At 38.5% G+C, this 60,948-nt stretch overlaps 1 protein-coding gene across 3 annotated transcripts; it reads right to left on the reverse strand.

Moving 5' to 3' along the window:
- Positions 1–8,094: 8,094 nt before the first annotated feature.
- Positions 8,095–60,356, reverse strand: TMEM200A (transmembrane protein 200A). 3 transcript variants are annotated; one of them, XM_057408706.1, is made up of 3 exons: positions 60,155–60,356; positions 39,398–39,462; positions 8,095–9,737 (listed from the first exon to the last, which is right to left on the reverse strand). In XM_057408706.1, the coding sequence occupies exon 3, from the start codon at positions 9,719–9,721 to the stop codon at positions 8,246–8,248; it is 1,476 nt and encodes a 491-aa protein (XP_057264689.1). In that variant the 5' UTR covers positions 9,722–9,737; positions 39,398–39,462; positions 60,155–60,356; the 3' UTR covers positions 8,095–8,245. The 3 variants fall into 3 exon arrangements, with proteins under 3 accessions (XP_057264689.1, XP_057264683.1, XP_057264696.1); XM_057408700.1 differs by lacking the exon at positions 39,398–39,462; XM_057408713.1 differs by lacking the exons at positions 39,398–39,462; positions 60,155–60,356 and adding an exon at positions 59,867–60,073.
- Between the last annotated feature and the right edge of the window lie 592 nt (positions 60,357–60,948).

The raw sequence follows: 60,948 nt of genomic DNA on the forward strand, positions 1-60,948 counted from the left end.
AGATCAGTTATGAGACTAGAGACGAAAGCATCACTGTATAGGTGCTACTGTAAACATCAGAGAGTGCTTAATGACTTCCAGAAGTGCCCTAACCTGCCCTACCTGCAAAAGGAAAGTGCAGAGTAAAACAAAGTATTAAGAAATGAAAACTTTGCAAAACTGACAGTCAGAATAACTGAGATAGATATCAATGTTATAAGAATAAAAACATTCATTCAAAAAGACAGTAGAGAAACAGGTGTGTTTTCTCCCTTAGAAGAATGACCAAGACCATCTTCTACGATAATAAGCAAGAATCCTCCATTTCAGTGTTAAGTTATAAGGCATATAGATTTAGAAAGTACAGTTTAATGAGAATCTAATGTCCATTTTATTAATTCTAAAGCCCTCCTAATCTCTGTACTCACCTGACTCCTCTACACAAGCATAAAAGGGTACTGCCATCTAATTAAGTTGTAAGTCTAATCCTCTTCCTAGTCACCATAGAGATAATACAGAACACTTGTTTGCTGGAGATAAAAAAATATGCTCACTTTGTGTATCACTGCTTCCTCTTCTTGAAAACTATAATGAATTCTCTATAGGTGCAAGATGAATTTAACTATATTATACTCTCTGTGTGACAGTAGCTGATCTTCTCCATATTATTCATTCACAAATTTTTATCTGAATCTATTGATACCCTTGAAAAACTAGTGACTGCAATAAGACAGTAACCACAACAGATTGGAGCAATATTCCTTCAAGGAGGAATAGAAGGCGTCTAAATTGATAATTTTTTTCTGAAACATGCTACAAAATGCACCTTGGAAAGAGTTATGTGAAGTGCTTTTGTATGGTGATCATTTCAAAACTGCACTAGCTCTTCTCAGTGAAGGCAGCACAGATATATATGTTCAACAATCAGGCTGAAAAATGAAATTTTGGGATTATACTGAGGAAACTATAGAAGTTAATGCTGAAAATGCTATATTCCCTTAAATTTATTTCATTAAGTCCACATAACAATGTTTGTTATACTGTCATTTCAGATACTCAGTTTCAGCTCACTTTTCAGAATTATCTTGCTCAAATATTTAAGACCTCCAGACAGTCAAGATAAGTAGCTAGAAGGCACAGGAATATTTTAACCTTGTGACAGTTGAATTAAAAAGCAGCAGTATATTGATGATTACTAACCAAGTTAAATATTGCCTTTAACTTGAATTTTTACCTTTGCCTTGTAGGAAACTTAACTTCCCAAAGAAAAAGGCTGTGAATAAATGGTGGTTGTGACAACTAGGCAGAAGAGCCAACAGACGTCTACCATAAACAATTGCTGTAGCAAATACTGACAGGCTTTTGTAAAGCACTGACTGTGCCATAGATAAGATGCTCCTAGAAACTCAAGTGCTCGTGAGCTGATCCAGCGAGCATTAAACAAAAAGCATAAACTACAGTGGGACTCCAAGTAAAGTGCTGATTTCAGCTGAACAAATTTTGGTAACGTCAGGAGAAAAGTAGTTACTGAAATCAGCCAGGCAAGAAGGCTGCTGCTCTGACTCTCAGGTCAGGCAGAGCATTTTTTAAACCAAATGCACACAAACATGTACCTTGACTGTAGAAAGCTTCTGGAGATAATTCCAGGTGTTGGTTAATGACAGCATCACCAAAGCAAAATAAATTAAAAAAAAAAAAAAAACTAACCAACCACCCAAGCAAAAACCACAAAACCCCAAACCAACCCAAAACCCACAAAGGAGGAAACAAAGTGGGGAAATGTATGTTCAGGCGCACTTTAACCCATGTTAAAAATAAACAGCTTCCCCCAAACCACTAGAAGTGACTGGTTAAGTCTAGATTAAGCCTATACACTAAGTGAATACTTTGCCTCAGCTTGGTAAACTGTATTAGAAACAGATGAAAAGCAAGGTGACAGCAGGAAAAAAATAAAAAAGTCTGGAAATGGGAGATAGGAAAGTGTGGAAAGTGAAAGAAAGTAACTGTGAAAATGGAAGCTGTGTAAATCCTCACCTGTGAGAAAGCTAAATTCAGGCCCTGAATGCTCTCATGGTTTGGGGGCACACAAACTCTGCTACAGTAGCCTGAAAAAATTGGCATGCGAAATACATTGTAGCAAGGAATTCCAGTAAACATACTGAGCTGACAGAGAGAGGGAAGGCAACGTGTATTAAAAGTAGTAACCTTTTAAACTGTACTTATGAAATGGCAGAAGAAAGGAAAGGAGGAATTATCTGTTCACTTCCAAAACTGTCAGTAAGATACGGGTAGTATGGAAAGCTTCAGAAATTTCAAGGCACTAAAGACAAAAATGAAAATGGGAAATAGGATAAGATGCTGAGTAGCAATGCTGACGATAGATCATACCACACCGAGGTGATCTCTCTTTTTGAAATAGCTTTCTAGACAAAATATGCAGTATATCTCATCTGCTCTGACTTCAGTGAAGCGTTTCATACAGTGGCACATGTGAAATTATTAGCTGAGATGAAGAAGAGAATCAGAAGGAAAATATGTGGAGTATTAACCAACAAATGAGGAGGTGACAAGTTAGGCTGGTAGGTGATGTGTAAGGCATGCAGAGGTTATTAGTGGAGTTTTTTAAGGATCTGACTTAGAATAATCTTACAAAATGGCATTTATTATCACATTGAAGAAAAATATATATGTGTGCTGTTCCAGCACTCAGAATTCACTAAGGGTGCTGCTAAACATTTTCCAGGTTAGTACTGTTCTTTTGAAACAACTATCCAAGTTGGTTTCACATACAGCTCTTCCGTTCATGCCAAGGAGCAATCTCATAGCACATACTCAGCTCCTTTCAGAGGAAGATAAATGGGGAGATGTCCCATTTGCATGTTCCACTTGCAAATGGATGTTCAGTCCGACCAGCCCAGGTAGGAGCTAGTGAAATGAAACCAGTATGGACGATGAGTCCTTGGCACAAAACACAGACCTACTCCTCTTGGGCTGCACTGATTACCCATGAAGCCCAAGTAAGTAAGTGTTACCAACATAAAAGAGATCAGAAGAAAAACTGAGTTGTCTTAATGGACTGGAATGAAATGGAATTTAATACTACAAGTGAAAAAAACACACCATTTGAGGCCAAAACACATGACATCCTGCCTACAAAGTTGGAATGTATTCTGAGAACAAAAAGATCTAATTGCTAAACTGGTTGTACAGTGAAACACAGCATAACTCTGAACAAGCAGAGTGATGAATTCCTTTAAAAATAAGAAAAACAACCCTCCAGAAATATCAATAAATTTACAACATATATCAGGTTATTCCTGATCTCTTATTTTTAATAGGAGAGCAGTTGGCTGTTGCAACAAAATTAAAATGCTCATAAGAATTTCCAGCTGATAGCAGAAATATATTTATTGGCAACTATACTTAATCTGCAGTAGTCCGCAAAAAACAATATTGGCATTAGGGTTTAGTGGGATTTCAAAATGGATTAGCTGTTTTTGTGAACGTCATCCTGAATAATTACACTAGCTGGAGTAAAAACCGATAAGGGACAAGAATGGTTCTATGCTGCTTCCTACGGACAGCTCACAGTCATTGTATGTTATTCTCCTCCAAAGCATTATCTACCCAGATTAGAACCAAGACAACAGATTAGACATACAGTTTTTTCTTTAATACAGTGGGTTCTTACATTTCAGTTTCAACAAAGTGTTCTAAAATAAAAGTATTGTAACTATTCTCTAAGGGTCTCAGGGTTGTAATTCTGCCAACTGTCATTCAGACAAGTAACACTATTAAAAAACAGGGTTTACTGAATGTGTAATATACTCCAGCGATCTTAATTTGAAATACCAAGTCCTAAAATATAAAACATCGCCATACATAGGACATTGATGTAAGAGTCAACAACTGTGACCTGAAAGTTAAACATGTGGTAGCTCTGTTAAGTACAATTAATTTGCTACTGAGTTTAATATGAAAAGGTTTAAACAAAAGGCATGAACTTGCCTTTCAGTGTTAAATCATACCAATTGAAGCACTCCTACATCCATCTGCATTCTCGTACACACCTGCACAGTCTCACTAAAGGATTTCTACTTGCTCATCAGGCTGTATTTGGTAGAAAAATTAACGAAAAAAAATGTAGCTCTGGGAAGATAAAGGCAGAAGTTCCTGGTAAGGGTCAAAAAAGACTCATAAAAGAACTTGAGTGTGAAAGACTAAGGCAATCCAGGAACTCTACATGCTGCCTGAAAATGTTTCGAGAGAGAAAGCTGCTGCTGTAGGTTTAAACTATTACCCAAATTTCACTCAGCAGAAACCAAAGACAGTAATACTGTATTTGAAGGATGAGTAAAATCAGGTCTAGGACCAAGAAAGGCACTCTGATAGGCCTGCACAAAAATACAGCCTCGAGAATTCTGCTCAGTTGTAATGTTAAAGTTAACTTTCTTTCAGAGCCAGACTGGTGGTGCTAGGTTGCCTTCCCATTCTTTAGAGTAAATGGGGCTCCCCAGAGGAGCAGTTAAAGTATCAGCCTGGCAAAAATCCAGTCCCCGTTTCAACAATTTTATCCAGCAACCATTTTATGTAAAATATAGAAATAATCCCCCAAGAGACAACATCACCCAACATTTCTGCTCTATCACTGCAGAATCATGCTCTTCATTTACTGATGAAACTTGTCCAATAAATGATCAGAGGGAAGCAGCTTTGCCCAGGAAGGAGGGACAGACCTTAACACCAGTCTAATACATAGACAGTGGTTAAGATGCTTACCTGAAAGGTTGGGTTTTTTTTATTAGTCTTAGTCAGCGGAAGGAGCAAACTTATTTCTTGCACAATCTAAATTATTTCTCTTTTGGAGTTATTACATACAGAGGATGCAGTATTGTAACATTTCCTCTGGCTAGATCTAGTGTTCAGCTTCTCATTCCAACAAAAGGCTTGTGGTGTGCCTATACAATTATTTTGTTTGATGATAAAACTAGTTTAGAAGGTCCTGACTTTGGCTTATTTGTCACCCTGCAGTTGAACCAGAGCAACTCATTGTGGGGCTGCATAGAGCATTGATAACAGAAACTAAATTAAGAAAAAAGTCTGTGAACTGAATCAGCAAGAGACTGAATATGATATGGGTGCCTTAAAGACACAATTTAAGACATGTTTTTGTCTTCACCAGTTTCTTACTTGCCAACTGTACATGGCTCCCATTTTGGCCACTGTAAGGTTCCTAACTTTCCTCATGTACTACTGCATCTTCGCCCTGCTGCAGTTTCTGACTTCTGTACATGAAGACTAGTGTTCAGGCCTTTTAAACTGTCTGCAAGCTTTCATGACTAGCTTGAGCTGGAACTACCAAGTAATATGGAAGGATGTGATGTCCTACATTACCATCAAGTGAGGGGATCCTTTCCCTCTACATGGCACTAGGGAGGCCACATCTGGAGTGCTGGGTGCAGTTCTGGGTTCCTCAATACAAGAGAAACATGGACACACTGGAGATGTACCAGTGAGGGGCCACAAAGGTAATGAAGGGACTGGGGCGTGCTCTCCTCTGAGGGCAGGCTGAGAGACCTGGGAGCACTGCTTAGCCTGGAGAAAAGGCTTAGGGGGATCTTAACACCATATGTAGGTGTACAGACACCTTAATACCTAAAGGAGGGGGCAAAAATAAGGAGCCAAGCTCTGAAAAGAGCCTGGTGCCCAGTGACAGGACACAAGGCAATTGGCACAAATTGCAATACAGGAGGGTCCCTCTGAACATCAGATAACACTCTTACTTTGAGGGTGACCGAATACTGGCACAGGTCACTCAGGGAGATTGTTGGGTTTTTCTCCTTGGATTTACTCAGAAACCACCTGGACATAGTCCTGGTCAACCACCTCCAGGTGACCCTGCTTGAGCAGGGGGTTGGACAAGATGACCTCCAGACATCCCTTCCAACAGCAACCATCTTGTGATTATCTCAATTAAATATTCCATTTTGGGGTTATCTGGGAATGTTTTGGTCTGTCAGCCATGGAATTTCTTTGTATGGTATTATTTTGATTTCTTGCTTTAAGTCAGTAGCCTTACTCTGGTCCCCCAAGTGGGTAATTTTTCCAAAGTGAGTATATTTTTCAGTAACAAGTATCTATGTTGAAATTAAAAGCTCATGCCCTGCTGTCCTTAGAAAAGAACCACTATTAAATATATGATGGTACCCCAAAACCAGTCTTTTAAGCTATGATTTAGTGTAGCTATTAGGAAAATAAAAGCTTAAATCATTAATGTCTTTAATAGTGTTTTCCATTTTTGTAAGAAACCTACTGCAAATTAAAAAGAACAGGATGTTCTTTTTATAAAAAAATTCCTTGTATCAAAACCGTATTTCACATTACATGAGGAAAAAACATCCAAGTCTTTACATCTACAAGGATGTCGTTGAAATCAATTAGTCATAGCCAAATATCCAGTGGCAAGAATATATATTAAGCACAATGTTATATACAATGTTACGATACCCAATTATACTTTGGTATGGAAGATTTGAGAGCATAGAAGAAAAACAGGTCTTAAACCAGATATATGTAGATAGACATTTTATTTCAAAAAATAGCAAATGTCTTAAGAACACAAACCAGAAAGTTATTAAAAGCTTCATAGCAAAATATTTAGCCAACTCTGTTACAATATATAGGCTTGAGGTTCTAACAGTTAACACTATGCCTCAATTCACTGAGCAAGTAATGCTCCTGATACATAAACATCACGCAGCTGAAATACAGAGTTTAATATTAAAAAAAGAGAGGGTATTTTCATCTTTGATCTTCCATAATCAAAGTAAATGAAGAACAACAACATTTTAACAGGTTTTATTCTTTTTGGGAAAAGCCATTAAAAAGAATTCCTGAGTATTTAGGTTAAGTAAAAATATCAAACCCAACCAATTAAGACCAACATCCTGTTAGGTGAGCCTTGCAACAAATGTCACTTGAAGTGACATTCTCTAGCATGGCTGTTGTGGCAGGACTGTGGACTAAATACCTTAGTGAAATACATGAAAACCTTCTGGTATGCACATTCAAATTTTCATTTTCTTTAGTAATACAACTGTCAACTGTGAAGATTGGTTTGCTGAGAAAAACATTGTTTTAAATGTCACTTCCTTCTGCAGAATCTTGTAATGCAAATTACCACAGCTAAACCTTCAGTGAACCGTCACACCAATAATTATGTGAAATACAGAAATCAAAATCTAGGCAAAGGTCTTTCATACTATGCTAGTATACATATTGAACTGTATGCTTTGTATCAGTATTTTGAACACAGAGATCTAGCTATTTAACTACTCGCTATTGTAATGAGAGGCAATATATTCATTTTCCATTATTCTCTTCAGATGCATGTCACAGTATAATCCTATTATACACTATGTTTCTAAAATCCTGCTGGCATTCATCATGTTCCTATGATTTTAATTGAATATGTATATTTTTATTTTAAAACTGCTGCCAATCAAAGTGGGTTAGATAACTAATCCCAGAAGAATTTTCAGATTTCTTACTTTATATACGCTTTCCCAGAATTACAAGATTAAATTACAATGGACGTAGAAATATTATTGTACAAAGCATAGTTAATAATTCACAACACTGGTATTCAACTCGACCGATTACAATGAATTTACAAAAATGGTTTTAATTATACCCACTCTTTTTTATCCACCCATCCCAATATGTAAACAAGTTTCTCACAACGACAATGGCAAGACTGCAGTTACTGAGATGTACCATATGTAAAAGACAACACCTAGGATATAGGCCTGGATTTGACAATTCCAGGGTGTGCTCCTGTTCACTTCCCATTCTAGACTGCAAGCACTGTTTTCAGACTCTTGCAGTTATTAAATAGATAGAATTTACAGGTAAATGGAGCTTTTTTCCTAATGCAGACTTCTGGAGTCAATTGATAAAAGATAGCATGCTTATATAGAACAAAATAATAATGACTCAGGGAAAATTAGAATCAGTTCTACCAAAAATCTCTGAGCAATTGATAATGTACAGTATTGCAGCTGTATGTTACTAAGACAAAAAACCTGGCATTAAGGTTGGTATTTTTTTAAGATGAAGATCTCTGTTCACACAAACCAGTTTTGATGGGCTATATTAAGCATTTGGTTAAAAACAGGCTAGTACTAGTGTCACTGAAAAGGAAACACTTGTCAAAATGTTTTTTTTAAAAATACTGTGTGACATCTTCTAAATTACAATTTAAATATTAAAATCTTGTTTCAGATGTTCCTCTCTTCAGGTTGTTACTCAAAAACTCATCATGTTCAAAACTCAAATTATTATGAGATCTTGATATCATAAGAAGTTTTTCCTTATTAGTAAAGTCTTTCTTGACTGCCGCTTGTGGCACAAGTAACCTATCCATTGGGTCCTCTTTGTTTTCTAGTTTCATATATCCTTTACTGTTGCTCCGATCCAGTCTGGGCCAGCTAGGGTGCTTCCTTTGTTCAGCTTGGACAGTGAGCATAGACGGACCCCTGTCCAAGTCCAGGGACTTTGAATGCGAAGACAGAAGATGCAAAGATGTGTTGGACCCAAACTGTTTCCTGGCAGCACCAGGTGATAAAAGCTTTCCTGTGCTTGGTCCAAGAGTCATAGAAGATTTGAACTGATCAGATGGACTGTCCCCAAAAGAATTGTGTCTTGGCAGCATGGCAGAGGCTGGTCTATAAGATTCATTGGTATCAGTTAGTGGAATAGCCAGAGAATCCATCGACAGATTTCTAGACCGACTCCTAGTGATCTCTGAGTCCTCAGTTATGTTGTCTATATTGGGTTCATCAATAACACAGTTATTCAGTTTAATTACTGGCAGCGTGAAAGCACTAATGGAAGATGATACAATGGATTTTGTTTCACACTTTATAGAGCCAGTGTTTTTGTCATCTGAAGCCTTGCTGGAGTGAGGGTAAAGTCCAAAGACTGAACCAGATTGCTCAGTCAGCAGAGGTGGCAGGAGGCTACCAGTGATCCTGTCTTCATTTAGGGTAGTCTCATCTTCTTCAGCAGAACTATCCATTCTAAAATTACTCTTGAAGCCAGAGAAAGGTGCAACTGTGTTTGCAGCCAGCCGTGAAGCACATAAGCTCCCACTGTGCCCAAGTTCTCCTTCCCCCAACAAGCCAGTGAAGGCACCACTCAGCTGCTTTTGTTCCTTGATCCTCAGTGTGTGGATGTCTATTACAGTGGAGTATATGTCTCTCATGTGTATGATTTTTGTCTCCTTGTCACGGTTTTCATGCAGAATGGCATTTGCACAAATAAAAATGAAGATTCCAATGCCCATAGTAAAAGGGCCCAGCATTTTCATCTTATCCGAGTGCACATGCTGCTCAAAGAAACGAAGTAAAATGCTTCCTTGGCTTCTCAGGACTTGGGTTTCATTTACAGAGAGATTATCTTCAGATCCTAAAAGCTGTTCCTTTTGGGGCCAGTATCCAAGGATAGCCATTGCAATTCCAAAGAATGCAATAAGCACTCCCAAAACAAGGAAGAATCCCGATGGAGAATAGAGGCGGATTTTGCCCCTGACAATAACTACATCTGCCCTAGGTCGGCATCTAACTGGTTTCTTCTCCTCAGTAGCTGGAGCTGTAGAAAGATTTACATGTTGCTGAGATCTTGCAGAGTCTTGCCTTTTTAAGGCAGCTAGTCCTGTTATGACTCCTCCGGTTGCTATCATAGTTCTATATTGTGCCCTGGGGAGGCAAAAAAAGAACAAAAATTATAAATATTGAGGCAAGCAAAGGCTGTGTCTGCAAATGAAAACAGCACTTTGTTAATCTGCAGATATTTCTAGATGATAATAATATTAATTAATTTTAAAAAGCTAACATATAAGAGCTAGTGCTCTTACTGGCGATATATCAGTATTAGAGATTAAATACTCAGAAGAGAGAGTTGAGAATTAGAGATTAAATACTCTTAATAGACAATTTATCTCTGGATTGGTCTGCAGCAAAATCAGTAATATAGTTACCTTGTATGCATTTTAGACAATCTCAGCACTTTATTAGTTCTTTTGAAAACTTCTTTTAAAAACTTTTAAAAGACTATGAACATGGATTCACTCTACATAGGCCCTTTAGGAGCTCTTTCCTTAAGGATTTCAGCATATATTAATACATATTTATTCCATCATTTAAAGATGTTTTTATTAAGCCTATTCAGATCACCTGAGTCTGAACTACACAGAGTAGTTCAAATTCAGAACCATTTTTGTCTTTCCTAATAAAGCTGATTCTCTTTTATGCATATATAGATTTTTCTTCTCCCCTTCTTGGTTCCTCCTGGACTACAATACAAGTAGCTGTAGTCCACAGTTTAATTTACCAGACAAGAAATCTTCATAAATTTTATCCATTCAAAGCTTCATCATTTATAAGGAAAATTATTCATTTTAGACATAGTTTCATGTCTGGCTGTCTATGACACAAGAAATATTAATGAGCATGTGTTTAAAAAGAGAAAGACATGTTTGACAGTTTCATATGAGTAAGAGTAATAAATGGAAAAACACAGTTAGGGTAACGGGTTCACGCTTAAACAGGGGAAGTTTAGATTGGATATAAGGAAGAAGCTCTTTACTGTGAGGGTGGTGAGGCACTGGAACAGGCTGTCCAAAGAAGCAGTAAATGCTCCATCCCTGGCAGTGTTCAAGGCCAGGTTGGATGGAGCCTTGGGCAGCATGGTCTAGTGTGTGGTGTCCCTGCTCATAGCAGGGGTGTCGGAACTAGATGATCTTAAGATGTTTTTGAACCCTAACCCTTCTATGATTCTGTGATTCTATAATTGTATTTTATTTTATAAGGCATCTTATAATCAGACTCAAAAATAGTTTCTGAGCTTTATTAATTAATATTAGAATGAATACTAGATAACATTATAGAGTAAACTTGAGATATTGTAAGCCAGGTATGAAAAAATTATGTTCTCTTCAGTGGCATTACTAGGCTCAGAGATAAAGAAGGCTGACAGTCTGTTGCAGAGGAAAAGACTGTTGAAGCTGGGAATGGCTTAATGAGCAGACAGAGCTAAAGTTGGACTAGGTGAATAATGTGAGAGGCTGAAAAGCAGAGGCAAAGCAAGTCAGCGACTGCTTGCAATTCACAGGCCTCAATTTTCATCAGATCTTTTTAAAAACATATTTTTTAAAAAAACCCAGCAGCGCACCCACGGGAAAAAAACAATTAGATGTACCATGGCATGAGAAACAGACAGATGTACATTGGGACATTAGCATAGATTTCCAACACTGCAAGCAAGTGTCGCATAAGCATATCTATGAACAGAAATAGGTCCAACCCACCCCATATGAACTTGATTATGAAATTAGCAGGGAATTTGAGAAAAGGGCCAAGAGGAAGGGCTAATAAAGAAAAACTAAAAATCCACTGTTCATTATTACCTGTTCAGTAGCAATTTACATGAGAGACAGAAGATGTAGCAACCTGAACTCCCTCCCTGCACCAACTTTATTCTAGGACAGAGCACTTCCTTTCTCTGTGAGAAACCTTTGCTTTATGAAGAAAGACCTGAAAAAAGGCCTAGGGTGCTAAGTATACAGCATTTTCTGAACTTCTGAAGGAAATTCATAGCATTATTCCAAAAATCTCTGATATTTCACTCGTACTGTCATGTTCTGGAAATTCTCACCCTTTGCAATTCTCTTCCATTTTTATGCTGTCATCTGGGCAATTTCCATAGTTTGATGCCAATTAATTTCTTGAATGCTTCATGAAAAGCCTTTTTTTATGTAACAACTGAAAATCCCCCAAAGAAAGTTATTTGACATTGATAGACTTTAAAAATTAAGCCAAAACTTTCTCATACGCTGATGTGTTTAAGGGTTTCTGCCAAAAAAGAAAGATCATTATTCTGCAAAACAATGTTTTGAATCTCTAGACAGAAATAAATGCGACTTGTCCGTTATAAAAGCTGTTGTGTTTTGTCATTACTCAATTAAATGTAGTTAGTTTTCTCTATGAAATAAATTACAATAATGTTAGCATATCTTTACTGAAATTAATAATAATTTAGCTAGAATCTAGTTTATTCCATTATTCTTTTCCAAATCCCAGACCTCTGGGTGGGGGGGAAAAGGAGTTTCCATATTCATGTGGTATTTTACAGGCACACACCAACTCACCCTGTCCATTCTCAGGGCTGCCAAGGAACTCCACAGGTAAGGCAGGTTAGGGCTAAACCACACTCTGCCTGTTGCTAAGATTTGTTATTTTGTTTACTGTACTGTGCTTATCACAGCTACCTGGATTACTCCAAAGGATGAACACTGTAAACTCACATTGTCTTGCTAATTATTTTAAACAAACCTCTAGCAAGAGCTCCTCTCTAACTCTGAAAAGAAGAACCAATAAAAACATTCTTAAAAATTACGTCTTGAAGTGTCTTTCTATAGAAAGTTCTCATTTGCAGATTTTGCAAAAAATTGCAGGAAAACCACATCCCAATTTCATTATTAACTGAAGGACATACAGAAACTGAGATCTCTTGAAGTAAGACAGGAAGCAAGATCTCTCAAGACATGTGGCTGACTTCCTTCCAGCATTTCAGGAGAACATGTTGTTCCTCTGTTCATTTTACCTGCATCAGAACGTGAGCACAAGGGAGAGTAGGTCTGGCAGTAACAAGGTACAAGTATATTTTATACACAGAAAGACTCCTTTCCAACCCTAACTATTCTATGATTTTATGATTCTATATTAAGATGTAAACCTTTTTTTTTTTTAGGAAATGTTTAATTTAGAATAAAGTGACATTGTATACACATTTGATTTATTCTGCAAAGCTTTTTAGTTTGCCCACATAACAGCCATAATGGGTGCCAACGACAAATGCTGCTTCTATTATTTAACTTAGTACAGTGATTACATTTCATTTTACCCTCGAGTTTGAATTCAAACTTCTGAACAAGCAAAGACTTAAAAGACTGACTCAGAGGTAAATAAAGATTGCATGAAGAGCTCAGACAGCATCTCTTTGGTGGCACTGTGAATGACACAGGCTGGCTCTAAAACAAATGACAAAATGGATGTGGAATATAGAACAAAAAGGAAGAGTCAAGCCTGTAATTCACTTTATAAAACACAACTGTCTTGCTGATACAAAAGCGCCACAGCTGCCAAATTTCTTTTGAACAAATTTTGAGTGACTCTCTAACCTCATAGCTGCTCTCTTTGTTTCATCTTCAACAAGAATATCAAGTCCAAAGGCCAGGACAGCTTAGGATTTTAGTCTCGAAAGAAGCAGTGGCCCAGATTTACCTCTAGATTTAGCTTTGCTTTGCAATGTGGTGTTGTTATGGAGTGGCCTTGACACCAGCCCTTTCAGCCACTCAAAGATCGGCCAAGAAAAGCCTGTTTTGGTAGAGATTCTGCAAATCAGCTCCCACTCACCCTCGCTCTTAAACTCTCTTTGCATTGTTCACACAGGAGAATGTCTCAGGCTCTTGATGCTTCAGCTCTAACCTCTTCAATAGCCATTATCAAGACGTACTTCCCACAGGCTGCAGTTCATCATGCACTGCTCCAGCCTGGGTCCCCCATGGGGTCACAAATACCCACCAGCAACCCTCCTCCAGCATGGGTTGTTCTCTCCATGTGCCACAGGTCCTGACAGAAGCCTGCACCAGCGTGGGTTTTTCATAGGGTCACAGCCTCCTTCAGACATCCACCTGATGTGGTGTAGGGTCCAAAGCTGGATATCTGCTCCCTTATGGAACCTCCATGGGCTGCAGGGGCACAGCTACCTCACCATGGGCTGCAGTGGAACCTCTGCTCTGGAGAATCTCCTGCCCTCCTTCTGCACTGACCTTGGCTTCTGCTGTTTCTCTCACATATTCTCACTCCTCTCTCTGGCTGAAGTGGCACAGCAACTTTTTCCCTTCTTAACTACATTATCCCAGAGTCACTACCATCATCACTGGTAGGCTCAGCCTTTGCCTTGTCCAGTAGTGGGTCTGACTTGGAGCTGGAATTGACTATAACGGACATAGGGGAAGCTTCTAGCAGCTTCTCACAGAAACCACCCCTGTAGCCTCCCTGCTACCAAAACCTTGCCACGTAAACCCAGTACAATAACACCTGAAAAAGTACGGGTGGGTAAGGAGTCACAGGAGGGGCTGCAGACCACCTAACAAGAAAATAGTAGAGCCAGAGGACTAAAAGTTCATCCAGGAAAGGTTTGCAGACATGATGCAAAATGGGTAATGATAAAAGAAGTGTCACCTTGGGATATGGAGTGACATCTGCTTTTTCCTTATTTTACACTGGCTACCCAAGTCAAGGCTGCCAAAGAAGCTGAAAGGTATTCTCCTTTATTACCTTTCCATATGTTGCTCAGATGCTCAAGGAAAGGCTATCATAAAGGAAACATAAGAAAGAGGGTAAAAGAAGCTTCCACAAAACACTTTGTTGCGAGTAACCACTAGAATTGCGTTCACCAAGCAACAAAGTCAGGAGGTCAAACTCAAATCAACAAAGAAAGGGTAGATTGACTCTGTGATACAAAGGTAAGGCATAGGTAAATTATCATAGACAAACTGCAATTAAGCACAAGTGGATGAGGATCCCTCTTTTCTACCAATACATCAGGCTATCACTGGTGATCAGACAGAAATATGGTGCATTTATGCTGCCAGCATTACCCACACCTGACTTTGCCAGCCTAGAGAAAGGAAGGGAGGCAGGTAACCTGGGATCTCACTAGAGTAGCTGCAGCACACAGAGCAACCTGAACAGCTTGGACATGTCCACAGGGAGGTATGGCAGATAAAAGGAGTGACTCAGAGTCCTTTTGAAGCTATGAATTGTCTGCAGAAGTAATACCCAGTTATCCTTTGGAAGCTAAGCAAATGACAGCGGGTGGGACAGGATTTCATGAGTCAATCAGTTGACTCACTGATTGATTATCCCAGATATAAGAGATGTGTCAACTGCAAGAACCAACTACAGACTGCACATTTCTGTTTTAACAGCAACTGAGGCAAGAGCTGCTATTTAGACAATGGCTCCAGTGCTAAGCAGCTTAGGAAAATATGAAAGATGTGTGTGCAAGAGCACAGATTCAGTGGAAGGAACTCCAGCGTGTTCTAGTGGCTCCAGCTAACTTCTCCTGGTTCCACAAACTATAAGTTACTTATCTCTTTTACCTAAGAGACTGCTACCTTAATATCCCACTTTCTTAAAATCCCTATTTCCTCCTTAATGAGTAGCATCATCTTAACTGTACTGCTGTCAACTAACTTTTTTTCAGAGACATGACTGAAAGTGACTCAATTTCAAATTTTAACAAGAGGACAAATTTTAACATCAAAGAAAGTTTCTTTTACCTTTGAAAAACCTGGATGTCTCGAAATGAAACAGGTATGTAAGAGACTGCTTACTTATAAAATATTTCTCATAATCAAGAATGCAAATGATAAAGTAGTAATAGAACTGATAACATAACTGAGTAAACAAATCAATATTAAGCTGTATTAAATACATTCATACTTTCCTCCCAATACACAATTATACATATCAATGTTATCGATGCATAGATGTTGTCATCTGGTACAATCTGTTCTTTTCCAAAGATAAAAATACACAACTTCTAGTCCCAGGGGAATTAATCATTCTGGTAGAGATGATAAAGCAACAGCAAAAAGAGGGTAGTTCCACAAGAAGCAGAAAAAAATCACCTCAAATTACATTTTTATTTAACAGTTTAACAAGCAGCCCCCTTCAAGTGCCTAGCATACCAATGGGACTACCTTATAATGCACCTCTACTCACATCCATTCCTCAAAAAATGACCTGATGGAACAGATTAAAAAAAAAGAAGCAAGAATACAGATTTCCTCTGCATTCATGATTATGGGGTATTTTAAATGTACTTTAATTGACAATAGGTGAGAAGAAAGCATGTGAAATGTGGTATCAAAAATCTTCATAACCTCAGCTGGGGTTTTAAAGTCATGCTAGCAAAAGGATAGGAAACTGCATGCCTATTTAAAACATTAAAGCTTTGAAATTTTCAGCTGAAAAGTTCCTTTTTATCAAAGTGACTTTGATACAACTCTGAAGGAGCCACACTCAATATATCAAATCTCTGTTTGGACTAACATTCATCCTATTTTATTAGCAAGCCTGGGGCATGACATTGCCTATCCTGACCTTTAGGACTGCCCACTGCCTTGTGTTAAAGCAGGACTCTCACAGCTAGGAAGATCCAAGTATGACTATGAGTAATACAACTTCCTAATCTAGCCTTCCTCAAGCTGTTACACTGTCTGCATAATGACTCAGTGGAAAGGTTATAAAATTACCACAATTCATAAAAATTACATTAAAAAAATAGAATCTTTAACCATCTGTTATTATTTTGGGGGGGGGGGGGGAAATAAAACCCCAATCAAATCCAAACCAAAACAAAAAACCCAAACCCCACTAACCCATTTTTATAAAATCATACTTCATTACTATTAAGTGAACCTCTCAACTGGACAAGGAATAGAACTTACTTACAAAGATACAACTGATTGTTACCCAACCTTTCACAGCTAATCAGTTTGTGTCAGCAGCAGTGCAAGCCTTTCCTTCCTTTAGAAAACGCATGAAAGTGAGCTTAAAGACCATCATTTTATTTTTCAAACAAAATTTTGGGACATACTGTCCAAGACAGCTGACTCAGGAGGTCAGAGCCCTGGTTCATATACACAGTGTGAATATAGGATCATAAGATACTGGATAATCCAAGCTAGGCAGGAGCTGGGAGTCTCTAGTCCAACCTCCTGCTCACAGCAGAGCCAGCTGCACAGTCAGACCAGGTTGCTTAGGGGTGTGTTCAGTTTGGCTTGGAAATGCCGCCCCCAGGACAGAGCTGGCATAGCCCTCTGGTCCCACTGCCCCACGGGCAGAAAATTCCTCCCTATATCCAGTCCAAACCTCTCTTGTTGCAACTGGTGTCCCAACACCATGCGGCACTGTGAAGAGCCTTTCTCTGTCTCCTCAGGAACTTCCCTGTAGGTACTGGGAGATGCTGTTAGGTCCTACCAGAGCTGTCTCTTCTGCAGGGCTGAACCAAACCCACTTGCTCGTTATCTTTGCTGAAGCTCTCTCAAGAGCTTCAGCTTCGGACCTCCCCAGGGGCTCCATGCCAAACTCACTCCAGTCTGCCAGTGTCTGTCTTAACATCTTATTAGTGTGAAATTCCTTTTTTAAAATCACCTGAGATTTTATTTGGCTCTAAACTGACTTGAAATAATCAACCAAAAACTATGAAATTTCAACTAAAAGTTACAAACTCAGAAATACTGATATATATAATTGGAAGCTAAGTGAAGATGTCCATTACCCAGACTTGGGGAATGCTGTGTCTGCATTCTTGAAATCACACCAAAGAAAAATCCCTTTTGGATTCCTTCATCATTTACAGTATCTCTCATATACTTTAATTATTCCAACCATTATGCCAAGGTCAAAAGTAAGCTGAACACCCAGCAATATTGCACAAAGATGAATGCCTGAACTGCTTATCCTCTTTGCTCTTATTTCCTCAGCTAGAAAGTTTCAGTGGGTCATATATTGTAATTCTATGCAAAATCAGCAACATTCAATATTGGCAGCATTACACAGAGCTCGTTAGCCACTCACAAAAGCACAGAGCACACATCAAAGAGAGAAAGAAGGAACCTGACTTTCTATATTTGCTTTCAAGACACTGCTCTATGACTTGGCCTAGATTTGGTGTACAGGCTTTTGCCTGGCCCAGTTGCACTCACTTTTGAATTTGTTCCGTCCTCAGACACATCTATAGCAGGCTGCAGTAAATCAGGTGTGAGTCTATAGAAGTTCATTAATTTTACCAGCATAAACCTCAAGTAACATGAGTTTGGCACCAGGTCTCTTATGTCTAGAACGGCTCCACAGGGGTCATGCACTAAAACAAACATGTTTTCGAGGCCACAAAACAACTGTCTCATGCAATCTAAACCCACCTGCCCCACCATTGTCATGTGGGATGTCCCAAATTTCCAGCTGTCCAGCTTAGGGCAGCTTTACCAGCTTAGCTCAGGTCTTTGATGACAGACTAAATAAATACAAGCTCTCAGACACTGGATGTATTTGTTTGTGGAATGCCTCCTGTAATCTCTGCATCCACGGTATTAAACTATCAATAAATTGAGAGCTGTAACTTGTTCTCAGATGTGTGCATTGGTAACTTCTTTACTTATGCAAGGAAATTTTCACTTATGCACAGATACATCATGTCCTGTTCTGAAGTATGTTACAGAACTAAGTCAAAAACCAATAGGGAGCTAAAAATAAGACTGGAGAAACAAAAATTGGAAGAAGCTTTATTAAATTTGCAGACAAGGTGTTTAAAAGGTGGTTCCTAGATGAAAAAAATAGAATATGCATATAGGAAAATAAAAGCCAGTATAGTAGGATTTACTTTTGCTTTTATTTGCTTGCATTCTCCAGTTTGCCTGAGTTTTTCCACTAAAAAGCAGCTAGGGTGTTTTGTTTGCTTTTTCTAGCCTAAACTGAATAAGGTGATAACTCTCCTGTATGACTAAAGTGACAAAACCTGTTTCTAAGCTATTTTAGCACTTCAGTTTGTCCATTTTCTAGTGAAAATCAATATTACAAGTGGAAGCAGATACTGGCTGTTTAGCCAAATATTCATAATTATTTTAGACATATTTGTCCATTCACATTAGTACTGTTCATATTTAGCCATTTACAAAGAACCTGGGTTATAGAATCATAGAATCATAGAATAGTTAGGGTTGGAAAGGACCTTAAGATCATCAAGTTCCAACCCCCCTGCCATGGGCAGGGACACCTCACACTAAACCATGCCACCCAATGCTTCATCTAACCTGGTCTTGAACAGTCCCCGGGATGGAGCATTCACAACCTCCCTGGTCAACCTATTCCAGTGCCTCACCACCCTCACAGGAAAGAATTTCCTCCTTATATCCAATCTAAACTTCCTCTATTTAACTTTTCACCTGTTACCCCTTGTCCTGTCACTACATTCCCTAATGAAGAGTCCCTCTCCAACATCCCTATAGGCCCCCTTCAGATACTGGAAGGCTGCTATCTCTGTTTACAGGTGAAACAAGTAGACTATTTTAATTTTTTTATGCCACACAATCTACCTGGTTTCAGTGTTAACAGAAAGTAAAGTTTTTCATTGAAAATAATCACTTTAGAAGCACAATCTAGTTTAAAATGTGTAAAATAAGCATCTGGATCTTAATGCATGTCTTCAAGTCTGCTTTTTTCACTTTTTATCTTTTAGACATTACAAAAAAATTAAAAGAAGGAGCTTCTTTTAGAAGAAAGGAAGTGAAAACTGTGAGGTAATATTATAGCTAAGCAGCCCTAGAACTGAAATCCAAAATGTGCAGATCTAATAGGAATTCTAAAGCAAGCTCGAAAAACACAGGTCAGAGTATTGATCGGCTATCAACCACATCATAAAATAAATTTTATAAAGGTCTCTAGATGTTTCTGAAAAAATGAATGTGTAAAAGCAGAGTAAAAGGTATGCTCACTGTCATCTACTGCATGCCAAGGAAAGGCATGATTAAATACTCCAGGGCTCAGTGTGCCAGCTAAATTGAATTCCTAATACAAACTGAACATGAAACAAGATCAAAACTGTTAGGAAATATCTTCATTTACAAGTATTAGCATTTTGGGTTCTTCAGTCCTTATGCAAAAAAAATTCAAATAAAACTGTGGCAGGCACTTGGTGTGGAGGTATAAAAGCACAAAAAATGCTGGAGTGCTCTGGCCACCATGTATACTCACATCATCTAGCTTAACTAGCAATCTGTTACTTGATTTAGTCAGAGGCAAAATCTCCAGCCTAGACACGCACTTTATATAGGCAGTGACCAGCTGTCAGGAGACCAAACAAATGTCCTTATCTGCACTACATGCTCAGTTAATCATGTCAATTAGCAGGTTCTAACAACTGTAATTTCCCACTGTATACAAGTGCAATGATTGCAAGATCAAATAATACCGGGAACAGTTAGGCAGTAGGTATTTTAAAGAGGGTGTAAGTAATATAGCTATTAGATATGAAATAAAATCTATTTGCTCCACAACGAAGATGTCTGAGCAAAGCTTTTCCACTGACCAAGGAAATACTTCTTGTTCTATTCTATAAAATGTACAAACTCAAAGGAGTAGAAGCCAGGATGCTCTGTTTACTGTCAGAGACCTAGAACCAATCTTTCAAACACACTCAAATAATGCAACCACAGTGTGTGGTTCTATTTGAAAATCTCAGTGCATGATAGAGGTACAAAAAACATGTGAAGTGCTCAACTTAGCAGAACTTAAGGCCCTAAGATCAAAAAGTAACTGTGAAAGCCACAGGCTTAAACCTGCTACTTGTCCACTAAACCTGGCAACATAGTTTTAAATTAGCGGCCAAGACATTTCCTGGCTCCCTGGGTGCCCCCAGCCACAAGGTGAGAATGTTTATATGGCCAAAAGGAACACCTGCTTCAGCACACCTGAGCTCTATGCTATTGTTGCACTCATCTGCCCTGTCACTGCCTTCTGAAATGCTCTTTCACGCTATGATCTAAGGAACACTTACAAAACATGGCTCAGCGTCAGGACGTTTTTCCACACTGAAGACCTTTGTATGAGTTAATTTGCTCTGCCAAGAAGCAAGACATATCAGCCCCTTCTAAGGTCTCTGTTCCCATAATTAGCAAAGCCATAGTATCTGAGCTGCCACATTTAAAGTCAGTTCCAGCACCTCTACACTAACTTTCAGTGACTCATGGGGGCAGGTGAACTCAGATAGTTACAATATAATTATATTAATCCATAGGGGCATAATAATCAGTGTATGAGGTTTAGGTTATTCTATCCAAATAGATTTTAATAATAAACCAAATAGGGCATCATTATATTATTAGGACATTAATAATGGATTGAAAATTTTCTTGATTCTCAGGAATCCCCTGAAAATAAGTAAACTGGTTAGTGTGATGCTATTCCCAGTAAGTCAACAATAGTTTCAAAAGCTAGATACAAAAAAGGGAGAGTCAAGCCCTGTTTCATAGAGAATGGAAGGCCCAGTTCAAAAATAGTTCTGGTATCCTTCACATTCAAACTTTTTTGCCCATTAATGGATGTCACAGAAATAAATGATGATCAAATTAACAGTAAAAGTCAACCATGTCTTCAAACACAGGCTACAGTGATCGAGACACGCATCCACATGGGGGCATCAGTAGAACCTGTAAGCATCCACACTGCTGCTCAGCTTGTTGACTAGTAAACACAAGTTCCAAAGTACATACAGAAGCAGGAGTTTCAAGACACAAAATAGTATTTTACGTGTATAAAACAATAGAAATGTCAATATGAAGGCTTGAGATCACTCCCCTTATGTAAATTATCCCTCACAATTTCTTCTGTACTTCAACTCCATTTTCACTTCTAATAACCACTCTCCTTGTGCTGTAATACCCAAAACTAAGGATACTGTGAAAAGGAAGAACCCACAAGGGGCCAAGTAACCCAAGAGTAGTGAGATGCTAAGAGAAAGACATCCTGAAATGCTGTGGGTCACATTTATAGAATTGTATCTTAACCTTTGATAAGCAGAATTCACTTACACAGATAAGTGGTTTGCTTAGTAAATCCTTTTTTTCCCTTTACCATGAATAATATGTGAACAGCATTGAGAGTTAAAGCCAAATAATTCCTTGGTAGTACACAAAGTAAGGCCAGTTAAGTAGAGCAAAACTGCTACCTGCCCACTTTTACTTGCTTCCAGAATGCCCAGGTGCTGTTCACACAGGGAACTTTACACCTAGCTCAAAACTTTCTTTCACAACCCTTAAAAGATCTGCCTCCCTCACCTCAAACATCTACACTCCATCCTGTTGGCCTACATTTCAAACATACACAGCTTTTCCATGAGACCAAAGCCTCTGAAATATGGCAGAGTTGCTGTTACTTCATTTTGCATCTGTGAATCAGCATATGCCTGTCCTGCTGTTTTGCAGAAAACCAGCTCCACCCAGTTGTTCCAGTTAGATTGAGTCACTTACAGAGAGTTTGTGGAATAACAGGCTGCCAGGCCTTAAAAAAAAGAGACTATTCCTTATACATGAGGAATGATTAATGGTACTGCTAGCTAAAGCGTGGTGCCCTAGTTAAAGACCTATTAATGGCTGTGTTGCAGAGAGCATGCTGGCTTATCCAGTATGTTGCACAATTTCAATGCCTTCCACTCATAAAGTCTATAAATCTCTATTTTAACATCCTTGAGCTACCCTGTGTAATTTAAAACATCATCTGAGTTGACCCATATGATCAGGACAGACGTTAATACTGACTGATACTAGGTAACGTTTATTTTAGCAGATGACAACTTTTATTAGCATGTATTACAGGTTGCAATTTATTCACAAATGACTCACAGTACTCTTTCTTTTAGTTCCTTGAGGTGGTCACTTACATTGCTATTGGTACATCTTATACGCTATTAATATTTTACTTACTTTTAATTTGCCTGGATATGGTCACTCTTAATTAAAAAGACAAGTATCAGTTTATTTTAATGAATATCCTCCTGACTTATACAAAGCCAGCATAATGTTCAGAATGAAGCACTTATAAGTAAGGCACATTTAAACTAAAATGAATACAAAACTGAAGCTATTCGAGGTACCTTGTTACAAACTGTTGGTTGATCTGTGGCACATATAGATGGCATGAACAACTAAGAGATTATTTCAATCATGATTTTAAAGTCAAGACAGAAAATATACTGTCAAGTTTTTCCAGTTAGTGTAAAATTTACATTCTTGTCGTATGTCTTTAGGGACTTCTAAGCTCATCACGGAATATTTTATAGGTGTCAGTCAGTCTGGTATGCCTAAATCTTTAGCCTTAATTCTAAATTCACTGTTGAGGAGAAAAGAAAGTAAAGGTCAGTAAAACTCAGCAGACTACCGAGTACCAACAGATACAGCATGGGTTATTTTATTTTAATTTTAAGAAACTTTTGACAAAATGCCAGCTCTGTGTGTGAAAATCAGGATGAAGAAATGAGGAGAAGGAGGTAAGTCAAAAATATATTTATGGATTGAGCAGCAGGAGGTTGCCAGCTGTCCACCATAAAGTTTTAAGTTCAGAGTATATGGGAAAGAATGAAATACAATATCACCAGTTACTTACTTTTTCAGTAGAAGGCTAGCAATGTGTTAGCAATGTACCAAATGACTTGAAATAGATTTACTTAGATAAAGCAACAAGAAAAACGAAAATGAAAATTATCCACATATAATAGAATGTATTCTATAAAATTCATAGAAAATAATCAGAATACTTTTTAACTAATGTTTATTTATGATTCTTCTTTTCTCACAGTTGTGCTTAAAGGTTACGGTTCAATCCTTGTCCCTCCTAGTGGAAAGGCAGCAGCAATGTCAGTGAAAGTATGGAGTAACAGGGAACAGCCATTAAAATACAACAAACATTATGAAGTAGTTGGGACTATCCAGTTTAGTGCAGTTAACACCAACCAGCGCATGCCTGAAGTGTAACCAGTCTCTAGTTTTGTTGAGATACGGTCCTAAAAGTTCAGGTCTTAAGACAGGTACTAAGTTAGCTCTTTTACTTCTTTGGGGAAGCCTTGAGAGCTTTGATTCTGCAGAAAAGACACTTCCTAGAAAACCAAGGGTAAAGTAAATGGGTTAGACAGCTGTATTACTATATATATGTACACAAGTTCAAGTTCATTATGTGACTAAAATGTGAATTAAGTAATTACTACTTGTTTAAGACAATGAAAGTACTGCAGCAATGTCACAGTAAGCCAGATACACAAGAAAGTAAAAGAACAACTGTTATTTTTTTCTAAAAATATGTCCAGGAATTAACAGAGCAAATATTAGAAGGAAAAGGTTCTGTACAACATGAACTCAGCTTGACATTTGAAATAGTGGCTGATAGAGCTGCAAACATTGAGGACCACCCAACGTGAATAAAGAGGTAGAGGACTATAGAGGGATGAACCAGATAGTGCAACTATGTGCAAACAGCCTGGAATGTCACAGATAGAATGTAATTTAACCAATGCAAATGCCAGAAAAATGAAGATAATGAATGAGAACACGCTAGGAGGCAAGGAAAACTCAAATCAACAGAGAGACCTATGCAAACAGTGGAAAAACATGACAGATGAGAATGAAACCAAAAGGGAAGGTAAAAGAAGCATCTGCTTATGAGAACTGTTTTATTCATAGGAAAAGTGTAGGGTCTGTGGGAGTTAACTAGTTGGATACATTTGCAGCTGCTGGCAGATTTGGAAGCTGATCACATCCCCCAGGTTCAGCTGGAGGATAAGACTACAGAACAAAATCCTTCTTCTTTCACATCACACTGTTGTTTTTCCTCTACAGAAAGGATCAATCATCACCTGCTCAGTGGCTGAAATAACCACTTCACAGGTGCTTCATTTAAGGCTTCTCATTTACCCTTCAGTTTTCCTTACCCTAGAGCATTGCTAAGATAGCAAGAAAATTTCCTACAGTCCTAGAAGTCAGGGACTGCTTTATAAGCAACTAGCATAGCCACCATTGGTCAGAGAAGTATGCAGTACTCTGAGCTGTTCATAAGCACCTAAGCCTCAGTCACTTGTGCCAGATGGCTCCCTTGGAAACATGCCTGCATTGCCCTCGTACATGAGTGCAGCTTCTCACACTGCCTTGACACCCCAGGGTGTGGTTCTAAGCGAGGCATATCCCAACTGAGAGTTCCAAATTCCAGCCAATTCTGACACTTCTGCCTTTCAAATAACTGTGAATTTGAGAAAAGGTTTAACACAAGCCCCCTGCAATTTTTCATGGCTGATTGCTGAGTGGGTGGAAGAATGGGTCAGAACAGAGCACTCACAACATCTCTGCTGTACCCCTCAAAAGCTAAATTCAGCAGACGAAGATCCAAAGATAAGATATCTACTATATAATTAGAAATATAATATCTGTACTTTCAGAAAATAAGATCGATCATATTGGTTTATTTGTTGTTGTTCTTGTTGGCAAATTTCTGTTTGTCGTAATGTTTTATTTAGGACCTTTGAAGGAATTCTGGTCAGCTGCAAATGGCAACCATGAATATCCCCAGCTTTTCAGATTGGCTGAAAGCTGTGTTTAGTTTTTTCACTTGGACAGTCCATCCCCATACAGTTCCAAGTCACATTTTCCAAGCCATGGAGAGATGCTTGTAGAGCAGACCTCTATTATGTGCTTGCTGATAACACACAGCAGTGTTTTTGTGCCACTTACACAGAAGAAGCCTTCCATACACCTAGGAACAGTCAGTGACAATACTGAACCTGATGGTTTCCCAAGGGCTCTTAAACATGCCTTTGCTGTTAACAGGAGCACAACATTTAGCTCACTGCTGCCAGACATGCTAAAAGCAGGAACACAGTATTATGATCTTAATGCTCAATATTTGTCTGCTTTATTTAAGCTGACTTAAATCTGCAAACAGAAACCCAGCTGAGCACTCTTTTCCTAACTTTTCAGTTCATAATCCATACATAGATCCATAAATATAGCCTGAAGATGTCACATCTGAGAAACAAACTATGACCCATTTTACATAAAGCTTTTGTGTGCACATCATATGGAGCCACGGTAGAATCTTAGCAGATTGTGAAACCAAAAAACCCCAGATGAGTAAACCTGCTTTGGGACCAAGGGGGCAGATTCCTAAATAATCCCTAAAACTGGAAGGAATTATTGTTTCTCCAGCTCTTACCAGTCATCTTAACAAAGATGACTCCCTTGCATGCAGTCTACATGCAGAAACCTTCTTGATGAAATATTCTGACTTACACTGAAATCATTACAGAAATGTCAGTAAAGAGTTTTAGTGTTAATGAAATCATCATCCTCTGGTGCCATAAATATCATCCCATGTGATCCTGCTCACAGAGCATCAACGTATGTAAGGAGATTCTAATTTTCTTTCCATCTAAGGTATAATAAAGATCACACAATTCCTAAAAGCAGGACCATGGTGTCACCTAAACTGCTTTCAGAACTGCTGGAACATTGATGTCACTCTGAAAGCCTCATGTCCTGTGAGCTGAGAGGTGGAGAAGAGTTGAGACAGCAATGTGCCAGTTTTTTCCAGCATGGAAACTCACAATCCATGCATGACGTGGCACCCTATGCCACCCCTATTCTATTCTACTGTTGTTATACTCACAAATAAATATAGTGACACCTGTCCTTGGTGAGTGTCATATAGTCCTAATCACATAACACCACTGTGTAGTACTTGTTCTGAAAAAGCATTACTGAAGCACATTGATGAGGTGCAGTACAGCCAACAGAGTATTTCTATGAAACCTTCAATTTTCCAGCACTTCCTGATTATCTTCTGATTTGAGCCATGTGACACAGCTGAGCATTAATATTGATTTTTGAATTTAATTACAGACACTTTGGCTTGGAGAGCTGTGACATGCTGAAATTCAATTGAACTGGGCTTGCCCTGGACTCCTTCAATATGCACTGTGCTGATTAATCCAATCCTGTTCTGATTTTCTGCAATGCAGGCTACACTTATTTGTTCCCATTCCTTCACAATGAATGCTGTCCAGCATTTGCATCCCTGATTCAGCACTTGTTAAACATATGCCCCTCCTCAGCTTGCTATACTTTGTGTTAACTGTTATCACAGAAACATATTGCTTCAAAAACAGGGTCAATAAGAACAAGACAAAGGAAGGGCAGATAGGCACTCCACATGTGTTTTAGGGAGGAACTTACAGATTTAGATTTGCATAGGCTGCAATAGACATATATTACTCAGAATACCTTTATTCTTCTACATCTTTATCCCTATCCTTTCCTTTTGAGAGCACGTGGTTGTTTTGTAGCTCTGTTTTTAAAAACCTTTATTTCACCAAAAATGTAAGTAGATTACATCCACTTAGTGCCAGCTGTTGAGGATTGATGTTAGCTATGGGATAGTGACAAATACTTGCTTACTCTGTTGGCTTACTGACGGGGTAAGGACGTTAAGAAGTCCTGATTCATGTTTCTTACCTATAAAATCATACCCAGACACCAGCATACTGGAATCTCCTTTTAGTCAATATCAAAATAAAATGGTGTTTCACGATGTCCAGAATACAGCTATAAAAATTATGTCATCAGGTGATTACTACCAGTAGAATTTAAAACAGTTTAAAAAGCTTAATATCCATTTCCTCTTCATAGAATAGCTAATGCATAAAAAAGCTTAGAGCAAAATTTTCGAGAGTCATTCAGAACCTCTTTCAGAAGTTACCTGGGAACCCTAATTCAAAATGGAAATTTTGTTCCCAAATTGCTTAAATGTTTTTGACACTTTTACCCTTAGGGTCTGAACCTTCAATTTCAGAAAGGTTCACCTTTAAGCATTTGAGGATTAGAACTTCGCTGTTTCCGTTAACTGGGCCATGGCTCTTTTGCTCTGACCCTACAACACCCTCTTCAAATTCCTATTTACTAATCACCAAGTAATTAAGTTATAACTGTTCCCCCTAGACAGCTATTCCTTCCCCATTTCTGCCTTTTCCTCCACATACACCAACCTTACAAAGAATCGGGTTTAAGACTTTCAGGCAAGCTTTCAACCAATGAATTCACATCTTGCTGTCTTTAGGTGTGCAGATCTGTAGGGCTCTACAGTCTAATGGTCTTTATTGATGGGAAAAGGAGGAGAACCACTTCAAACAAGTATACCCAGGCCATACTGTTCACTGCCCTAAGGTGTTTATAGGATGGTGTCTGTCATTAATTTGGGACCAAATCTTTGCATTTTCCACTTTTATTTCAGCAGTTCAGTCTGCTTGAGGTTTTGAGTTTTACACAAAAAGCAGATTTAAATGCTAAATGATGTCCAAATTCAGTAATACCTCCAAATTACAGTAGGCTTTATATAGCAACAAAATATAGGATGCATGATTGTGTTAATGGAAAAAAAACAACCCAACCTGTTAATTCCGAAGGCATTTGTAAAGTTACTATCAAAGATTTACCATTCTTTTGCTTAAAGGACCTTTCTAATTATAAAGTCTTTCAACTTTGCTTTTTGAAAATATGCTTCCTTGTAGTTCACAGCCCACCTGCGAATTTCTGAAGAGCTCTTCTGTAGAAAATTACGGGGGGGGGGGGGGAACAATAATAATATCCCATGAACATACATGGAAAATATTATTTATTATAAAATATTAGTAAGACATATGGGCAGCAGCAATAGTTTCCTTAAAAGCTCTCTGTCAGTTGAGCATCTAACCTGGGGACTTAGCATCAATATTATTAACATGCTTAATAACAAAAATGCTGAAATATATGTAAATTCAAAATCATGTGTCTTTCTACTGTTGTAGCAATGATTATACAAGGGCTACGTTACTGAATATACCACACATTCGAAATTGATTCATTTACACAAACAAAAATAATAACCATATTAACAGAATAAACAGATTATGTAAGGATTTGTGGTTTTTTTTCCCTATATAGTCTGCCTTGCTAGAACACTGAAGCTGGTCCCTAGACAGTGTCTTCTTCATAGGGATCATTTAATATTCAGCTGCACAGTAAACATTAATTGTGTTCTTCCTCTACACAAAATTAAAAAGAAAGCCATGCTTTGTACCATGTCAACTGCAGCACTTTAACATTCAAAATACCTTCTACAAATATAAACTCTTGCCAATTAGGTGAAAATGTGTTGTTGTTGGGTTTTTTTTTTGCTTATTTTTTAATTACTCTCTCTTCAATTCTGATCTTAAAGCCAAACTAAAATCTAGGGAGAAAACAATTAGTTTAGTCCCTTTACCAATGGTAAAGATAGCACCAGATATTGTTTTAAAAATATAAGACTGGAAAAGATGTATGCTTCATTACTTTACAATCAAAACCCATTTATAATCTTTTTCAACAAATCTACAGCTGCCACTTTAAAAGTGAAGTATTCGTTCCCACTGTCTCACTGGGATCACTTTACCCCAATGTCTAGAAACATTATTCTCACTTCCAGCTCCTTTTTATTCCTGGATTATGCTCATTTTATGCTCATTTGGGTTTGTGTAACATATTCTGAGGTAGTTGAAGACAACTGTATTTTTGAGATGCATCTCTGTTGTTGAAACAACCCACTTCTGTTCCTCTCTCTAATGAAATAATTTGTTTCAGTACCTTCAGAATAGCCAGTAATACTAAACAGGACAGATCCATCACTTTTTACATTCTCAGAGCACTTGTTTGACCCATCAGTACATTTAAATGTATGCTAAACTTTACGAATATGAATACTGCAGCTGACCTTGACAGCATTACAAGTGTGCTTCACATTTTTAAGCTAAAATGCTCTGTGCACTGATGGGTTGAAGCAATATGCTCCTCAAATTGCAGACTGAGGCCAAGGGAGCAGGAGGTCAGGATCTGAAGCAGCCAACACAACAGCAGAAAGAGCCGATGCAGTGAGGACAAGCTTGTGCCTCAGTTACAGTAAAACATTTGCAGGGAAAGGAAGTATTGGTGACACAGTAACATTTATTTCTTTAATCATAATTACCTAATACTACTCTAGCATATTCACATATAATTCAGATGCTGAATTAGAAATCAAAGAAGAATAAAGTACTCTACGTGGTATCAGTGAATATCTGGTGAACTGTAGCAGTGCGGCACCTAATCTGCATCTTCTCTGTGTCTGGTAAAATGTGCAAGAACTGCGTTGCCAGTTGTAAGGCATACTAACCACAGAAAACAGATTTACCCCTAGATGCCTTTATTATAACAAAAAGATATTTTAATTTTCATTATTATATAATGAAAAAACTGTCAGCAAATATTTAATCTTTTGAAGCTTACAAAGCTTTTGATTTCAAATATGAACTGTGAAGTCTTGTTTCTTTTGATTTTTTTTTTTTTAAATGCAGTCTGTTTCTCATGTGGGTGAAGACAAAACACCCACATTCATTACACTCATTGATTTGTAACCCTTCACCTTGTCTTCTATTGTATGTTACTTGTCTGATGTCCAACCCTTTCAGTCTAGTTTCTTCAAAGAATTTTGTACCTTATGAGAACAGATTTGATTAAAATTCTCCTATTGCCACTCTAAAGCCTGTTACTTATAGTCTTCTACAGTCTTCTCTTTAGTATTCTCACAGTCTTCCATGCTCATCAGCCACAAATGAAGAAAAGCTGAAGACGCACAAGTTATAGTGTAAAATCTATAGGGCAGGTACATTGTAGATGATTCTTTTTTGTCTTCCATGCTGTGCAGAAGTTCACCTTGATGTACACACAGCAGGTTATGTGGCAAGGCATCCCTTCCTGTTCCCTCAAGTCAACAGCAAAAATCTAAGTCAACTAAATTTTGAATAATTTTTAATTAACAGAAGATTTTAAAGTGTTTTCTGTTGCTAGAAACATCTCCAAAATTAAAGCAAATGCTCTGACTGAAGTTTGCTTTGACACTAACTAATGAAATCCTTTGAAAATACATAAAGCAAAACTTTTGGTTCAGTTCTAGTCACTGGGAAAAAGTGGCCTCATTGGAACCATCCTGACAGACACTTGCAAAATCTTGAGATCAGATTGTGTACTATACTCCTCAGGGGAACATTATTAAAAAAGAGATAAACTTGCAGCCAGTGAGATTTAGATGGACTGTGTGTACTAAGTATAAACACAGATGTTTTCTTGAGTCACTGTCTGCCAGGCACCCTCTATTAACAAAATTAAATTCTCCTATCCTCATAGACAAAACACAGATAAAGAACCGCCTGTGTACTCTCATAAGCCAAATATCATATACTTTAGAGTATCTGTTGCTCAACAACAGTGAATGTAATTATTTTGTTTCTACAGCAAATTTAATTATTTTGTTTATCTGTGAACATTTATGTGAAGATACATATCTTCGCATTTGCATCTTGACATGACTAATGAAAGTACAACGTTTTTTCTGCAACTAATTCATTTCACTTAATATGGCAATGACTGATTGATTTCATTTTCTGGTGTGGAGGACATCCTGTGACACAGCCAATGTTGCTTCAGAACCTCTGAACTTAATTATCTCAAAATAGAAGGCAAAGTAATAGATATTATTTTTCTGTCTCTTTTTATTTCTGAAATTACCTGCTGCATATCAGAAGATTTTTCAATGATGTTATAGTTAAGCAAATGCTACTGTTATTGGTGCTCAATTCACAACAGGAACTTTGCATTACTAAGGCATGTAAAATTATATCTGTAAATGTCTTTTAGGATTATGCTTAGTATAATTTATTGAAAACAAATTAGAAAAAAAATTCACCTACAATTAGAGGCCTACTTTTCTAAGCACATATAAAATTGTGATTGGCTTTTATGGAAGTTTTGAACGTGCAAGGAATACAAAATGATATTAAGTTGCCCCTCTAAAACTATACAGGATTACGAATACCACATAATTACGCTGTGATCAAAGGGCCCTGGTGATCTTTTAAATTTTGAGAACACAAGTTTGCAAACCTGCCCTCTCAATGTAGAATGAAGTTAGGTGTTTTAGTTCAATTTCTAATTGTTTTAAACAGCATTCAGAGACTTTGCACACTGTTGCCGAAGTGTCTTTCCACTTGTCAGTACTGGCTTAATGACTGGACTCAAGATTGATCTTGAAGGTCTTTCCAGCCTAAATAGCTCTATGATCCAAAGCATTTCTTTCACACATAGTACCATAATTTGGAAGCTACACAAATGTGGGCAACACCATAGAGGAAATAAATAAAATATAGTATGAAAGAATTACTCTTCTTTTTTTTAACAGTGCTAGTTTTTCAAAACCAAAATATAATTATATCTAATATTTTCTAGAGGATATTCGGTAACATATGTGCCAACTCAGCATTCTGAATTTTAGTTGCTGATATGCTGGGAAATCTTAGGCCTAGCACCCTTGCAGTGATCCTAAAAATGGAATGATACAGAAAATTGTTTGGATGTGAACATAAATAGCTTTTAGCTTTCTTACCAAAATCTTAACTACGCAAAACTAGTTCTAGGTCAAACAACATATTTTTTTCTATGTTTCATTACCATTTTTAAAAAAAGTTATTTTTAGGGTGATTTTTGACTAAAAACATATTTTTGACAGGAAAAAAAAAAGAAGACGTTTCAGTTTCAACACTCAAAATGTATTTTGGCTGTTTCAACATCTGTTTTCCATCATTATTGATGATTATATGGGTGCCCACACAAGGTATGTCTTCTTTTAATCTATACAGCATTTTTGCAAACAGACTTCATTAGCAAAAATGCTGTTCTGATATATATGTAGTGTATTCTCCATTTCAGTTCCATCCTACTTCAAAGTTTTGACAATTATTAAATAAAAAATATGATAAAAAGAAACTTTACAGCAGTTCTTCTTTCATATTATTGTCAACTCTGAGTGGGAGTGAAATGTTTCGCATGTAAAAGTGATTTTTTAACCAAAATATTGCACATACAGAAAATGAGTCATATTATAAATCACACAACTTCTGTCAAAAGAAAGAAACACTTCACATAGAACTGACATTCATCTGGTTAAAAAACTGTTTTTATGAAATATAATTTTGAACACCACAAATCATGCTGCTCATAAGAAACTTTTATACAATATGCACACCATTTCCAGATCCATACATTACCAGATGTCAGAGACTGCAGCCAGGCTGGCCCAGTTTTCCAAATTCTTTTCTTTGCAATGGAACATCCTACAAGCCTGCCAAGAGCTGAGAAGTTGCTGCCCAAATACAGGAGACTTATTAGAATTGAAGATGTTTATGGCAATGACCACTTATTTCCCCTTACTGTATTCCATTGTTCTCTCACCAAAAGCTACTCTTGGTTGCCAAAATTTTTGGTTATTCCTGTTTGCTGAGGTTTATGAAGAATGGACTTTTAAATGGTAGCTGCAACGCTACTTTAAATCAGGAAGCTGTAGCAAATGGATATTCTCTAAGGGCAATTAACTTTCTGAACCTTATTTTAACTACAGCTTTTTGTTAGACAACATACTACTTATCCTAAATAGAAGCTCAGTCAGGAAAACTTCCTTGAAGGATATTAATCCTATTCATAGCAGCCCTGTTGCATCTTCCTTTTTGCCAGGCAAAAGACTGCATATATCCACAGAAGCTCCAATTGCTGCCTGGGGACTTCAGAACAGCATTCACTGAACTTTTATTGAAGTGTCCCCTTTGTCACGCTACCAGCCTGGTATCATACATATCTGCTGGAATCTGCTTATCATAAGATAAGCAGAGAAGTAGAACAGGTGGTGACAACAGATGCCATTGCTTTAGACAGGTGAAAGGATATGGTTAAATTCACAATCACATAACTCCTATCAATCCCTCGACCAATGTATTGTTACTAATACAATTTGTCACTGGCAGTAGTTCTCTGTATGCACCCCAGCTGTAACTAACTTCCGTGCAGTCTCATTTCCCAACTTTGACACTGGTTACAATAGTCAGCTTCATGATTAGCTTCAACATTCAAATTACTTAAATTTCTATAAAACATCATGTAACTGGTTACAGTTGGCACTGGATAAATATTAACACATAACATGTAATTTAGAATTGAGATATCAGACACTGGTAAGACCCTGCTAAGACACTGCTATATGACCTCCAACTGAATACACTAGTGAAATTACGACATTTTTTTGATGCAGGATCAGCCTGTAAGTTGCCAGGAATCAGTACTGCAAGGAATTGAGCACTTTGGCATCCAGTGCTCTGAAATAAATTTTTAGCCTGAGACATGTTATCAGGAGAGCAGGTTGCTTAACACCACATTCTCAGACCCACACAGGAATCTTCCAATTCAGAACAAAGCCAACACCTTGATCTGGCCTTACTCCACACTTAAATTTACACATATCTAACTAAAATAAAAACAAATTTCAAATACTTTCTACTGTTTGCATTACTTGTTGCAGCAACAATTGAGAACAACAGGAAAAAGTCCACATTTTACCTTTTCTTAATTTTGTTTATTTGCCAAGTATTTTTTTACAGCAAGTTTCTCTTAAGTGTTTTTTTTTTCAACTGTTATTTTTAAGAGTCTTTTACATGACAATATAGAAAACAGAAAATAAGAGCATTAACATTTTCAGGAGCACTTGGAAGTCTAGCATTTGAAACTTTTATTAGGTACTGATTTCTAATGCATGTTGGCTTTTAATATTCTTTAATACACAGATAATACATACTTAAGCCAGAAGAGCTTTACAATTATTTGCACTAGTCCCAACACCCAGCCATAAAACTCACAATGAAAAAGAAAATGTGATGTCTTCCAGGAAAAGACTTCAAGAAAATTGCATCATGCCACCAGCCAAAAGGCAAATATCAAATTCCAGTTTCCAGAGCCAAAATGCCTAGGAAAGACTAAAAAGCAAAGAAGAGGGCAAGCCTTAGAACCTGTAATTAAGCTAGCAAAATATTCGTATTCTAAATCAGTGATTTTTCAAATTTCTGATGTTTGTAGACATCTAAAAAATTTCCAATGCAACCACTGTATAGTTAATATATGTGAACTTTTTTTCCTCGGTCATATTCCAGAAGTAGTCTTAGAAGTTGTTCACAGACCACAGACCCTTCCACTCTCCATGGAGCCCAAAGATCACATTGTGAAAGCCAGACAGAAATTCAGCAGCCAAATGAACTCTCTTTTAAAAATAACTGAAATCTTAGAAGACAGGTTTGTGAGGGGAAATTACAGGGAAAACAAAACAAAACAAAACAAAACAGAATCAAAACACATACATAAAATGTCTTGATTGTACCTAAAAAAGATTCCATAGAGGTGTCTGGATATTGTAGCAAACTTTTTGACTTGCTATCTTCTCATGGTCAAACCCTATTGTCCTCATCCCATAGTAAGTTCAGATCTCCAAATTTCTTACGTCCTTAATGGATTGCTACTGAAAGTCAGTAGCTAAGTCTCATGTCGACTGACTTCCCGATGACAGAATTGGGGAGTGATCATATATCAAATCTCTTCATGCCTGTTGTGTCTCTGCCAAATAACTCCCTAAATCTTCATGGCAAACTGTTATTATAACAGCCAGATGTCTTAAACAGGCACACTTGTGCTATGAAGCAGATCTTCCACACAAGACAGGTCCAGGTGCTCCATGCTGATTCTGACTAAATCAGACATGGCAACGTGTGCACTCCCTACACTCCTTACTAGGAAACCCTTAGTTTCTGAGATAGCCCATTTCCTTCAGCCAGAAGGTGATTCAAATACATGTAAATGTGGGGAGTGTTATGACAAATTAAGAAAGATCTCTGCAACATAAGAATAAGTAGACCTGATCAGGAGTAATGTAAATAAGAAGCTAGAAGAAATCAGAAGAAACAAAATGCCTACTATGCAGCTTTTATTCATAGGAAGGAAGCAACCATACATTAGCCTAAGAACTAGAAGGGGGGGGGGGGGGGGGGGGGAAAAAAAAAAAAAAGAAAGGAAAAAGGGATAATGTCTATCTTTAAGAAGATTAGTTTTCCTGGAGTTCATGGAATTTTCAAAATATATAAATAGGCTGCTACTTTTGCACAAATTTTCACATTGGTTGCTTATTATTCAATTCATCTGTGTTAATGATTAACCCATCATAACTGATTTATCATTTTCATTAGTCTCAGAATTCAACATTCCACTCTGCAAATGCTGAATGGAAAAACACTTAGGCAATAAAGTAAAAAGTCCCTGGATGCTGTTTATCAAAGTAGTTACATCTGAAGATTAATTCAAATACAGAACATCTGCTGCCCTGGTGTCATAAAAATCCACAGCTGCATTATGAGCCACACACATTCTCTCAGGGTATCTGCTGAGACAGGGGAAAAAAAACCTAATCCCACTAAGGAAGACCAGCTAAAAAAACTTCCGTCTGTAATCAAGATATTGATACAGACATGGCATCAACATAGAGCTGAAATTCAGCCATATTCTTGAACGCAGAGTAGCGACTTGCTGCCTACACTTGCAGGCATTCATGCCACAATCAGTACTTTGCTGTCTGGGGCTAGAATCTGTTGCTGTGACTCATCCGAGGTGTCACCACACCACAGGAGAAATCCTGCTGTGATCTACAGCCTGTTCAACGTAGGAGTACTACAGTAGCTCACAGAAATCACTCTGGGGCCCTTACAGACACCAACTAGTACCTTCTTCCGTTAGAAACAGTTCAAGTGGAAATGGGGCTACTCATTTAAGTAGAATTTTATTTACTGTTGGTACAGATGCAACAGCTAGACCTTTATCATTCTTAAGAAAAATCCATTTTCTAACACACTGTATAAGGCAAATTCTAAAATCCTTGAGGAGACTTGAGCACAGGCCAAACAACTAATACACTTGTCAATGTTCCCTATGAATGCTTCTGGTACTTCTGTAGAAGGCGGTGTCTCCTTACTCCACTGCCAGTCCTAAACTTTCCTATGTGCCACTTTCTCACTAGGACCTTCCCACACCTTCCTCAGGCGGGATTTGACTGCCTCTCACTTGGTCACCAAGGATCCCTCAAATCATACTGCTAGGCTTCCTTGCTCTCCCTTGCACTGGAATTATGGTTCTACATATCTCTCCCCAAAACTCTGTACTTGGATATGTGTTCCTCTAGCTCTTCTCCATCCTATCTGTGCTAAATGTTTTCTTCATTCACTTTATTCAACCTTCCTCATTTTTTTCCTATTTAGGAGATGAACCATTCAGGATGTTAATTTTACTGGAAGGATTGTAAGATCTGAGATACAGATCTGTTATGCCAAAAATGCTAGGAGCTGGCACCAACAAGCTCTTTGACCCACTGTAATGTTTCCCACACTCTGATTTGTGCACAATAGGCAAGTGGAGATCCAGGGAACAGAACAAAAACATTAAAAAAAAAAACAACCCACTCAAAAACAAACTTAACGAGATAAAACTCTAATGACAATTAAGAAACATGTAGATCGGATATGGTCACAAGGCTACTAAAACAGTGACTGGAGCTCTTCTCAATTAAGCTGGGTCAGTTTCAGCTCAGTAGGGTTGGATGCTGCTACCAGGGGAAGTACCCTCATGCATGAAGTCCAGTGGATTAAGTGCTTTGCCCTGCTACATCCAGCCCTAGAACTTCCCAGTTCAGCCTTGCAGTGCCCTTGCAGAACATGAGAAACAGATGTGCCAGGACAAAATTACTGCAAGTTGCAGTGGAATATATGAACGCTTTGTTACTCTTCATTAACAACTCATGCTAAGACACTAAAATACAAACTGTAGCAAGGGAGGAGTCGGGTTCACCTGCTACTTGCAACAGAGAAAGCCTTTAATAAGCACAGCGATGGACAGTTTCAGAAGAAATATCTTAAATCACCATTTGCTACTGAACTGGGGTCAGAGGCCAGAAGTGCTGTCTAACCAGCCAGATGCCTGCTGGATGGAGCACAGGCTACTGAGATGGAGCACAGGCTACTGAGCTCAAGTTGTTACTCTACCAGCACTGCATGAAGCCTGTTTGTGTAAGGGCATATAAAAGGTGAGACTATCTGCTTCATTAACTTTATCCAATCAAGGACCTTTCCAATACATCAGGGGATAATAAGCAAAGAAGGAAGCAATAAACAAAAGCACACAAACTGATAGACAAGGGATAAACAAAGACAATGCCAAAGACCTCTGGATACTAATAGATGATGCATTACGAAACTAACTCAGCATGACTGTGTATTCACCCACAACCTTCAAGTCGAACTAGTCAGTGAGTAGCAGGCTCTGGGGACCTAGTAGGGGTATCAAGTGGGCAGAGGGTTCATGCTGGTATTTGAGGGAGCCCACGAGTGTAGGGTGCCTGTGGGACAAGTGTGCGTACATGCGACTGCAACAAGCACTGAACTAGATCAGCTGGTGAGTGGCGTACCCAGGAGGAGGGGCTCCACCAGTGCTTGGGGGATCCATGAATGCATGTGTGCTTTCATTCGCTAGGGAACGTCAATCCTTACCAGCCAAAGAGAAGGGGTACTTGGTTGTGAGCTCACTCCTAGAAGCATTACATGTGGGTGCTGCTGAAGGAATTGCCTTGCTTATGGCAATCTGTGTAGCCAGCCGTGCACAAGTCCTCTCTCTGTGTGGGCTCTGTGGTACATGTTTTGCCCCGCTAGTGGTTGAACTTGTAAATGGAAAAGTGGCAGCCATGCCCATCAGTCTGGGACGGAGACCTCTAGGTTTCAGGGCACCCTGCTGGGCTCCAAGAGTCATGCAGGAGGAATTTCCAGACTCTTGGAGCTGCTGGAAGCAATGGCTACTTATAGGATCCCTTAACTGTGCTTAAAGCTGATGTATATTTGGCTTCAATCCTATAGTCACATCAACATTTCTTAAGTAACAGCAAGGTCTTCTTTACATGCCCCATAATACAACTTCCCATTAAGAAAAAAATTTAATCCATGCTGATAGGTCTTAGCTCCCTGCTCCTGGAAAACTGCTGAAGATTTTGAAATAGATGACAAAAAAAGTACGTCTTATCCATCCCAGCGGAAAGACAGTAAAGGTATGCCATAAAGATGAAGATAAGCCCACACTTTGTTTAGCCATTTAGTCCCAGAACTGTTACATGCATTAATCTTTAGTCGAGAAAAAAGTTTAGCAAGGAAGATGTATTGAAGCCACCAAATTCTAAGGTTAGCTTTGTTCTCCAGGCTTTCTATCGTTCATCTATATTTCCCTTTGCTCTGCATAATTTTCAGGTCATTGCATAATTTTCAGGTCATTTGTCTTATCAATTAGGTATCAAAGGCCCACATATGTGCTTTGAAAGTGTGTAACAAAACAAAAGGTTAAATCCTAGGTTCAAGCAACAGGAGGCTGACATTAGTTTAAATGGGATCAGAATGTTATATGTGACTTCAAATTCTTTTTTTTCCTTCTCTTCCTGGTGTGCATTTCGCTGCCTTTTCAAAATAACTGCTACCATGTTTTATTATTTGTATGCTTTTGAGTCTTTGGACGCTGTCCATCTCAAATCTTAAGAGATCTGATCTTGTTATTCAGTCACACTTCAGTATTATATTGGCTTATTAAACAATATGATGATAATTACCTTGGAACTTTAAAAAGCAAAAGACTCATTGTAATGGACCCACAGGAAGTACAGAAACTTAAATTATTATTTCTATAGTGACAAAACTATGCTTTATGTTTACAAATTTAACAAACTTCTATAGACAGCCTGATTTATAAACATCTGCTTACCTGCACTTTTTTCTTCATTTTAAGGTCATAAAGCTTTTACAGTAAATTCTTCAGAGTTATTGCACCTGTATGCAAAATAACATTATAATCTTACAAGTTGGATGCAGAATTTGTTCAGAAAGAAAATGCCCTTAGTGCACCTAAATCCTCGAATTCCCTCCATTACAACTGGTGCAATTTTTCATGAAACTAATAGCTGCTAGAACTGGCAAGAATTTGTAGATCTGAGGCCAGAGTACTACAGCTTTTCATTCTGCTGCTTGGCAGGTAGAGAAAAATTCTGTCATTCCACATAAACTGGCAGATCTAATCATTTGTGTAATTTCATATGGTTTTGCTTATCAGTGAAACACGAGCTCTTTAATTTTTCTAAGTTTGTATTCTATTTATTTGCAGGATTGATACTTTGACCAACTAGAATGAATTAATAGGAGACACATCACCAAAAAGTTGAAAAACTATTTTTTTTTAAAGTAGTTCTGCTGTGTAAAGTTTCTTCCATTTTGAACTTAAGAAATAAAACTACTTCACAACTTGTCAGCAGCAGGTCATACACATTAACAACAGGACCTATGAGTTTCTTCAGCAACCAGGACCTTTCAGCAACACATGCTATAAAAATAGAATGAATCAGTCCACATCTCAAAAATATTTGTTTCTTAAACCTTAAACGCGTTAATTTTCCTCACTGCTTTATACTTTTTATTTTCCTAATAAGTTAAATTTTGGGGAGAGAAAAACAGACAAAAAAACCCAGACAACTACTATGACCTCCCCATTTCCTTTACCTCACCTAATTGACTGCAGAGAACAAGCACCTTCCATCCTCCAGGCACATCTGTGTATATGCTCTCACCAAATGTAATATTACTATAGCTGCCTCAACTCCCCCTAGATTTTCACTTTTCTATTACAGCACATCAACTATCCTGAGACACTCTTCCTCATATTAAAATTAATTGAAATGTGCTTTCAGCAGTATATTTTCATGCTCAGAAAGCTGACTGCAGTTAAGTATGGCATGACCACAGAGAAAAATATTTTCTCTGAGTATCTTTTTAATCTAGGCTTGTCATATGGTTCTGCACAATAAAAGCCCTATTTTGGCTTGCTCCCAACCTTCTCTTGAAACAAAGCCTGATCTCTCTTTGGTAGATTACTTGTCAGTATGTTAGCATACATGTTCATATCCTAGAAATAAGGCTGGTTAGATTCTTGATTCTATAGAGGAACCAGGAAAACGCATGTGCTAGTTTTTATCAGTCATTCTAAAATGCTGACTATTAGAATGATTGACACTTCCACTGAACATCTACTATTGCCTCATCTTCCTTCAGAAGCACTTACCGTTTCAGAGAGACAATAAAGGCCTCATCCAAAGCAACCTTACAACAAAGTAACCACTTAAGTCCACTACATGTGCAGTATAAGGTAGACCACATGAAAAATAAAGAAAAAAAAGATAATATGACCAAGTAAAAGGAGATAACATTACAGAAAGAACAGGAATTAATGAAAGTACTAGTTCACTTCGGATTATCACTGTTCGCACTAGCTCTCCCTGCTTCTCTTTTGCTTTTACTACATGACTCACTCATTCATCCCGAGACCTTAAGAGTTTCATGCAGCGCAGCACTGGACAGAATTTTTTGGTAAAGATAAATCATAGAATTACCTGAATTAATGTATGCTATAAGGGCGCAGAGTGGTATAGCTTTTACAGAAGTGGAAAAAGATGTACTTTATCCTCAGTGCACATGTTCTAATGTACACTGTGTACCTGTACATTAGTACAAATGTACTAATACTCAGTGAATGTGGAGACTGCAATAAATAAAAAAATAGCAAATTGTTACTTTCAGTTAAAACTGGAAGTTTTATGGATAAAGCTAATACATATTACGAAATCTTTGGGTTTACAATGTTAATAACATTTTTACAACAATCACCGGATACTCCTTGTTGCCTGGCCTTTGAATAGAGATGCAGGATCTTTTGCATCTCTAAAAAATAGATTTTTCACTTTAATTATCAGTTAGAATTGCAGACACTGGGCATATTTACACTATGCAATGAAGTGGGGTAAACTGAACTGAGCAACAGCTAAGGAAGCTCAAAACAAAGCACCATGCATGGGTGCTCAGTGTTACCTAAAATTGTAAGAAGCAGCTCCTACTGCTTTGGTTGCAACATCACTTTTCTATTTCTTTTTGCAGAGGTGCTACTTTCTCCAGATGGCATGATGCTGGTTAAGCAGATAACAAAATCTCTGACATTGCAATGTGTAGATACAACCAACTTTGTTTTGAAGAGCTAGCTATTAGCTGAAGGACTCTCACAAAAACTACTAGCCATGCCCTTCATACACTGGTATTGTGGTTTGCCATTTGTCTGAGGAAGCTGCATCCTAAAGAAAGTGCAAAAGAAAATTAATCCTCATGTCTGCCCTCGCATTTTGAGAGCCAGTGCTTGTCCTCTGCATTCATCCAAAAGGAGTCATCTTTTAGCATGGCTCTGTGGGACTGACAGAGGCTAATTCTTTATAAAAACATATGACCAAGTTGAATATGAAATAAACAGTTTTAGGGGAAGATCTTTACGCAGAAGGTCCGTTACAGGCCACTTAGTATTTTGCAACAATCTGACATTAACTTAGATTTTGGGATACTGTATTAAGACAAAGTATGTCTGACTGCAAAACCTGTCATTCACTAACAGATAAATGAAGGATGAGAGTATACAACTGTAAAAATATTTAAATGATTGTGTATTATACAAATTCTCAGATTTTCAGAAAACCAACACAAAAGTAGAGCTAAAAGATGTATTTTTAAATTATGAAAAATCTGAAATCCCCATATCACAGTTGTTTGACATCCTCTCTGTAAAATCTCCTGCTTTCTCTGTTATCAGCATCTCAATTTAAAATGTAACCATTGTTAACAATTACTACAGTTAGATATACTCCAGATGAAGAGCTTTTGCAGATAAAGTCAAACTGAGCATATGGAAACCTCCCATAGTTCATTGAAAAAAAACACATATAGACTATGATTCATCCTCCTTTCTGCGACCTTTATAAAGAAGAAATGGTTATGAATATTTGTAATCCTTTGGCAATTCTTGTCTTCTTCCTGCTGATATTTGTCAAGATTATCCACTAAAGATACTCTGCTTCCTGAGTAGTTTTCTTGTACCTCACTGAAACCTTTGGTTTGCAGGAAAGATGAGAATTGGAACTAACTAGCTTAGAACTCCAGATCTAAATTATTTTCAAGTATTTTGCTTTAAAAGATAATCTGAGCCTCCAACTTTTAATGCTTCTTTTAATTATGTGCCAGGTATGAGAATGAAACATCATGGCTTGACAGTACCCAGTCCAGAAGTTCCGGCTGATTCTGCCACAGACCACAAGAAACCATAAAATGACCATTCTCAATGTCACTTTGTATCTGATTTTCTGTGATATATTATACTGTGTACCACTGCAAAGGAAACAGTTTCCTTCTCCAAAGTCCATTTAAAATGCTGCCAAGTTACCCAGTTGTCTGGTTATTTTCTTTGTAAATTCTTGTTTGTAATTTTACCAGAATTTAATAGCTATGGCCTTTTATGGAACAGGGTAGCCCTGCGTCTGTGATGCTTTTGAGAAAACCTCCCGAAAACTGGTTGCTTGACTACTAAATAAGATTGGGGAAAAATATACAGCAATGGTGATATTCATATTTGTAATTGTTTATTTCAAAATCTGCAACTCCTTACACATATGTAAATTCTCTGCAGACTGTTGGTATAATTTAAGTGGGACATGTGTTCTCTGATGTCAATTTTGTTCAGACTCTGCAATAACTTGAAAGAACAGGATACACACACACACACAAAATATCTGTTTTGACCAAAATTATAAAATATTGTTTAAAGGGAGGGAAAAAAATAAAAAAATCATAAAACCTTTCTTTATATAATACAGATTTTGCAAATGAATACCTAAGATCTCCATTATTAACAAACTCACCTAGATAAGAATGGGAATAAATTTGAATGATTCATATAACAATCTGTCAACCTTTCCTATAAAGGATTCTTTTTCTCAAAAAGGATACTTCAGAAAAAGAACTGTTGAATCATATTGAGTTACAAATCTGAATAATAGCAAAGTTTGCTCACGTAATTTTTGAAAATCAGACTTCGGGCCCAGCTCTAGACGTTCTGCAAATATAAGGCTTTGGTGAAGTCATTTTGGGTAGCAAATGCAAATTTTAGAATTAACAAATCATTTATGATATTTAATTACGCATATGAAATTCTGGTCCTACTGAAATTAACAGGCAAACTGTTAATGATTCTTTGAGACCACCACACATCATGCGTTGCTTTGTGACATGAATGAATATGAAGTGAAGAATATCACCCACACTTTGGTCTAAGCTTGCAAACATGTAAGCAACACAGTACTTCCGCTTCACAGTACCATCAGCAAGTGCTAGCTGCAAAACTTTTTCAATCTGTTAATTATCCCATAAACACGCCAAACCAATTTCTTCACAAAAACTGTGGCTTGTATATTTTTATACTCTTTGTTAGAAGAGCCAAAGTGTTATTTTGCTTATGAAAGCATATATTTCTCCTTAAATGAAGTATTTTTTTGAGGTAGTATTTACATGAGATTCTAGAGGGATCAGTATGTTTAAAAATAATACTTCGTTCATAGTTATCCAGACCACACTGTCATCCAGCTTGTTTCTGTCTGGGAAGAACTGGCATGTCCAGTTTTCCTTCTCCTAAGTCTACCAATGGAAACAGTCCAATATTTCACCAAGAACAAAATACAAAGGTCATAATGCCCTGTTTCCAAAACTGTGATCCATCCTGATCGTTACCTTGGGCAGAATCTCCAAATCCCACACCTGAGGCTTACCAGGAAACAGATACCTGTGACTCAGCCCACAGGCAAGAGGAAAGGTAGTCTTTTACAGCAAAAAAGACTAGCTTCCTACTTTTGTGTGCCAGTCACAGAGCTACCAAGGGTGCTAGCCCAGACAATATCCCCAGGAAAGGAAAGGAAAGAGCCTCCTCACTAACTGGACCACATATGCCATCCTCCCCTTCAGGGCAAACTTCCCATATAGCAGACAGGGTGTCTCCCTGCCTCCCCAGGCAGACTTGTTCCCAAAATTTCAGAAAAATACAGAACCTTATAACCTAAAATCTCTGACACTTGATATTGTGGTGATAAAATATACTCTTAAGTATCTCATCACAAATTTATTTAATTAAAAATTAACCTTGCAGTTAAATGGCCATAGTAACCAATTGTTCTCCTGCCCAATGCTTTTTCTGAGCAAGACAAGCAGTTAGCTATTGCTGCTTACTGGCAGATGTTTCCTGACAGTCAGAAGCCAAGCCAGGATATGGAATTAACACAAAGACCACACATGATGCTCCATCTGTCAAAAATCTATCAGAAAGGTAGCCCTGATAGACTTCTTGCAACATGAGGTAACACTGGGCATGAAAAAAAAAAAAAAAATCATATTCCAATAACAAGAGGTTTTAAGACACAAAAGTAGTGCCTGCCTTCAAGCTATTGTTCCTTTAATTCCCAGAAGCAAGGTCCAGGCTTTCCTGATGAACTGCTGAGACAAAGAGCAGCCGCCGAGAATTCAAGCAGAGAATTTCACAAGGCAAAAGCCATAACCTTCACAGAAGCACAATACAAACACTAGACCTCATCTCCACAGTCAATAAGGGTGTCTACAGACTCATCCACATCTGGAATGGCTCCAACTATATACATATACATATATGCGTATCTGTCCAACTATATGGCCCTGAAGCATGCAGACTCATGCATACAAAACAAACCCACTCTTAAATCACAGAAGTATAGAATAATTCAGGCTGGAAGAGATCTCCACCACTAACTCCAAACTCCAAAATATGCAATTCATATTTATTTTCCTATAAAACAGCAAAGGAAGGCAAAAGACTGTTATTTCAACTTAGAAACAGTTCAGAAAGTTCTGAGATGATCTAATCATGTGCTATATATGACACACAATTCTTCATTCAGCCCATTAAGAATATTACCAAATCGCTTGTATTCGGTATTGTACATTAAACCTTGCACTTGTAGTGTGACAGCTACTCCTGAACTCACAAGGTTTGTGTAAATTACCCAGTCTTATTTGGAGACATCTCCATATAGGAGACATACATGGAGACATATAATGGAGCAGACATGTAATAGCCATCCAATGTCTGTTGCCCCCATTAGCTCAGGCGTCATTACAAAGTACTAAATTTCATTAGGCAGATTTACCAATACCCACCCTACTTTTACCACACGAATAATGCATTAAAGGCATGGTCCGTCTGCAGAATTGTACCCCTTATGTAGACACGTTTGTTCCATTCACTACACTGAGCATGTGCATTCTAAACTTTATCCAAGGAGTTGTATGCTGGAGAACCACATCCAACTTCTCCAACATCTATTTATCAATACAGCTGGAGAGAGTTGCCTAAATAATGTTTGTCTAAATAACGAGCTTACATTATACATTTCAAAGCAATAGCTTTGATGGAATTTAAATCCCTCTAGAGAAAAGCAGTATTTAGCCACAAGCATATAACTGTTCCACCAAAATATATATATGCATGAATATTTTAGGACAGAAAAGATCATTGTCATCTGCACACTGCGTACATAAACAAGGAAATTCATCTCTGATTTTCACATCACACCTGTAACTCCTCAAGTTAGATATTTCAGAATGACAGCCTTGATTTTCAGAAAGCCAGCTCAGCTTTTGGAAGGTACTTTAAGAATTAATTCTTCTCACTCCTAGAAATGTTTCCAATTTCAATTGTTATTTTATTTTCCATTTCAGTATTTTAACTTCCAAGACATTTTGGTACATTAAGATTCCTTCCGCCATTAGTGTCTGCTCAGACATCAACATTCTCAGAGCTCTTCACTCAGGATATATAATACAGATTTGATTTTGCATAGCACCTTTCATTCAAGCATCTGAGAAATTCCTCATGTGTATTTATGAGTGTTAAACCGCCTATAGAAATATCCCCATTTTGCAGATAAGCAAACTGAAGGAAAAGACACTAAAAATAATATTCTTCAAGAGGATGAAAGTAACAAGTGATGAGACCAAGGTGCTTATGTATTTCTGGGAAGGCAGGGTCAGGAAAGCTCTCTGAAGTCACAGAGTGCCCCTGGCAGAGCCAAGAGTAAAACCCTCATGGTCAGATTCTTATACCTGGAGTTCTATAGCAAGGTCATTATGATTTGAATACATTACTTCTAGATACCATTGTATAAAGTTGAAGTGTACAAGTCTGTATTCAAAACAGCTCAGAAATGCACTACAAATTTAATACTAACTTTTCAATTACATTAAGGGTACAAAGTATCCAGCACAGGAATGCAACAGGCTTTACACTGCCTAAGCAACTGGCTGTTTTCACCCTATTTCATACAGTAAGGCACTTTAAGCCTAATAACTCATAAACACCTGCACTTGCAGCAAGACCAAATTCGCCTTGGCAGCTGCTGAAACTTTGACCCATGGCAGAGACAATGAAGACCTCAGCCCAACAGTTTAGTCCCCAGTGACTCTGTCTCAACGGAAATGCACACACTCAGCTGCTTCTTTTCACATTTGAACCTGGAGGAAAGCTTTTTCTGGGTCAATGCACATTACTGAGTAGATGAAAGAACTTAATTGGCTTTCCCCAAGATGCAGCTAATAGCTATCAGAGTATATTTGGAGAGGAGACTTATTAGGCACAGACCTCTTACTCTCACAGCCTTATGTCATACAAAGCAGTAGGTCAGATCATAGTAAGAGGCAGAAAATGACGGTGTCTCCCATCCCAGTAGATGGGATTGCATAACCAGGAGAAAGTAAATTTTCAGTACATTTATATAACCTTTCCTACAACTCCAATATTATTGCTCAAGCATGCTGGGACATAAAGGTTACTGAGATTTTACTACTATTTTTAAACTGAGGGACATGGGCTTTCATAAATGGCCAGCTTTATACAAAATGAACATCTGTCCCGAGATTTACACACCTCATAAAGTCCTTCCTATCTGCATTAAGGCATTTCTGAAAGTTCTCTAAAAAGTGTTTCCCCTTGACTGAAGATACATCTTCCCCATTGTGCTTCCATTAAGAGTCTGAATATCACTAATAAGAAAACTGAACATCTACTCCAAATCGTGATTAACTTAATTAACCTACCATACGCTTTCATAGTATTCTATTATAATCAATGCAATTAGATGGGGGAAAAGTATCTCTTACTTCCAAAGATACTCAGACATGTTAGATATGCCATTTAGAGATTTTGAAGACAGATGTTTTAAAATACAGACAATAAAAGCATATGTTTAGGGATGTTAAAACAACAACAGAAATACCACCTGAACATGGCTCAAATAAACTAGAAAGTCTTCTCTGCACATACTGGATGGCTTTGGAGGTTTTTCCAGGATGGCAGCTTATTAGCTGTAACTGATTGTCACGGCTTTGAACTAAAACTATTCTAGCTCCTGAGAGCAGTTTTGGTTTGCTAGTGTAATAAAGGCATGATTCACAGAAAACATCTTTGACATTTCTGGGCTATGTAAGAACTAATACTAGGTCCCTGACCGCCTCACACACTGAAATCCTAACATCTTAAGGTCCTTTCCAACATGAAATCCTGATCTTGTTGAAATATGTAGGAATTCTGCATTTGATTTCATATGGTCAGGATCTCACCACACTACCAGAGCAACAGTAAGCAAACAAGAATAATTCAATCTTTTACAGTGTTCTTGAGATCACAGCAGGAGAGGCCATTTTTTACATCATCCAATTCTATCTGTAACCCTCCACCAGTTTTGTGACATATATTAAAACTTCCATTAAAATCAAGGATTTATACTGATATGTTAGTAATGATAGCAAAGAATCCAAATTCTTACCTCTTTGCCAACGTGAGTAATTTGTACAACTCTAAAAATTAACTTTGCAGGAGCCATTGAGTAGTCCAGTGTGCAGTTCCTGGCTGTGTGCACCCTAGCTATAAGCAAATCTAAATACCATTCACTTCCTGACTGCTCTGTTGTAGGAAAAAACAAAAAGGGAGAAGCAAAGCAAAGGAGGAGAGGATGGATCTCCTTTGATATAAATAGAGGAAAGACCATTGCAGAGACACAAAAAAAAAAATGAAGGATTTAAAGGACTGTCTCAGGAATAGAGTAAGTCAGCTATTACCAAACCTTTCACATAACATCGTGTCCATGAGAATCTTATGTGTTGTACTACACTCTGGTATCTTGTCTATATCTATACAGGGGTGTCTCGGGTTCACATCATAAAGTAGGGCTACAGCATTAAGGAGCTTTACTGCTATCCTTTGAAGCACACAACAAAACTAGAGCCTACATGCCTCCATACGAATCAAATACACTACCTGATTGGAGTTTGGTTTGGATTGTTTTTAACAAAGAGAGGGAAAATAGTTCCATGGACTCCCCACTCTGCTTCCAAGATTAAATATGTACACACATATGCATACACAGCAAGTCCAGAGGACAGCCACAAGGATAAGGGGACTTAGCACCTCCCATACAAAGGCTGAGCAAATTGGGGCTGTTTAGCCTGGAGAAGAGAGGCTGTGTGGAGACCTCATAGCAGCCTTCCAGTATCTGAAGGGGGCCTACAAGGATGCCAGAGAGACTCTTCACTAGGGACTGTAGTGATAGGACAAGGGGTAATGAGTTCAAACTTAAACAGGGGAAATTCAGGGTACATATAAGGAAGAAATTCTTTCCTGTTAAGGTGGTGAGGCACTGGAACAGGCTGCCCAAAGAAGCTGTGAATGCTCCATCCCTGGCAGTGTTCAAGTTCAGGTCGGACAGAGCCTTCGGTGACATGGTTTAGTTTGAGGTGTCCCTGCCCATGGCAGGGGGGTTGGAACTAGTCAATCTTAAGGTCCTTTCCAACCCTAACTATTCTATGATTCTAAAACAGAAATTACTGTCAGATCAGACAGAAGAGCCATAGCAATTCAGATAAACATTTAAATAATGCAATACTGTCTTGGCTACATAGCCATGCTTTTTTCATGCTCTCTCTACATGAACTATCCAGGCAGAATGGAGAAAGTTGCTGCACTATAAATATACAGACTGTTTCAGTAAAAACAAACAAAACCTATACTGAGAACAAGCAATAAAAAAGTTCTACAATAAAGTATTCTGAAAACTAAACCACAAGCCAAATATAGAATCATTCACACAAGCCATTTATCAACCTCAATTTTATCATTCTCCCAAAGCCGTGACATGAAGTCGTATAATCTTTTGGGGTTTTATGAAATCCAGGATGGTTTCTCTGGCTGTTTTTCAGACCTCTGCTGTGGCTCTTACCTTCTTTTTTTTACAGTTTGATCATTCTGAGTGAGAGCTCTTCTGAAAAAGCAAGTTACACTCAGTCATCCTCTGGCTTTTGCACACAATGAAATTGTTTAATCACAGCCGCCTGGTTTTATATGTGATGTATGTGAAAGTGATTTTAAATGCTTTTTAAACCATTTCTATTGTTTTGAACCAATCTCAAATTCTTTTCCTTCACTCCCTCTCCCCTCCAAGAAAACGTGACTACGTCTAAAATAGTAAGAAATTCATAAAGTAAGGTCTGTAGACAATTGCTGTCTTATTCACCTCATTGATGTTTCCATCTGAGATAATTTCCTATCCAGATAGGATTTTAGGCACAGGTATTGTAGAAACCTGCCCAGCACCTTAACTTCAAAGTCCATGTGATTACATGGGCAAAATCTCATCTTTTGAAAACAAACTGCTTCAAGATCTTGACAAAAAATCTTGCAAGCCTGAACTTAGTGCTCATCTCAACAACCTCTGCAACTACCCCTTCCTCTTTTGTCTACCTTCCACACCGTGAAACAGCATATGTGGGCTGGAGCTTGTCTAGAATATACCCCTAGGACACACTATACATGATCAAGAACATCATAGTCTAAAAGGCAGAAGAAGTATGGTCAAAAGGCAGACAAGAAGCAGTACAAACATGCATATGACCATGCTAAAGGCAAACTTTCTGTACAGTGCATCTGTTACTGGAGAAGTTTTCCAGTTAAGTGTTTGTGAAGAGTTCAAAAGCCACAAGCTTCTGGAAAATAGTAGGGCACAACAGCAGATCAGACCCCTTTTCTAGGGCCTTTTAACTGCTGCATGTCAAAGTCTCTGTTGTCACTGCTGAAAACTCCAGTGTTACCGCACCACATCTTTTCTAAAATTTTAACCATGGCAAATGGCAATGACTCACTTCATTGTTCCTTATGGATTTACTGAAAGACAAGAAGGAAAACAATGTTATGATATTAATGCCACACGTACTTCTAGTTACACTACTGCTTCTAGACCCGCTCCTCATACTTCCAGTTATTTACATAAGAGTCTCCCTACTACTTGTCTAAGACATTATTTGCAAAAATACAGTCTTGCCCCTACAGAATAATCAATGTTTGTGGTTGCTGCTATGCTACTGACCTATCTTTCTCTCTAGCTACCATCTGCTTTCATATCATTATATTCACAGTCCTGCAGTTGTCAAGGAATGACTAGTTTGCCTACGATTTTTTAGAAAAGTGTAATAAACTCTGTCAGTTTCAGAGTTTTCTGCGCAGCACAGAGCTACTGAATGTGTGCAACTGAATCAAATGCAGGCAGTTAGGCATAACAGTATTATTAATATAAAGCAATAGAAGAATCCACACAACAAACATTACCCAGACCTCAAAGCACCAAGTCTAGCCTAGGAATCTCCAAGCCTCCAAGTATTAGAAGTGTTTCAACCACATGCTGTTGGGAATATGGGTATTCCCAGACAAAGCCTCACTGTCAAAAGGCTAATTCCAGAGCACATGACTCCTCAGAAGAATCTTCCAACCCAAATTTCCGTAATATCAGCACTCTCTCACAGGACCATCTCTGTGTCAGACTAGTTTACCAGCCTGTCTCTCTGCCTCTCCATCTCTGAATTCACAGTTTGCTGTACTGGACCTTCATTTCTTTTTTCTTTTTTCCTCCCCGTTTTCCTCAGTAGATGCTTCTTGAACTGTAAAGTGGGAACAGCTAGATTAGGCCAGAAGTTTGGAACTGAATTCTGAAGTCCATCCCTTCAGCCACAAAGTTTAACAAAAGCACACTTAGCTTGAGGGTGATGCTGATACTGGCTTCTCAAGGAGTCATAAGCAATGTGCTAGCCCTATTTCCAAGGCACTCAATATTCTGGGCTGAAAATTACCCCCTAAGCTCAAACCTGAAAGACATGGATGACAAACCTTATTAAAAATGACAGTGTACCTACTAACAATTGGAATAGTCTGTACAAAAGAGAAGAAGTTGTCCTTGAGACCAGGTCTAAACTCTGGAAGGAGGGACTGCAGAAACTAAGGATCACACAGACGATCTTCTGCTCCAGGTTCCCCCTTTGGACTTTGCCTTCCCAAACACAGAGTAAATGCCTAGTAACATGCACACTGACAAAAACAGTTGTAAAAGCAAAGATTAAGTATTCCCAGAATTCTTTAATGTATGAAAAACAATGAATTTCACATGTCATGAAGTCATGTCACAAAGCACAATAATAATGTATTTGTATGAACTGCTATAAAGGCAGCACAAAAACACGTTGGTAAAGTTATCTAGAAAACATTACCAGAAAGCTATACTAGTTCATCTGAGCCCAGCTTCTCACAGTGCAACCCTGAGTTGTGATAAACTTAGCTCTTTTACAGGAATTTTATATAATGTATACAATACCATCTAGTCATAACCTCCAAATCCCACTGGAAAATAAAAATAAAAATCTAACTGAAAGAAAACATTCACAAAATTAAGATCTAAAAAATAACCACAGTCTCAGCTATAACCTACTTTCCATTCCCATTTAAAATCTACAGCCAACAGGACAACGAGAAATTACAAACTGGAGTTTTTAAATGCTTCTGTGTGTAATGTCATTGGTATGACTTCTGTCTTTCTAATACAATATAGCCTATTGAACTATGTTCCAGCAAAGTATGTAGGACCTTGATGATATTCCACCACAGGCATCAATTAATGAGGCCATGTCCTAGGAGGATAAAATTGAATTAGAAAAAGAATGACAATAAATTCAGAATAGGCATCTGTGAAGTAATTTGAAAAGAAATTTCTTCCTGGCAAAGAGCAAAGCAAACATTTTGCAGGGGTCATAAGAAGGGTTTGGGGAAAGCACTTTGTTACTCAATTAATGCAAAGTGATTCTACTGCTTTAAAATCTATAAACTGTATTAATAGCCAAGCCATTACTTCACAAGAAGCGTCTGTGAGGCCTCTGGATGTTTATTATTAATATTATCCTGGTCCAAAAATGGCTAGCAATTATTACCAGGCCATTAATTGTGACAAGCTAGAGTTTTATTTTGTGTGCAAGTCTGTGTTTGTTTGGTAAACCTCTTGTAACCCTTTTGGGATTATGGTGTCCCAGTATGTTCCACCAATTCCACATATATTGTGTATCCAAATATAATGTTCCATATTCCAGTTTCCATAATACCAAAGTTACTACTGAGATAGGAAATTGACATCAGATTTCTTTAAATGTAATTACAGCAAATAGTGGCTTCCAAACATAACTTTTAATATCTTACTTCTATTTCAAATCCAAGTGTATTAGAATTATTGTAATAAGACTGTTTGGGCTGAGGTGGGAAATCATTTTAACACATCATGGATCTAGTGCCCAGTACCAGTTGCTGTGCCTGGGCATGTGGGCCCAGGCAGTGGGACTCCACCATGTCTCTTTCATACTATCAGAAGGATGCCAGAGCATCTGTGGCTAAGGTCAGCTAGCACTCTCTCAGGCATTTAGCTGCTTCTGTCGAGAAGCTCCTTCCAATCAGGCAGTTGGGATGTGACCAACTCAAAGATGGTTTAATACCTGCACATAGCCAGACCATTCTGGCTCATTCTGGCTGGAGAACAGATCTTTGCTTCATTAGTATCCTAACAGAGACATAGCTAACATGTATCAGAAAGAAAAATCTGTGCCAAGTACAGTAGGTAGCCAAGTATTCATTTGATAAATGCCACTTAATTATCCACCATTTTGAAGGAAGTCTCCAGTGTGCTTATTGTGCTCGCTAGTCTTCCTCTTCCTTGAGACAATGACAGATTACGTAGATCTGCATGGTAGTAACTTCTGAGTTCAGAGTATTAAGCTGTTTGCAGATGGAAACAACAGTTCACCTAACTTGCAAGCATTTCAAAATCCAGTTTCTATATTCATAAGCGAACTATACTACCTAGATGCCTTTCCTTTCATATGTCTGAACTGATTTGCTTACAAGTATAACTTCTGTAAACAGTGTTTAACATCATTTTTGCAGATCATCGTTCTTTGACACACAACAAAGACAAATAGTTTAAAATGCATCTTAGAGAGACAAGAATTAATCTCTTAATTTTCCGAAGTCAAAAAACAGGAATGCTTAAAAAAAAAAAAAAGAAACACTACCATATCTTTTGGTCTTACTATTTTATTCATTAGTTACATTCAGGGGTATAAACAACTTTCATCTTTACAACTGCAACTTGCTATATCTCATCCTTTTTCTGCCTTCCCTTTGTTTTGGGTTTGTTTTTTTTTCCTTTCTTCAATATTCTTTTTTTACCATTTGCTCGATTTTCCACTTTCCCTTCTCCCCTGCCTTCTTCCTTGGTTTTTGTCTGTTATATGTAATTTAACATCTTCCTACAGAAATAAAGTCACACTTCAGGTGAAAAAAGTTAACTGTTAAATACACAGTAATTTATAGCAAGAAGTACACAACTGCCAAGTCTCAGACAGTGTATCAGCTTTACTCAGTTGACCTCCAACAGCCCTACCATGACATCCGTGTCTCCAGAACAGCATAGTTCCATGGTGCATCTCTTTTTCTGAGTCCAGTGGGCTGCCTCATACTTTATGCACCAAGACTGTCTAGCACAAGATAATGCAAAAAAGAGAAGCTACAGCAGCTAAGATATGTACACCCTGTCCAAGTAACACTTCCTCAGGAAAGCTAGTCTGCTGCAGCAAAATGCTGCCCCAAGACATGATGCTGCCTTCACACTTTTCATAAAGGAACACAATGTACATCTCATGTACAGTGTCAATACATGCCAAATTTCACATTTGCGTAAAAGATAGTGTCTTTAAAGTATCATATCTAAAAATACAGGTAATAGGATCAAGACAATTGCCAGGCTAGAATACACTTGGCAACCCTGCCAACTTGTATGAAGAACAGCAAGCACTACAAAGGAAATGCAATTCTCAATTTATGAGTTTTTCCAGTACAGAGGAAAATAGTTTGATATCCTAATAACTCTGAGAGCTATTGATTTATCTGCAGTGTCTTGCACACTGAACCCTAACAAATCATAAGTAGATTTTCAATAATAACAAACAAAAACTGGACTTTTTTTCATTACAACCTACCTTCTTCTGTATTTCCTCTGTATTTTAATATGTGATATGCTTTTGTTAGCTTGAATTACACAAAGGAGAGTGTACACTTCAGTGCTTTTTCAGCTGCAATTTTACACCTGTAACTAAATGGATGGACAAGTAATAGCACTTTTTTTTTTTTCATTTAATACATAGCAAAATGTAAGTGATAAAACTAATACCATACAAACTCGTTCTTCAACAATAGGCAACTGGTTACAGATAAGCAGAGCCATTTACCATTTATTCAGGTTCCATTCAGATGGAGAATGTGAAAAAAAAAAATCTAATTCTATTACTGTTACCACTAACACACCAAATTTAACACAAAAAGTGAAGCTTTTTAACTGCTTCCTAATTAATCTGCTTTGAAGGTGGTTTATATTGACAAAAACTAAAAGTACTTTTGGAATTCTGCCCTTTATTGGAAAAAAGTAGCATGACTATCATGGGATAGATGTAAAAAAGCTTGTTTTGATTTCATATCCACTCTCTGAACTAAGGCTACAGATCCCAGCATAAGTTAGAGGCATCAAACTATAAACCCTTACCATGCTGAGTTAAAAAAATTAAGCTCCACTAACCAACTGCCAGAATGCGTAGGCTATTAGTGTCCAACTGTATCAATGCTTCATTGAAAATGTCTTTCCCACTTTCCAGCCAAAGTGAATTACAGAAGTATGCAGTTTCAACAGGCTCAAATTTTAGCCCTTTTTGTTGATGGGTTTAAAAACCATTGCACTGGTGTGCAATTAACTGTACTTGTGAAACAGCAAAGGAAAATAACAATGCATATAAAGCCACATTTTTTCCTCTTCCTCTGTAGTTCTTCATCTTTAAACTAGTTTCCCTGAAAAGTAACCTAAGCTATATTTTATACCTCTTGTGATTTTTAAAATCTGTTTGATTATATGTACCTAAAGCATTTTTCATTGAAGTGACAAAATCCTAATTTCTCTGATTCAATGAGAGTTTCATCATTTCGCTCAGTGGGACAGAATGAAAAGCAATGTAAAAAAAGTCTTTTGTTTCTACTTATTTTAGTTGGAGGAAAATGGTCACACTTCCAACAAAAGGAACAACTGACTAAAATTCTAGTGGGATATAAATAATGAGCCATTTATATAAATGCACACAAGAGTAAAGCAGCAACTGTCTTCTAAGACTTTTCAGAGACTTTATACACAAAAAGGTACTTCATTGTTTCACTTTACACAAGTCTATTTTCCTGAAAATCTCTGCTACATCATTACTTCTCACTGATGGTGTTTCTCAGATGCCCAGTTTTGGTAAGGTAGCCCTGCAATTCCCCGTCTCTCTTTTTTTTTTTTAGGTACTGAAACATGGAGAATAAAAAAGAACAATAACCTTCCCCAGCGTGAAACACAGAAGAGCAGAGGAGATTACTGAACAACAACAACAACAAAAAAAAGCTTCTTTCTCAGGTCTTTTGGTCATTCTTTTCAAAAAATGCCAAGTGCTCCTTTTAATATTTCTGTCACCAAAAGACCAAAGTAAGAAAACTGAGTGATACAAACATGTTCTGCTACTGCTGCAGATAAAAGGTTTCAAGTAGCTCTGTATTACAGATATCCATCTCATTTGGCTAGCTGTACAAAAAAATAAGATAAAATTGATTTTTAAGAAAAGGCACCGAGGCAAAGTCATGAAATTTAAAATTATTAATCCTGCAATAAAGTTTGGGAAAGAGAATGTAATTCCATTTATACTAAGAGACCAGTATAATCTGACTACTTCAGTACTAAGTTCAGTCATCAGGTCCACTTGAGCTGCTCCTGACAAGATTCACCCATGTGAAAAGCAATTACATATATACACCATTACTGTGGCGTGTATAAATGGTTAATGGTGGAATAGAGTAACAACTTCATGCTGCACAGTTACACTGAAGTCTCAACATGGAAGTTTAGAACAGCATTTATTCTCACAAACTTCACAAAAAGTGGACACCCAGGAGCTAATCTAACTAGTGAGTAGGATAACAGCTGTGCAAAACATCTGTTCAGTAGTTTAATTCACTGATGTTGTCAGCATTTCACCTTTCCACACAATTGATAGTCCACTTATTACCTTATTACCCAGAGATTGCGGGGGGTTTTGTGTTACTGAGTAAAGAAAAGCAGAAACTTTTCCTTACAATATTTTTATTTTAAAACCAAAGTACTAACTAAAAATAAAGCACTAACTGAAGCACTGTCTGTGATTTCCTCTTATTTCTAGTCAGCTTGGAGAGCATACACAGTTCTATTTTAAAATAAGTATCAAACTTCTCTATGAAGATTTCTAATTCTTAAACTATTGGTTAGTATCTTCGAGTAACTCAAAGGCAGTAACCAGTTAGCAGCACAGAAGTAATACAAGGATTCTGATGGTGAGTATCAAGAATGGATTTCTCTAAATCCTGATAGTAATAACATGTTTGGGATGTCTTCCCACATCTATCATACTCCGCTGCATCAGAAATCTTGACGACAATGTTTCAGAGAACAGGTTCAAGTCCTCTTAAAGGTTTTTATGTAGAACTGTAGTACAAACATTACCTAATAGGATATTCTTCCTAGTCTTTTCTAGAAGTCTTTGGGTTCTTCTTGGGCCCTGTTTGCCAGCCTCATACATAGGTCTGAAACACCTTAGAGTGTCTAAACTGGCACAGGATGCCTATGATTTAATGAATTAGCCCCACTTTTACTCTCTAATATTGCACAAGAAAATTATTCACAATTTCCTCTTTGTTCCAGTATCACAAGATCAAACATGTAGACTAAAAGTAACTGATCTGCTTATAAAGCATAATGGCATCAAATCAAATGGGACGCATCATCATAAGCTAGGGTATCAAGCTCCTCTTACTTCTACTACATTCTCTACCATTATCATAGACAAGACTGACAACATTCTTCTGTTAAACAAAAAAAAAGAAATCATGACAGCGACCTTTAAGTTTCAGATTTTTTATACCATAACTTTGTCTGGTTTCAGCAGTTTCAGTGGGAGTTTTCACTGGTTTTCAGCATTTCAGATTTTTGGCTCTTAAAATACACTGAACAAGGCACAAGAAGTTGCAGTTTCCTCCTGCTTTTCCATACATGCACTTTACTCCTTAACCAATTTTCACTTTTCATTTTCCCCTTTTGCCCCCAGACAGGTAGGAGTCAATCAAGAATATACAATCTGTGAGATGTAGCCAAGGTGAGAATCTGCTTATGGCATAGGTAGTCTGTGTCATATAGCCAGCATTCATGGAAATTGGAGCAGAACACTCTGAAAGACTGCTTGGTTCAGGAAAAGTCCAGCAGTGCAGTTAAGGCAGTGAAAAGTTTCACTGAAGTTACTAGGACCTATTGCTATGTGCAATGAACTCGCACCATAGGAGATCATTAGGGCTGGAGGTTGGAACTACACACCTGCTTGAGCGTCAGCACACATCAGCGCTTTCTTAGAGCTTGCTTAGTCCATAGTTCATAGGATTAAATTCAGACAGCCCAACTTTTGTAATGTGATGACTGAGCTTCAATAAAAATGAAATTCTGTTACAATTCCAGCAAGGCTGTATTGGGCAAAACCATTTCTGTCTATGGAATAAAATAATTCTAATATGCTGAACTCTTGCATGGGTAGTCTTTTTTCCAACTTCCATTTGGATCATTGTTGCAATCCAACAAAGGAGCAACAAATAAAATGTGTTTCTATGCCGACAAAATATAAATTATATAGGATTTTATTTTCCAGATTACTACATAAGTACTACATACCTTTTTCCATGAGGGTGTCTTTCTGTGCTCAGGACAAAAATCTAATTATAACTCATGTTTTAAATTACTAAGAATTGTCTTATCTTCTAACAAGTATTTTGCTAAAAGTACATTTCCTGGCAACAGAAGAGGTGCATTAAAATGTTCCAAACCTGAAAGACCCTTTGGCTTAATTATCAAGTAATTTAAGTTATATTCAATGGAATAAGTTATATTCAATGGAAATATAATTTTCTGATATAAACGGGCTTTTTTCCCCCCACATCTTCTGCAAAGCAACACAGAAACAACTAAAGGAAAAAAAAAAAATGCACTATTTCTTTCTATCTGGACACTTACTTGATTTCCATCACATGGACTGGAAGTACCACCTCCTTGTAGAAGAATAACGGAACAGTTGCTAGTTGATCTAGCACCAGGGTTAACCACAAAAGGCAAAACCCTTGCTGATAGAATTTAATTGAACAACATAGTCCTTGTATCCTAAGAGCACTCTGAAGTGCAAGTCCACTACGCTGCTACAGGTTATTTTGTAGTTCATGTTACACAGAATGCTACACTAGAGGATCACTTTCGCCTGAATGGTTTTGCCTTTAAACAGGAAAACCCGTTTTATTTTTCACAACCACTGCATAAAATAGACTAGCAGCGGTTAATGACAGTTAGTCTTAAGTGTCAAGTAGATGCAGCAATTGCAGTCCCAGATCTGCAGAACAGCTGCACGCATATTGAACTGAAGCACAAGCACCGACAATGGTTATGTTAGGAAGGTATGAGAAGCATGTACCACGCACCCAAGCTGTTTGCAGTACTTTTGTTTCAAAGTCTACCTCACCAGTAAGCTGATGTCTAGCCGACAGTGGATTTATTTAGCAGCGAGTTATTTCTAAACGCAAGGGAAGAGGGCAACCCCCGTGTAGTCCCCATCTGCCTCATCCATCCAGTTAACAAGCACACCACCATTTTTTCCTCAAACAAAGGTTAAGGAAAACCCAACTTCTATGCAAAGAGGAAACCCGCGGGGCGGGAGCGGCAAGGGGGGCGAAGACCGGGGCAGCCCCTCTGCAGGGCAGGGCAGGGCTCCCGTCCGGCGGGGCAGGCGATGCCAGCGCGTAAAGTACCTCGGAGCCGAGAGCAGACAAAAGAGGGTGTGTAGCAGCCGCACGGAGCGTGGAAGCCCGCGCCGCTCGGAGGCAGAAAGTCCGTTTCTGGCAGGGCAAAGCCCACCTACCCGTGCCAGCCCGCATCCTGCCCCCAGTCGCCCTAAGCAAGGGCGTGTCCCCCCGTTCCCCGCCACCGGCAGGAACGGACACGGCCCACCCCCTCCGCTGCCGGCCGGCTGCGGGCGGGCTGAAGTTTTGAGGCGACGGGCGGACCTCTCCACACACACCCCCCGCCCCGCCGCTTACCTCTGGGGAGGCGCGAGGTATCGGCAGCCCTCCGCGCCCGGCGGGGCTGCGCGGCACCCGTACCACAAGGGGCTTCTCCGGTGAGGCGGCGGCTGGCTCACGGAGTGACAGGGCGGCGGCTCCCCTCGCCTTTCCCCGGTACCGTCCTCGGCGAAACGCGGGCGGGGGTAGGCATGGTGAACAGGCAGGCAAAGGGGCCGGGGCGGTCACTGCCGGCCGGAGGAGGACGCCCGCCGACCGGGGACTGCGCGCCCCCCCGCCGCCTCTGCACGGCCAGCCGGAGGCGGCCTCCCCCTGCTCGCCCCGCGGCGACGGGCGGGTGCCATAGCAGCGGGCTCCGCGGGCCGCCGGGAGCTGCGGAGGGGGAAACGGCAGTCAGACAGCTGTGGGCGGGCGGCTTCTCCGCGGAGCAAAACTTTCCCGGCTCCTCAGGTCGGTGCCCGGCCGCCGCCCCGAGGGAGGGCAGCGTGAGCCCTGTCCTCACGGCCGCCCCACGGGCCAGGGCCAGCCGCGCCCCTCAGTACCGCCAGAGGCAAAGTTTCACTCCGAGACCTCCGGGCTGCGGCCCCGGCGCCATAGGCACGACGCCCCCATTTCCAGCCACGGCCGGGAGGAGGGTGACGGGCGCCAGCAGAAGCGGCCCCCTCGCCCGCGGAGGCTGCAGCCGGAGCTCTGAGGGGCTAAGCGGGCAGTAGGCAGATCTACTGGAACTAGGGACGAGGAGCCCCGCGGTGGGACATGACGGGACGGCGGCCAGGGAAAGGGGCAGGCGGAGCCGCGGGGTGGGAGCGTGG

The sequence above is a fragment of the Pezoporus wallicus genome, unplaced genomic scaffold (assembly GCF_028554395.1).
Source record: "Pezoporus wallicus isolate ANWC-B61680 ecotype Strahan unplaced genomic scaffold, APGP_CSIRO_Pwel_v1 contig_3817, whole genome shotgun sequence".
Lineage (NCBI taxonomy): Eukaryota > Metazoa > Chordata > Aves > Psittaciformes > Psittacidae > Pezoporus > Pezoporus wallicus.

Excerpts from the sequence above, each read along its gene's own strand:
- TMEM200A (XM_057408700.1), bottom strand. The coding sequence starts at position 9,721 with ATGATAGCAACCGGAGGAGTCATAACAGGACTAGCTGCCTTAAAAAGG.